Source organism: Notolepis coatsorum, assembly GCF_963971535.1.
Source record: "Notolepis coatsorum genome assembly, chromosome: 14".
In the NCBI taxonomy this organism is placed as follows: domain Eukaryota; kingdom Metazoa; phylum Chordata; class Actinopteri; order Aulopiformes; family Paralepididae; genus Notolepis; species Notolepis coatsorum.
In genome coordinates, this window is record NC_140178.1 from 58,937,707 (window position 1) to 59,009,795 (window position 72,089).

Here is a 72,089-nt window from a genome sequence, read left to right on the forward strand (position 1 = left end):
CGTGGAGAGTTATCCACCGGCGATGAAGACAATTTAGCCAGCCGTCCACAGGTACCGGTAGCGTGAGGAGGGGAGGCTTACCCTCCTGGAGACAGATAGGGACGGGACATAGAGGGTACTGAGTTACCTCGCTCCTAAAGACATTATACTCGGAACGTCCTCGCGGACACCGGGTACGATTGCCAGGTTACAAGTCAACTACAACCTGGAGGACCACCGTGCGCCGGAGCATTCGCCCGGAGAGTTGGACGGGGTCCAAGCACCGACCCTCGGAGGGGTCGCGCCGTGCGGCGAGTTAAGTCCACTGTTACCCACATTGCACTTAGTATAGGATTTTGTATTATGATCTATTTTTATAACTGTATAGGCCTACTGTATATATATATGGTATCTTGTGTATCTGCTAGTTACATTATCTGTATTATATCGTGCCCTTAATTAACCTGCATATTGGCTAGTCCTTTATATGCCCTATTTATTATATAGCCCAGGCTGGTATATGTTGTATTTATATCGTGTGACCAATTGAAGGGGAACAGGGGAAGCAAGAAGGAGGGGTAATTAGGACCTGGGGAGTCTTCCATAATTAGTGTACAGTTGATCTATTGTCTATGAGTGCCTATTTGAGAGGGTGATTAGCGGGCCGTGTGTGTGATTAGGCATCTACTTTGTATAACGCGCAGTGCCTCTTAAGGAGGGTGTTTTTTACGTGTGTGATAGGACATACAGTGTTCATATTTGCGTGCCTCATATAGAGGGTGACTGAGTTACGTCTGCAGACGACCTTTACGGTGCCTGATTATTCCCCCCAATTAGAGACCCCTAGTCCCCAGCATGAATTACTTATGTGTTGTAATAAAGTGTCCTATTGTGCATGAGGCCGTACCAAGAGAGAGGGGTGGCGGAGGATTTACAGCGAGAGAGAGTTGACTGGTAACGGGAGGTGATTCCCTAAATATTCATGTGGACCCGTGGGTCGGATAGAGTGTGTGTGTGACTATTGTAAGTGCATTGTGTATGTACCGTACCTCATTCAAACTAAGGGTTGTTGCCTATATAAAAGTGTGCTGTGATATGTGCTCTACCTAGAGGTGAAGGGTTTACCTATATAGAAGTGCTGTAATTTATAGTGTGCTTAACTTAGAGGTGATATCATTTACCTAAGGGACGCCTGGCTATACCTGCTGCATTCTCTGGTTCTGCTAAACCCTGTCATGTCTCGGAGGGGAAATACGTATCGGCTTCATGGCTCATAGGTTTTAATTAATAGATCTCGTATCATTGTTTAGCATAGGACCTTGATGAAATAAAGTTGTTATTCCTTGTAACCCGGTTGTGCAGTTGGTTATTTCAGGGCATTTGGATAAATAGCAGTTTCCCTGCTACATAGCAGTTTCTCCTGCTACTGGTATAACTCACGTATTTATTACAGTACCTACAACTCACACCGGCCGTTTACAACGACATAGATACTATACGTACTCTTTAAATAGCTAATAACAACGATGTGAGTGTCCATGTTGAAATTACGTTAAATGACACTGAGGCTTGCTTGGAGGGGGTCAATACCAGACTAATTGATTGATTGCTTGAAAATTGTATTAACAGATTGCAGAATGGGTACAACAGTATAGCTCAATACACACAATTGTTAAGGGGATGCAGACCAGAGAGACTTTCGTCTGGTCTTGTTTACATCAGGGTCCCCCATTTTCAATTCATCATAACATATATGACATACAGGTAGACAGTACTGTTACATCTAGACATTTATGACATACCAGATCTACAAATATACAGTACTGTTTATGAGTACAAAAAGAGTCTAAAAAGAGAGTATATACATTTGAGGGGGAAGGAACTGTAGATTGGAGGAGATTGGGTAGGTGTGGGGGGTAACTGTACATTGTAGGGGTTGTGTTTGGACATTTACAGGGGCCAGTTTAGAATTGCAGTCTCCCGTAGGTGCTCTTTGAGAGTGGTTTTGAACAATACATTTAAAACGATCAAACAATGTCGTTAAAAAAAACTAGACTCTGTTTTGGAATTGAATCTCATCATGTCTTATCATATTTAGGTGGCCTAAAATTCAATCTGCTCTGTAAATCCCAATTAAACTTTCCAATTTTCATCAACCAGTTATTTTGGTGCTGATTTACAATTTCTCTCTGCAGAGATGTTATATTGTGAACAATTGCAATATTATATACAAGAACAAGACATTATTTATGATAAATGCTTTAGCAATGACATTATACTAGTGAGTCGGTTGTTTAAGCTGTAGGGTCCCCCTGCTGTTCTCGTCATAAATCGATCAATACAGACCGTATTAATTAATGTCTTTTTCAAATGTAGCCAAGAGTAAAGACCCTAACCCTATCAAAACAGCAGTCAAAGTGTATCTTTTCAGCACTACGTTTGTTTACCAATGATTAAAAAGAAATTTGAAAATAAGTTTCTCTGAATAATGTGAATTCTCTGTGCATTGCATAGGAAAAAGGTGAGTAGTCACATGAGGAAATGACTAAATCCAGCTTTAACACTGCCATTGGAAAGGGGATTTGGCCCTAATCCATAGATGTATGATGTGGCCATAATAAGGTAATTTATAGGCCTGATATTGTATATTATATGCATTATAATTCAAATAGCATGTGTCTGGATGGCAAAATTCAGTACTGTATCTACAATAAGGTGCTGAATAAGCTCAGTGAGCGAAATTCCTCCAAACTCAATGTTAGCATGGTGTTATTCACCGTCAAAGATGCAAAGAAAAATTATAATTTATATTCTCCTGTTTGTTTCATCACAATTTACTCAAGCATAGTAACAGACACAATATTTCCGACACTGGGAATACATTCCCTGAGTTCCATAGATGTTCCTAAATACCAAGAACATGCAAATTGACCTTGTAGAAGTGGAGCAATCTTCCATTTACTTGGGCATGTAATTTTAGGCAGATTCTCTGAAAATAAGGCTGCAGTTTAACAGGTTAAGAAGGGTTACTGTACAACTACTCAGAATGGGAGCATGTCTATGTTCCCCGGGTCCTATGTTCCCCGATTGATTGATTGAAAATTTTAGACCACCAGCCCTGATTCCAATCTCTAACCTTAACCAACTTCGAAAGAGGGCCTAAGCTTAACCAGTTCGAAACAAGGCGGACATTAATAATTAATAAAATAATAAAAATTTATATAATTTTCAATAAATTAATCAATCAATTGGGGAACATAGGACCCGGGGAATATAGGGATGATCCCCTCAGAATTTCTCACCAGGTATAACATACCAATAATAATATAGTATAATTGTAGTACGTTTTAAAAATAATTGTATATCGTTTTTGATGCCATTCCATCTGGTTTATACATGTTATTTAGGAATGTTGACCATTCTCTGCCCATGTCAGTGTTGCCCCCTGACCCAATTCAGGACAACATGGTCATTGGTCACTATGCCTACAGCAAGATTTTATTGGAGTAAGTTTGTTAGTAATATTGACTGGAATCAAGTAGTGGTCCTTACCACAAACGTTTCTTCTAACAAATAAGGTAAAAGACGTTTCATTTAAGTTGATCCATATAGATTTTATCAAGTGAAACATTTCTTACAAAAGTAATAATAATAATAATACATCGGATTTATATAGTGTTTTTCCCAAATGCTCAAAGACGCGTTGACATAGATGAAAGAGTGACATAGATGTAAATAGCTCTTTCTATGAATGACATCCTGAAGCTTTCTCCCATTTGTTTTGGTCTTGTAATTTTACATAATGAACTGTGGAAAGATGTTAATAATTTTATAATTTTCTCAGATTTCACTTTGTACTATAGAAATATTATATTATATAGCGTTACTCAGTAGAGCCATAGCTTGGCTGTGTCATAAGGAGCAGAAGTATTTGTGGATGGGGAAAGCGGTGAGGCCCGATAGAGCAATCCCTAGGCTGTCTCCCACACTGGCAGCCGCCATGGAGAACTCCCTCTCTCTGTCTCCTGTCTGGAGGGACACACACAAACACAGTTTGAGAAAGCTTTTACTTCCAACAATTTCCTACACATTTGAAAAATACTAGCTTAGATAAATATACTAGCATTCACTTGAGATCTGACGGATGCAGCGCGTTTGTGTGGGCATGATACTACATGGGGCATTTGTGGGACGTCATGCTGTGAGCTTCAACCCCCCCCCCCCCAACATCACATTAGACCTGCTATCGCTAACGCCACGTTTTGAGATAGTTAATTGTTCATTTTCAGCACACACCACCTTAACCACATGTATGCTCTTGTCGATAACACACTTGTTTCATGTTCTCTTATTACAATTTGCTGTCAGCTAACAGTTAGCATATTCAGTAGCTACACAGGCCTATATGATCGTGAAATAGCATTGGTATTGAATATCCAAGACCTCTAGTTTATTCACACAATCAATATACATTTTAAGACAGCTGTAACATTAAACATTTTAGAGACACAGATACAATAACCCAACCCCTCACAATAACAGATTCACAATGAATATTAAAAAGGTTATTTTTCTCGTAGGCGTCTTCCACTCTAATCGCCAGCTTACGTGATTGGCCGCCACAGCCAGGGGAGGGGTCGCATTACAGCAAGCCATACGGTAACCACTGCTAGAGCCAAAATGCAGTACCCCCATTCAAATAAATGGGCAAACAGATCTAAAGTGAATGCAGCCTTGAACACTGAGAAGTTAATTCTGTAGAATACCAGAAAAATGCAACCTAGTAGACACTTAAATGGACACTCCCTTCATATTAAAAATCCCACTTGACTTGGAAATCAATTTAGCACTCCTCCCCAAATACTGCATACTGACACTTTCCTAACTGAGAAACCAAATCGCCGGCCAGATAGACTGACCTCTTTGCTGATGTAGTAGAAGGTGTTGACGTAGGCGGCTCCTCCCAGCAGGCCCTCGTAGCCCACAATGGCGAACACCAGCCAGACACTGGGAAGGAACTGGTAGTATACGGACAATAGCAGCAGTACTGCATTCACACACTGAGAGAGAGAGAGAGAGTTAAGAGGGGTGGGGAGGGAGGGATAAAAGAGGGTAGAAGGGAAGAGAGATAGTTAGTTAAGAGGGGTGAGGGGGGGGCAGAAAATGGAAAGATGAGAGAGAGACCGAGAGTTAAGAAGTGTGGTGGGGGGCCGGGTGGCAGAAGATAGAAAGAGGGAGGGAAAGATAAGAGGGTAGAAGGAGAGAGAGGATGGATGACAGGGGACAGGATGAGAGAGAGGGCAAGATTAGTGAAGTCAGAAGGAGGTCAAGAAGCTAATGATGCAAGATCACTTTTCCCCACTGAAACAGAGTAGCGACCCGAGCCGCTACAGGACCATCAACTAGTGTGGGGTAATTGGACAATAATGATATGAGATGTACATTTGTCTACCTTAAAAGTATATCTACAATCTCTTTTGAGATCATTTGCCAGCGATGTGTGTTTGGTAGGGATGGGACTATGTGTCACACAGTACCACTCCATACACAACACAGGCTCGTGGAGCAGTATGATTGGATACAACCACAATATGAAAGCATTTTTCAGAAGGAGTTGACATCAAGCAAATTCAGTGCATACAAAATGGTGATTGTGCCCTCCGCTGTACAAAGTGTGTAATGGGCGAGGGAAAGCGTACTTTTTGTGTGCAGTCTGAGTGAAGCGCTTGAGTTTAGCACTGTGTTAGATGAACAATACCACTTATTGGTGATCGCTGGGAGTGTATCCCTTGCTGACCTTGTTGTACACAAAGTCATTTTGAATAAAGGCATCAGCTAAATGACTAAAGGTCAATTTAGAGTCATCACATGTTTTTGTATTTGCGAGGTATTGAATTTCCATATATTTTTAACCATCCCTAGTGTTTTGTTTACACAAAAGTGACGTACTGTAATAGTGAAGTATAGGACAATTTGGACTTGATTTAAATCCTGTTTGCCTTACCTGTAGCAGACAGAGAGCCCACAGTCTCCTGATAGTAAAACAGCACAGTGAGGAACGAGATATCAGCACACCAAACTGGTACACCAACTGGTACCTGGACACACACACACACAGATATTTTTTTTCTACATGGTCATAACCTTTTCATCAATATTAAATCATTCCTGTACAATAACATTTTAATGAGTGTCCTACTAACCAGCGATACTGCTCTGTGTGCGATAGGAAGGAGTTGGGGAAATACAGGAGCTCCAGCTGGGAGGGGAAAGAAAAGTACTTTTACTTTCAGTTTCACATCATCATCACCATATAAGACTTATTACAGCACATTTTATAAGGAACACGCCAACATTATGGGAAATGCGCTTACCGTCTTCCCCAGAGTCAGACAAGAATATAACATACCAATTTGCTCTCTGTGTGTTCAGTAGAAAGCTATCCGGCTGCAAGCTAGCCTAGCTAGCTAGCTAGCTTAACACAAATGGATGGAATTTGATATGGACCACTAGCCTAGCTTAAAACTCTGGGGTGTTTTTGGCCAACAGCTAGGCTAGCTGGACCTTATCTGCGTCCATTCATTTGTGCTAAGCTAGGGTAACTTGCGGCCCGATAGCTTTCCACTGAACACACAAAGAGGAAATTGGTATCTATCTTCTTGTTTGACTCCGGAGAAGATGGTAAGCACATTTCCCACAATGTTGGCATGTTCGTTTAAAGGACCAGGCCAGTTTTCTTGACATGTGGATTCCAAGTCATTCTTTCCTGGATACAAAAATCCAAGCGCCCTTCTTCTTTTCTTTTGGATCAAATTTTTTTTATTTTCCTTTTTTTAACAACATGAATCAAGACAACACAATACAGTAACAACACCAGCAAACAAGACATCAATGGACACAATAGCAATAACAAATAATAACAACAATAACGACAATGACAAGACCTTCAATCATATTAGACCACCTGAGCACCCATCATCTCCAGCACCGACCACCAAGGTCCCCAACCCGTGAAGGCCCCGAAACCGGAGCCCCAGCGACCCAGAGCATCATGCCTCTTTGACACTCCGACTCACAGAAACCCCGAATCAGGGGCCCACGCCCTTCTTCTTTCATAATCTTGTACTGTTGCTGAAGTATTTGGTAGTTATTTTCTGCCAGTTCACCAGTAATATAGGCTTCCAGTGTATCCGAGTGTTGAACACCACATAATAGAAGAATGTCATGATAATTGACATACATGTCACTTGTGTAATTTACTTTTTAGACACTGTATTAAGGCACAATAGGGCAAATATTCAGGGTAAAATACCAAGAACATTTCAGGAAAATAAATGCACTTCAGATGTTAGCATGGTATTTTAAGTCAGATGTGATGACTTTCGTGGGTTTACGTGGTGTTCAAGACACATGTTCAGGTATAATGTTAGCCCCTTTCGTGACTGTGATGCACGCCAACAAGGTTTGGCCATGTGAATCCACAGTCACTTGCTCCTCAATAGTAAACCAAGCAATGTTGACCATGAAGGACTGGTTCTGGCCGAACCGTTCATTATAAAAGTATCAGAGAAATTTCAAAGGTACTCACAGTTGCATGAGGGTTTCGGACAAAAATACGGGATGGTTTGAAAGCTCGGCGTTGCTAATAAACATTTTAAATATTTTTTTATAAACGTCTAAACATCACAGAGGTCAGCGTTGCATCAAAATGGCTTCTTCTCTTCTTCTGCTTTGACATGCCTGGTGCGCCCAGCAATCACAGCGCTCCGGCATGTCACAAAGCGGAAGAAGAGAATAAGCCATTTTGATGCAACACTGAACTCTGATGTTTACACGTTTATAAAAGTTATTTAAAATGTTTATTAGCAACGCCGAGCTTTCAAACCATCCCGTATTTTTGTCCGAAACCCTTGTGCAACTGTGAGTACCTTTGAAATTTCTCTGTGATACTTGTATAATGAACGGTTCGGCCAGAACCAGTCCTTCATGGTCAACATTGCTTGGTTTACTATTGAGGAGCAAGTGACTGTGGATTCACATGGCCAAACCTTGTTGGCGTGAATCAGTCACGAAAGGGGCTAGTATAATGTAAGATATGGCAGGGGTGAATCAGTGCAAAATAACGTTTTCAGTAGTGGTAAAAGATTATGAAAAAATAAGAGTTGACTTTTGCATCAAGACAAGAAAAAGACTGGTATGGTCCTTTGTGAATAATGACTTGGAGGAAGTCATTCAAAAAGATGGTGTGGTCCTTTAAGCAGGCTGTAGGCAGCGGGGTATCAGGGCCCAGGGGGCAAGGAGTATAGACTCTGATCCATGACTTTTTCTGACCAGTACAGACTTACTGGTTTGTGACAATGCATTTCTCACCAGTAGAGACATCTTTATGTGTCAAATATGCAGACAATAAAGTAGCTTTGCTTTGGTTGAAGTATTGGAGAAATTCTCCCAATGCCCATACCCTATTTTAACCTGGCATTGGCCAGTATAGGTATCAGTGCATCAATGCCAATAAGTGTACATATCTTCGTTTACCACACTGTGCCAAACCTCAGCTGTAGTAGCAGTACTTCCAAAAAGAGATAAAGGTAACTAAAGAGGAGATATTGGTGTACTGCAGGGCTATTCAACTAAATTGTTCAGGGGGCCACATTGTCAGAAACCCAAGGGGCCAGGGGCCGGACTGCCACGGCGCCTCCCTGTGCTATGAATATATGTACACTTGACACAACACGCAACCACATTTTCACAACTTTTATTTAAAGGGGAACTATTTTACTATTTCTTTCACTATTTGGGCACTTTTACACAATTCCTGTGGGTTTATGGAACACCTCTGTAATATGTTTTTTTTTAATCCATTGTTTTGTATTTCTAATCAAGTACTCAAAAACACGTTTTGAGCCTGGGCTCCAACCACTGTGGGAACTGTGTGGAAACTCAGCTGATTATCATGCAGCAGTGTCTCTCTGACATCACAAATCAGCACATTTTCAGATGACTCAGTTCAGTGAGGGTGAATATTGTGAGAGGAGAATTGGAAGAATGCGCCAATATGAGAATTAGAGACATAGATCAAATTAATATAAGTCCACATAGCTAGGAAACAATGCTAAACACTGAAAAATGCCATTTATAAGATCCCCTTTAACTACATTGCAAAAGTAGTATACTTTTCATAAAAAGTGCTTCATTTATGTGCAACAACTGCAACATCTCCTCTTCAACATTTCAATATAAAAATAAAATAAAAAACAAACAAGTGCATGATGTGCATATGAACATTCTAACATCAACACTTGAACAAAAAAACACATTTATAGTGCAGCTGAGCTTATGAAAAAGTGCTTCATGTCTGTGCAACAACAGCAAATCACAGCATCTTATTAGCACTTATTGTCGACTCTTAACTCTCAAACATCAGGGGGGTGGGGGGCAGACAGGCCTAGCCTACATACACACATCTAATGAGAGCGATTGCACTTCTTTGACTGGGCAATGGCAGAGAAAGAGGGTTCATAGGAAGTGAGGGCTACCCGCAAACAGTGATGCAAATGCTCATTTGTCAAGGAGGCATGGTTGCTTGTTTTAATGGCATTCATGTGAGAGAAACTGGATTCACAGGTGTATGTTGAGCCAAACATTGTTAGCACAGATATTGCCAGCGTTTTTATTTTGGGGAATGTCTTGACATGAATACACTTTATCCAAAATGTTGTGGTGGATTCATTCTCAAGTGCCTGCTTCAGAGCAGATGATGCTTGCATGTCAATTATTTCAAGTTGCAGGAGACCTTCATCAATGTGAAGTGATGCAAGGAACTCTTGTCCTTTTGTGGAAATAGCAGCTACATTGGCAAATGGGTTGCTCACAAAATGCATCAATTATCTGGACATGTCAAATTCATCAAATCAACTTGCAAAGTTTTCCCTCAATTTATCAATGAAATCTGTCATTAATTGAGTGACTTTTGGCTCAATTGTGCGTGTTAACGTTGACATGAAAAAAAAAAAGTAAAAAAAAATATATTTTTTTTATTATCATGTAATCTTTGGCGGGCCGGTCAGAATCATTCCGCGGGCCGGATCTGGCCCGCGGGCCGCCAGTTGAATAGCCCTGGTGTACTGTGTGCTGAGCACAACAATTGTGCAGTAAGACAAAGCTGCTGCCAGGTGGCGACAGAGGTCAACTCACCAGACCCTGGTTGATGAAGTACTCGGCGTAGTAGACTAAACCCAACGGGACCACAAATTTCAGCAGCCCCTGTCGAAGCCAGAAGGAACCACAGGTTATCCAAAGTATTTTGCACACCTGATTAACCATCTGTGTTATTGTTGCCTTTGCGAATCTAAGAGGTAAGGACCCACACCATAGATATAAAACAGTAGATGCAACGTGTCATAATCAATTGACATTCTGGAATGGAACCATATGGCATATATGGCACCATATGGGGGGGGGGGGGGGGTGAAAATCTTATCATTTAGTTGCGCAGATTAATCAATGAAATTATCATTGGATGAATTGATGACTTAAACAATTGTTAGTAGCAGCTCCAGTTCTAACTGCTCACTCACTCTGATGGCGTGCAGTTTCTCTGGGAAGGTGAGCGGTCCTGGTGGCCCGTCTTCTGCTACATTCATGGGGGAAGAGAACATGGCCTGTGTGCTTATTCGATAACGAGCGAGAATACGTTGCGTGATCACACGACACATCACATGATCACATCACATAATCACATCACTGCCAAAAATAAAACCTGTATGTCTGACTAAGACATCCGTGGTTCTATATAATCTGAGTGATCACGGTTAAATATTTTCTTTTATAAAACTATACTAAGAAATGGAGATGACCCCTGGTTATCAGAAAATTCAGCTTTAATTCAAAACAATAGGCCATATGTAATAATGCTTGTATAAATGAAAGTAAGGGTATACTCTGTATACTACCGTACTTTTCGGACTATAAGCCGCAGCTTTTTTCCCCATTTTTCGACCCTGCGGCTTATATAACGGTGCGGCTTATATGTGGACCAAACCCTAAAATATTGATTTTTTTACTGCATTGAAATGTTATTTATCTGTTCCCTTATTTGCTAAACTTAATACAACTTGTAAATGAGTTAATTCTTGTTATTTGTCCGACAGTATTGTGACAATCCCCTCTGTGCACGAACCCTTACATATGGTAATTAAACATTAAAACACCTGCGGCTTATAGTCCAGTGCGGCTTATATATGTACACATCATTCAATTTAGCTGCTGCGGCTTATAGTCATGTGCGGCTTATAGTGCGAAAACAAAAGTACGGTAGTTTCCAACCGTGCAAACAAGTAAGACAAGCGGCTGTGTTGTGAACGGCATTGTTCACATTAGGGCTGACCTCGACTAGTCGAATAATCGATCGAAAGGAGCCATATATATATATTCTTTAATCATTCTTTCCGAAAGCAAAGAGGCCTAGCGCTAATGGCGCGCATACCAGCGAGGCTAACTGCCTAAGAAAACGGGCACAGAGGCACTGAAAGAGGATTTCACACACTAGACAAATATCAAGATGTATCCATCAGTGGACCAATTGCATGCTTTCGCAGAGGACAAGAAGCCTTCAGTCAACTCCTTCAGACATTAAGCACCCCCACAGCCCAAATTATATGTTTTTTCTTGAAGTGCCTGTTTAACACTTTCTCTGCCACGCTTATATCCATCAATGTTTGATCACTGCCAGCACTGTAAGTCTATGGAGATGTTTACCTTCTTTGCAGGGCTATAACTTTTTAAATTGTATTGCTAAATTGACATTACTATGGCCCATTCAACATCGATTATCTATCGTTCAGGATGTAGGAACGTTTTACTTTTTCATTCACACATTAATACGAAAATACCGTCTAGAGTATAAATATGTTTTTATCGTTTTCTGCAGTATTTCCTAGAACGTGAGATATAGACATAAATGCATATATTAGATTAAATTAAATGCCGTTTGATACCAATGCACGCTATATTAAAAATTTCAACTGTACATTGTCCTAAACGTTATGACTGATCATGCGCGGGTGAACGGAGGGGGGGGGGGGGGTCGTTTATAATTCCGTGATCGACGTTAAATGATTTATGTAGTATGGGTGATATATTGATCAGAGCAGTTTGTATCGATAATAATAATCACTCACGCTGAAACTCACTGCATCCTCCTCTTAGCGTTGGGCGATGATACTGGAGCAAACAGATCCCAGTTATGTGATGGGGATCGAGGCGATCTATTTCCGGTTTGTATAATAAGAATACACGCCCAAATCATGTAGATTATTGAGTTATGGCAAGGATCCATATCCACGGTGTGTGTATTGAGTCCCGCGACCATATACGAGTGGCCGGACGGAATAGGGAGACGCACCGGGATCACAAGAGATCCACTTCCGGTTGCAACTCGCCGATCAGCCACCAGGTGGCAGTATTGAAGCGTTGCAGAGTTGTGCTGGCTCACACAGCATCCGACAAGGCTCCGTGAGTGAAATATGAATACCATGGCGAAAATATGAAATATGATCAGAATAACGTTGTACGCCGTGATCTGGCACTATTCGCATGAACTCTGAACCCGTCGTATGACGTTATTGGCACCCAATGTGTTAAGTGCAAGTGTTTAAGTTCATAATTATCCCCAATCACACAAAGCTTCTTGGCATTCACACATTTGCGTTTAAAACGGCTGTTAGAAACTCAGCGACCTTTTTTTTAACTTCATTTTTTAGCGTTTATCGCTTTTTCTGGTCAAGCATGGCCGACAGAAACAGGTTGAATGGGATATAGATCAGGGGAAGACACTCTGAGAAAATACGGCGAGTCCGGGAGTCGAACTCGTGTACCCCAGATCCGTGACGAGCACGGTTGTCCCCGACGCCGAAATAGCGCCGAGATACGCGGTGAGCTACGGGAGCTCCCCAGCGACCTGGCTTTCTACCCTCATTTCTGGATGGCCAGTACCACAACGCCCTCGGCAAAACATGCCACGCCCCTTGAATCGGGATATCAACCGCCAAGTGGTTCACTGTAGTTCTGCAAGTGATCCCCATTGTTAGACCCCCACCTCTGGCACCATCACTGTAGTTCTGCAAGTGATCCCCATTGTTAGACCCCCACCTCGGGCACCATCACTGTAGTTCTGCAAGTGATCCCCATTGTTAGACCCCCACCTCGGGCACCATCACTGTAGTTCTGCAAGTGATCCCCATTGTTAGACCCCCACCTCGGGCACCATCACTGTAGTTCTGCAAGTGATCCCCATTGTTAGACCCCCACCTCGGGCACCATCACTGTAGTTCTGCAAGTGATCCCCATTGTTAGACCCCCACCTCGGGCACCATCATTGTAGTTCTGCAAGTGATCCCCATTGTTAGACCCCCACCTCGGGCACCATCACTGTAGTTCTGCAAGTGATCCCCATTGTTAGACCCCCACCTCGGGCACCATCACTGTAGTTATGCAAGTGATCCCCATTGTTAGACCCCCACCTCGAGCACCATCACTGTAGTTCTGCAAGTGATCCCCATTGTTAGACCCCCACCTCGGGCACCATGCTCCTCCTCCTCCTCTTCATCAGTGCTGTCCATCAGCCGCTGTCGGTCTTCTGAGCGAGCCGACCCCGCTCCCTCTCTGCACCGCCACTGGGGAAAGGATGGGGGGAAAGCCAGCAGGAAGAAATAGCTGAAAGAGAGATGTGGGGTATCAATCTGATTGTATTTGTGATACAACTCTCCACTATATTGTATCGCTACACTGACAGCTATTATGATCTTTTTATGTATTTATTTATCTTTTATAAATGGTATCACGCAACACGACTTGACACCTGGTTACAACAACACGATCAAGTCTGCATCTGTTTTTTACCTGATCACCATGACACCGGGGATGAATAGCATGATGAGCAGCGAGACCCGGGGCGACAGGCTGGCCTGAGTGAGGCCTGCATACAGGAAGGCACCAGCCACACCTGCACCCCCAGTGCCTGAGCCCCAGCCCTGCAACACATCCCTGAGAGAGAGAGACAGAGGACAGACAGACAGAGAGAGAGAGACACAGAGGTTTGATTTGAGAAATGTATAATTGGTTTGAGGAGAAAGAAATTGGACAGATGGGGAGAGAGTGTGAAAGAATGAGATGGACTCCTACAAGTAGAGCAAGGTAACCTTGCGTGGTAGCTGGCTTTCTGAGAATCCATCTTGTCAGCCTTCAAGTTATGTGCTTGTGCCTGAACCACAGTGGTTCAGACCAATCAGTGTCCTACTGTCCTCTGAGGAACTACAGACGACTGTACACTTTTGCCCAGTATTTTATTTAAAGTGCCGGCTCTATTCCAAACTGTTTTTAAAAGGACGACTTCCCAGACGGTTGTGTGTAACACACCATCCGGTGGGTCAGGTTAAGAGCAAGGGTTAGGGGTTTGATTCCCACTGGGCCACCAATACTAAAAAAAGAAAAGGTACACCCCCATGGTAAGACTGCAAGGCACAAGCCTCTGCCAAATGGTAAATGCAGGTCATGTCATGTCATGTGATGTTAAGAGAATGAAATCATGCACTCCTGCTCCCAATATTAAATACAATTAAATGTAATTCATTCAAACGAATTGAATCTGGATCAGGAGTGTGCGATTTCTCACTGCATCTTTTTTTAAAGAACTTGGACTCCCTTATCTTGCCATTTGTCTGTGGTTACAAAGCCCACCTGGTGAGCCTCACATATAAAGGAGGCTTAGGCCTTCCAGTATTCAGGCACTACTACTGGGCAACCAAAGCCAGGGCATTGTCTTACTGGCAATGGGGACTCCCAGGGGAGGCAAAATGGTTAGACATTAGAATCATCAGCCATAACAAAAAAACTCACTGACAATTCTGAGACAGATACAAGGCATTAATAATATGCCGGAGGTTTACATTTCTATATGTCAAAACCACTCCTCCTCGCCGTCTCAGACATATAAGGTGTTTGCTCTCTGGGAGGAAAGGGGGCATTCAACAATTCATGATTTATATGTAGAAAAGAAGTTTGCATCATTTAATCGATCAAGAGAACAATTTGACCTCACACACTCAAACCTTTTTGTTACCTCCAAATTAGAAGCTAACTTAAAGACAACATCCCAAATATTTAAACTATGGCATTACCTCATTTGTTTAATAAGCTATTTTGGATCTAGTATATTTCAATGGTTTTCCAAAGTCTATGAAAAAGACACCCCACCTGACCCTGAGCTGGCAAGAAAATGATTTTAATAGACTGGAAATCACCTTTTCCTCTGTGCTTTCAGAGGTGGCTCATTGAGATGGTTACAATGGTACAAATGGAGAGAATATGCTTCTTCAAGTCAAAGGCAACTAATAGATTCATGAGAATATGGGGCCCATTCATAAACTATCTTAACACTTTCAGAGCCCTTGCTTAACCTTGATTTACCCGTTGAATGCCACCATCCACTTCAATGTTAGCGTTAAAAACACCTAATCTATGTTTTAAATTATGGCTATGTGTCTAATCTGCCCGTCGCTTTATCAATGACTCGTTTGCAGTCAACATTGTCGAAGCGGATTTTTTTTTATCGGTTCATTTTCGTTTTATAGCATTTTGAAAAGCCCTCGTTTTCAAGGAAAATATAAAGATTCCATGATAAAAGACATTTACTGGAATATTCTAGAATACACAAACGTTGTCATTTTTCGGCCTATTTATGAATCTTTTTCAAATAAACGCTAGATTTATTATATCGATTCTCTTATTTCCTCATCAGCGATCGCTCACACATAGGGCAAACGCTGAGATCTCAGCGAATACAACTCTGATTATCCCAAGACTGGTCAAATAGATTCCTTACCTCAGATCAGATGTTCTCCAAAAAGATTATTCCAATTCCTGATCGCCATTCCAAATATAGATCACGCTTATTGATTGATTATTGGCTGCTGTGAATATATATTCCAGGCTGATTCCCGTCCCGCGATGACTTCCATGTTGATCAGACTTCTTGCCAGCACAAGGAGCCAGCTGGCTCCGCCTCTACATATCTACAGATCCCAGGTCAGTCTAAGCGACTGACCTGCAGTTACACAGGGATAGACGATAGGGGGCACTTTTTTCCATTCTGAGCTCCTACAGGGGCTGCTGTACCAACGGGAGACTCGGTTGATGAAATAGGATTTCAGATCGCTAATAAAACAATAAAACGATATTTGTCATCGTGGGCACTCAGTGGGGGGGCTAATAAAAGGAGATATGTCGTCCGTGGCACTGAAAGGGTTAAAGAGAACTAATTTAATTATAACTTCTACAATGGCTTAAGCCATCTTTTCCCTGTATTATTGCTGTATCTCTTGATAAGAGACATGATCAAACATCTTAATATATTCTCTTGGAAGTGACATTGAACAGTGCCTTTAACACTACCTTCCATGTAGTCGCCATCTTTTAGTTCTCCCTGTTCTGCCTCTCATGTAAAGTTTGTTTTTATTTTTTGATAATGGCGACATAAACGATAGAGGAAAATACCTATCCCGTGATTTATATCATCATATCTCACAGCCCTAAACCCCCCCCCCCCCCACCCTAGATGTTGAGGCCTGCTGTGTGTACGTGGGTTGTTGCCCAATAGATGTGATACTAACCTGATATCTCCTTTAACACATTGACCGCCAGCAGCAGGGGGCGCTGATCCCCCTTCATCGCCAGGTCTTTATTCAATGGATATAGTTTTAGACTGGGACATTTGCGAGTGCTTAAAATATATCAAGATACAAGATACAAGAGTTTTATTTGTCACGGCATACAGGTATACAGTGAAATGCGGGGGGTCTCGCCCGCAACGATGTGCATAATACAAGTAATAATAATAAGAGTCCAACCAATAGAGCGACATTGTTGTTTGTTTACAAACAAGTAAACAAAGTAGGCATATCGGTATCTGTACATGAGCTATTTACCCGTAGATATATTAGATCTATGGGTCTAATAACGCAGTCGAGTCTCAGTGAGTTGCTTCCAGTCAACATGCCCAAGACAGATTGTTTTTTCATCCGTACATTTCCGTTTTATACCGTTTTGAATAGAGTATGGTTTGGGTGCTTTTCAGTAATTCCAGGAAAAAGAAGAGAAAAAGGCATTTTACTGTAATCCAGTCATTACGTTGTAATTTTTCGGCTGATTATCTAATCATCCTGAAATCAACGCTAGATCATCATTATTATATCTCGTCGTGCATACATGAAATGGCCATCGTAGGGGCGGTCCGGTGGCGTAGCGGAGATTGCGTTCGTCACCAACCCCGGAGACGCTGGATTCGCCTGTTCGAATCCAGCTCACAGCTCCGGGGTTGTCACCAGCTTGGCTGGCCGTTCACACTAATACAATTGGCAGTATTAGAGGGTGGGAGAAGCTGGCGGGTCCGGGTCGTTGTAAACAGCGACTCCTACAGTTCGGTCGGGGCGCCTGCTAAGCGCGGATAGGATCTAAGTGGGATAGTGTGATCCTTCCACACGCTACACCCTCTCAGTGAGAGTCCGCGCTGCCAGGTGAAAAGAAGCTGTTGATTGGCTAGACGTGTGTCGGAGGAAGCACGTGATAGCCTCCACTCTCCCAGACCGACTGTGGGGGGTAAGTGCGCAGCGACCAGGAAGGGGATTGGCATAACGACTAACATTGGGATGGGAGAAAATCGGAGGAAAAAGGAGGGGGAAAAAGATTTTTTTTAAATGGCCATCATAGCGGGGCGCTGGCAGTAGAGGGCGGTGTTGACCGTCTGCTAGCTCAGACAGGGTCTGAAGGCTATACCAGAGGCTGCAGCTATGAATGATGAATAGATATAGCGAATAAACAAAATAATGATCCCAAAAACAAGTTTACTCGTTTCTGGCACTGAACGCATGGCGGGCAATAACAAGTTAACTTGTTTCCGGCGCAGATTGTGTTAAATGCCTCAATTTATTTTGTGAGTTGAAGTGTTGTTGTATTGGATCTTCAAAGAATATACTGTCTATATTTGTGTGAATTCCCATGTTATATTATTATATATATATTTTTCTTTCTTTTTGTTGTCTGTCTGTTGTTCGTCCGTCAGTCTCTCTATTTGTGTTGCAATATATGTTTGTACCTTTATGAAATTCAAAAACTAAAATATATTAAGAATATAAAAAAAAAGGAGTGTGCGATTTGATTATGGGTTATTGGCAGCTAATGAACTTTATAATAAAATAGTTTTGTTTGCTTTACTCTACTTGATATGGTACAAAAGGAGATGTACATTCTTTTTACTATGCCCATAATCTCATTTCAATATACTCAATTTATACCTACATACTGCGTTCACTGTCTACAACTGACTTACACTGTAACCATAGATACCTACCTCAAACTATAGTCTACCCATATAACCCTAGCCATGTACAATAATACTGTATATACCATCTATATATTTATATTTACCGTAGATATATACCACTGGCCAGTATGGCTTACTACCATAGTAATAGTGTATACTTCTATCACTTTACATAATACTGTAACAATGTACATACATCAGATTAGCATTATTACTCAGTATTATATATACTAATTCATATATATTCCAGTTTAATCACTTGTACATAGTATATTGCAATTGCACTTTACTTTGCCAACTTCTTGTCATTGTACTGTACTTGTGCTGTACAATGACAATACATTTGAATCTAATACATTTGAATCTAATTGAATTGTATCTAATAATCTTCCACACATCCCAAAACTAAAAACGATCTACAAAATAACATGATTTTAGCAAATGAATAATCAGGGTCGTGTTTACTGTGTTCATGAGAAGAGTCCATATGAACAACCCACTGTTCTTAAATGGACATTTTCAACAACTTCCGATTTCAGTTGTGACGTGATGACGTTTAAAAAAATCCATGGGATTTAAATTGCGATGGAATTACATTGTAATTTCAGTTGTAGAGTTTTTCCTTTTAACAGTCTGTTTTTTCCCCTTCCAATCCAATGCCTTTGCATTTCACATTTGCTAGCTAGCTAGCTACATCGTTAGCCTTGATGGCTTCAAGGCGCGTTGCAACTGTGTTCTCACAACTTTACCCACTTGAACTCAGAGCGTATTGTGAAGTGGAGAGAGCGGTTTTACCTTCTGAAGAACACGGTGAGGGCAAGGAAGGAGAGTTCTCCTAGGCCGGCACTCACACTGGCAAACACCACACCTGGCAGCACACATAGCAAACACAAAAAAAATAGTATGGAGAGATACACCTGGATGCTTTGGGGAAAGAAATGTAAGCACTTTTACACAGGCCCAACAGATCTTTTTCACAACTTAATTGTCATTATGTTAAAAGGTAAATGGTGCATTTAGCACTTTTATCCAAAACGCTTTACAATTTTGTTCCTCACATCCACCCATTCACTCACACATTCACACACCGATGGCGGAGGCAACCATGCAAGGTGCCAACCTGCACATGGGGAGCAATTACGGGTGTTGCTCAAGGACACTTCGACACGCTGCCTGGGAGGAGCAGGAATCAAACCGGGAACCTTCCAACTACCAGACGACCGTTCTACCTCCTGAGCCACTGTTGTTTAAGACAGCTGTAAAGCTGTAAATAAACCTTTTGGAAATAATGAAAATAATTTTTTTATAAATGAGAATTACTTTATAAACATTCTTTTCTCTTTTTTTTCCAGAGACAGCCCCCCCCCCCCCAATATACTGTATAGGAGATACGAGGAGGATAAAAGATTATATTTATAAATTAAAAAAGAAAAAGAAAATCAACAATCTTCTCTCTTTCTCAACTCTTAAGTATTATCTCAAAGCGTCATCTAGGAACATGATAATAGATTTGTTGTTATCTGATTTCAGTGGAAATAACCCCGGCTTCAACTTTCTTGGAAATCAGATAACAAAGTGCAACACTTTCTTCATAAAAGATAATAGCCACCACAATTCCACCATCGCCATCATCATCATATTCAACAAGGTCATTTTGAACACACCACATGCAAAGCACACGTGCAAACAAGATGGAGATAGTCTATTCTTTACCCAGAATGCTCATGGCCACAGTTGAAGAGAAGGACACCAGGAGAAAGCTCAACACTGCTGTGCAGACACAGAACACCACTCTGAAGCTATGGGTGGAAACAGACATTAGGAAAGTTAGCAGTGTTTCCCCTACCGTAGGCATTGATGTGGGGCCCCGTCCACCTGATGGGAAGGGCTGCCCACCGAGTAGGGGGTTCTAGGGGCCATGCTGCTCCTCACACAAGATGTGACAACCACATGACAACATTTATGGCTAATGCTTTAGCCAACAACCCAAACATGTTAGCGCGATATATGCTGGTGCAAGCTGACATTACTGTTGGGAGTTTTGCCGTGATATATACAGTATACACACAATCAGCGCAGCGGGTCCGGGCGGTTTTGCAGTAAAACCCAGGGCTGTGGTTTACGTTAATAACAAGGTGGGAACCCGGAAATCGAAACCTTGTTTGGGAGTAGTTTAATTTTCTTTTCTTTTTTTTGGGACAATGCTTCAGTTTCCACATCAATGTAAATGTGCCAGAATCAGGGTTCCCACAGACATTGCTAAATGAAATTCAATGACTTTCAAGTACTTTTCCAAGCACTATTTTTCATTTTAAAAGGCCATTTAAAAGGATCCAATTGACTTTTAAATGTATTTTTTCTCCTCCAATATTTATGTCTTAAACCCAATTTCCGACAATTAGTTACACTTTAGATTAAAAAAATGCTATTTCTTGATTCAGAACAATTTTATCATGGATGAACAAAACTTTCAATGTGAATGGTTGATTTGAATTCCAAGGACTTTCTAAGCACCTTGTTAAAAAATTTGCTGTTTTCAAGGAATTCCAGGCCTTGCATTTTTTTGGCAAAAATCAAGCATTTTAAGCACTTCAAGGACCTTGTGCGAACCCTGCAGAATTAGCTAATGAGCTAGTTTTCATCTCTAGTCCCTGCCTAACATGCATGTCTTCATGGTGTGGAAGGAAACCGGAGTACCCAGAGAAAACCCACGCAAAAACAAACTCCACAGAGAAAAGCCCCCTGCTGTGGTTCCAACCCAGCAGTGCTAACCACTGTGCCGCCCTTATAGTGTAGGATGAAAAAATAAGTCAAGTGCCATATTCGTTATTCCATGGAGCACGGCGCATACCGTTAAGGCCGCCCCTTGATTGGTCTTTATCTCTCAACTCTTAAACTGAACTGTAAGAAGAACATTATGTGAATTCTTAAAATGGGCGGCATTCCCTTTTAACAGGTTAGTTCACAATTTGGTGAGTGTGAATGTGATATATCCCATCATGTAATATTCAGTTAAAATCCTGTGGATAAGATAAGACCCCATCATGTAATATTCAGTTAAAATCCTGTGGATAAGATAAGATCACATCATGTAATATTGAGGACACGGTTCAGGCCAGAAACAGCCCATGTTCACCCAAACATCTGATGTAATTTCTGACCATGCTGTTATTGATTTGCTTGGAAAAAGGAGTTAAAAAGCTAAGTGGACGGCATTATTTTATATAGTGCTTTTTCTTTATCCAAAGCGCTTTACTTATGCCTCACATTCAGTCATTCACTCACACATTCACACATGACAACAGAAGCAACCATTCAAGGTGCCAAGCTGCTCATCAGGAGCTGTTAGAGGTCGAGTGTCTTGCTCAAGGACACTTCGACACACTTCGAATTTAACAGGGAACCTTCATATTACCAGACGACCGCTGTCCAAGCAAATGGTGGTATAATTCCACTTTCAGGGAGGTGTGGATTATGTTATGAATATGATTATGTTTTATGTAGTAATCCTTCCTCTTACCCATAGGGCACTTTGTGTATGAAGAATGGAGCAGAAAGCTTGATGACGAGGGTTGGGAGGATGTCCGCTAACAGCACGGCCTGTGGAGAGAGACATTCCCATGAGGATTTCTAGGAAAAAATAGCCCTCTGGGGATTGCGCTTTGTTTGCCTTTTTAGTCTGATGTGTGGGTATAGAGGAGGGGTTGCTACTGCTGGCCACACCTCAGGCTCTGACAATATTACATATATATATATATATTATGGCTGATCTTGACTAGTCGACTAATCGATAGAAAGGAGCTGTAGTCGACTGCCAACCTCTTAGTCGAATGCAAAAAAAGTATAATATTTTAAATTTTTTATATCATTCTTTCCAAAAGCAAAGAGGTCTAGAAGCGTGGCTAACGCTAATGGCGTGCATACCAGCGAGGCTAACTGCCTAAGAAAATGGGCACAGAGGCACTGAAAGAGGATTTCACCCTGTCTAATGAAAACAAATATCAAGATGTATCCATCAGTGGACCAATTGCATGCTTTCGCAGAGGACAAGAAGTCTTCAGTCGACTCCTTCAGACATTAAGCACCCCCCACAGCCCAAATGGAATGATAAAAAATATATATATATATTTATACATTTTTATTTTTGCATTCAGGGGAGTAGTTGACTATCAGTCAACTATCTGCAAATGTTGGCCAATCAAAGTCGACTATACAAATCCTTAGTCGAGGACAGGCCTAATATATATATATGGTTGCAATTTTGACGGCATTACAGATTTGACCTTTAAACTGACAAAAGATGTTGAGGTTTGTCTGTCCTTTGGAAAGCAGATTCGTCTGCTATTCACAAAGTCTGTGGCTCTATCTACTTTGAAATGCATATGCACCAATATTGTAGGAGCTATTTGATTGTTTTTGTGTTAAGTTTGTAGTTTGCTACAAATATTCTAGCCTCGCAAGCCAGAAAAGAATCTTGCATAATTTCACAACGCAAAATGAATCTGGCCTTCCATTCATAGAAACCCATTTGAATAACCACGGAACCAATCAGAACAAAGACTGATGTAATGATGGCACTGTGCGCCACTTGCAAGCATCTTCATTGTTACATAGAAACAAATATAGCACAATTACAGTAAATAATTCAATGTTTGCATAAACCCCACTTACCGCGGTAGAGACAGGGTTGCAGTCATAGCGACTACTGTTGCTGCTACCGTTTCCCAGGTCCAAGTCCAGCGTCACTGTGGCCGGAGTCTGGAACAGAGAGCAAGGTGATGATTTCTAACATGTTGTTTTAACACTCTATTCTTCAGAGGAGGGATTTATGTATATAAGAAAATATTTAAAAAAAATTAAATGTAAGCTCATTTGCATCAACTCTATAACCAGGTATGGGGACAGATTGCATACTTACTGCAGGATATTTGTGTATTTAAGTGCAGTGCAGTGTATTTAAGTGCAATCTATTTATATTCCTCTATTCACAAAGTGCAATAGTTCCATACCTATAAATCATATTGATATCGTTGTTGATAGCAACTTTTCTTTACTGTGAACCTTTTGTGTAGTGTGATTTATTGTGTAGCACCTTAAGTTTGAGTTCTTAATCTCGTTGTACGCAGTATAATGACAATAAAGACTATTCTATTATTCTATTCTATATTTGGCAGGATGCAGCATGTCAGTGTCTCTGTTCAGTGTTAGTAGTACATTTGTATTGGATTTAGCAAAAAAAAATACGAATGTTTTATGTTGCCGATTTATATATTGTTTGAAATACCTGCTTTGTCCTGCAAACAGTGGCCAATCTTTTTATCTGTTTGAGAGCTGCTCTACTTTCCAAACTGTGGCCTACTCAGCACCAGCCCTGCTACCAGTCTAATTTGCAGGAGCTAAACTATCTGCCCAAGCTGGCTGGCTACAACAGCCAATCTACCAGGCCAGGCTACAGCAGCTAATCCACCAAGCAAACATAAGTACCGTACTTTTCGCACTATAAGCCGCACCTGACTATAAGCCGCAGCAGCTAAATTGAATGATGTGTACATATATAAGCCGCACTGGACTATAAGCCGCAGATGTTTTAATGTTTAATTACCATATGTAAGGGTTCGTGCACAGAGGGGATTGTCACAATACTGTCGGACAAATAACAAGAATTCACTCATTTACAAGTTGTATTAAGTTTAGCAAATAAGGGAACAGATAAATAACATTTCAATGCAGTAAAAAAAGCAATATTTTCGGGTTTGGTCCACATATAAGCCGCACCGTTATATAAGCCGCAGGGTCGAAAAATGGGGAAAAAAGCCGCGGCTTATAGTCCGAAAAGTACGGTATGTATCTCCTTTGCACGCTGCTGGTTCTACCTGGATTACCCCAGGTCCAGGAATTGAAGCAAGGAAATGTAAATGGCTTTCCCACACCATGTGATACACAGTTCACAAGAGCTTCAGCTGCATCGCACACCAACGTCATGAATATATCTCCTGACAGATATATTTGTCTCCTAAGCATGTAAACATGATGAACTTCCAAACTCTCAAACTGCTATAGCAGTGGTCACCAACCCGTCGATCGCGATCTTTAAGACTTTCCCTAAAAAGAATTTTTTTTTTTATAGATCTTTCCCTGAGAGTCCACATTATTACAGTCCTACTTTTGTTTTGATGTGAAAAGTGATGCTGCATAAGATGACTGCACTTAGCACTGACTGAGAAAGTACATATTACAGTTCTACTTTGACGTTTTAATGTTGGACCAAAGCATTGCATGTAATTAGAATACAGGCAAATAAAAGTAATTTAGTTTAAAGTACAATCTTGGCTGTCTTTTTCTCTCAACGCTTCAATAGGTAGATATTGCCTTCACCAAAAAGAAAAAAAGTGATTTTGGGCTTAAAAAGGTAGGTGACCACTGTGCTGTATGATCTGCTCGCCTTGTCAAAAAGCACAACTCAGTCAGGTAACAGAGCCAAACCACGCTTTATATTTAAAATATTTTTTTTAAACTTTGAAGAACAAGGTTTCTTGCATGATTTATATCATAGTGACATTGAGCAAGTTTCCCTCCTGTCTGATGTTGATGCTGTTTGGGATTATGTTCCGATGATATTTATGTCTATTTGTGACAAGCATGCCGCCATCAAAAAGTACAGGATCCGCGGAAGAGATAATCCTTGGTTTTCAGATACCATATCAACTTCTCTGAGACAAAGAGATGCTGCATGTGCAAAGGCTAGGAAATAGAATGCCCCTGCAGACTGGACCCCTTTTAGATCTCTCAGAAATAAGTGTACCATGCTTCGCTGCGCTTCATCACTAGTGCCAAAGGGCTTACTCACCATTGTGTGCTAAAATGGTGGGATGGACCTCTCATACGGAGGAAATCACACATGTATGTTTTTATATATAAGGCCGTCCTAGGGAAGCTTCCCCTATATCTTTCTAGTCTAATTTGCTTTGCCTCTAGCAGCTATCATACCAGGTCCACAAGACCAGGTCCATTATTTTGCAAGTCTCCACTCCAAAATTACTGTATTACCCTCAGTCATACACATTTACTATGATGTTGTATGCTATTCTGTTTGTGTTTTCCGTTTTTGTGTTTTATGTGATGTATTGCAGGGTTAGAAAAAAAATTCCAGGGCTTTTGATTTTTGGGTTTTTTTGTATTTCGGGGGCACCGAATTTTTTAGATTAAAGGGGAACTATTTTACTATTTCTTTCACTATTTGGGCACTTTTACACAATTCCTGTGAGTCTATGGAACACCTCTGTAATATATATATTTTTTTTATTCATTGTTTTGTATTTCTAATCAAGTCCTCAAAAACAGCATTTTTCTACCTCAAGATCTCGAGCTGTTTTGAGCTGATGTGGACTGGGGTGCAGGTGCTGGTGCCTGAGGAGCCACATTAACATGCAGCAGTGACTATATGACATCACATATAGGCACATTTTCAAACGACTCAGTTCAGTGAGGGTGAATATTGTGAGAGGAGAATTGGAAGAATGCGCCAATATGAGAATTTTGAGACATAGATCATATTAATATAAGTTCACATAGCTAGGAAACAATGCTAAACACTCAAAAAGGCCATTTATAAGATAGTTCCCCTTTAAAATTAACATAAAGATTATAAAACATTGTCGACACTTTTTTTTACAGTCTTCGTCCCTATGTTTGATAACGTAATGTTAATGTCTCCATATATAGGGCTCTACGCTAACCTTTTTCCCAAGGAGCACATGTGCTCCTAAATAAAATTTAAATAAATAAAATCTAAATAAAAATGTAGGAGCACACAAAGAAATTTAGGAGCACAGTGAAAATTGTTCAAGTAACCGAGTTTATTAACAAACTATTTATTACATGCATATTATACTGTGCGTGTGCATACTAGGGATGGGCGTGAGTAATCGTTACTCGTAGCTATGAGAAATCGGAAAAAAAACATCGAAATTATAAATATTTTTTATGAAAAAAATATATTACGTTTTTTTTACATATTTTTTCACATGTATGTTTAAGATTATAACTGTTTGTTGGTTTCCTTAAACATATATACGTGAATGAACAAAAATAAGTAAAAAAAATAAAAAAAATACCCTTTTCGAGTAATACACGATCACTCGAGTATAGCATGCGATCAATCAATCTGGATTTTTCTTTAAAATGCCCATCCCTAGTGCATACTAAGGGATAAACATCTGTGCAAAGTGTCGGGGGCTTTTCTTGCCCCCCTTAACTGATTTTCAAGGGCATTTGGTAAATTTTCGAGGGCATTTTGCCCCAAGCCCCCCTTAATTTCGAACCCTGTATTGTATATTGTATACATGCACTTTCATTGTGTTATTGTGTGATGTATCGCACATTTTATTGGTGTGATGTATCGCACATTTTATTGCTGTTATCTTGGCCAAATCTCCCTTGCAAAATATATGTCGTATCTCAGTTGGACGTCCTGGTTAAATAAAGGTTAAATTAAAAATATATATATATTTGCAGTGCTGGGGAGTAATTACAGTAGTAGATAAACTACATTTTGCAGTAGCTTGCTAGTGGTTCAATATATTTATATTTTTTCAATGGCATAGTGGTAGTTAGTAGTTTTAATAGTAACTTTTTTTGTTATTTGTGCAGAACTTGTCCCCAGAGTGCCTTTTTCACATTCTTCCCCTGGAGAAAGAGAGCTTCTCTGTACTTCCCTGAAATCTGAGTTGCATGTGTGATGTCGCTAATAGATTGAATATATGGTAACCTTTATTCCTGGTAAATAGTGCTTTTTAGTGTCCATTTGGCCATCCATAGATACTGGCCCTAAACACCAAAAGAAAAACAAGGAGCTCATCGTGGACTTCGGAGAGAACCACTCTTGGGCCTTCAACACCTCGACCCTGACCCGAAAGCTCACCCGCATCTCTTCTTCCTGAGAAGACTGAGGAATGATACTACTGTTTTACACTGTACATCAGTACTCATACCTACTTTCATTATACCCGTCTATCCATATAACACTGTATAATATGTCCCATGATGTTGTTCCTTTAACTTGGGCATAGTTCCCCTTAAAAGTGAGAAGTATGCACTTATATTCGTTTTTACTTTCAGTTGAATGGTGTTTTTTTTGCAGTCATGTCACTTAATTATTTGTCATATATTATAATGTAATTTGGATGATAAGAAAAATACCCCAGATGATTAAAAAATAAATTATACAATTAAATAAAATATGGACTTATTAAACAATAAAGTGGTTTCAATGGCATAGTGGTACATAGTGGAAAATACCATGTAGAGACAGAAGAGATTCATACATATTGTGTAATCCGAGTAGACCTTGCAAAAACATTAGTCACGTGACGTCCCCATCTAGTCGGAAATCTAGTCAGTGGCCATTTTGGTCCTTAGAACTACAGTAGGCGTACTGAGTTAAAGGTAAATGTGATAATATACCCCTTATAAAAGGCACACTGAGGTAAATGTGATCATATACAGCCTGGGAACTAGGCATACTGAGGTAAATGTGATAATATAGCCCCAAGATCTAGGGATGCTGAGGTAAATGTGATAATATACTCGTTATAACTAGGCGTACTGAGGTAAATGTGTAGCCTTAGAACTAGGCATACTGAGGTAAATGTGATAATATACTACAATATGAATTGAACGTCTGTATATGTATATGCATCCAAATTAGTTTTCTTACAGGTACTGTGGAGTTGTCCGACCCTTGTTCTTTCAGGATGTCATGGGCAGCACTCAGCATTACCACATAGGCAAAGTTGTTGCACAATCCCAACAACCTGAAGATCTCAAATGAGGTGGGAGATAGACAGAACAAGGTAGGGAAATCAGGAAAGAGAGTGGACAGGGTGAGACAGGGAGGCAGAAAAAGTTATACTGATTTAATTGAAAACCATTGTAATTGAAAACCATTATACACTCCTAGTAGATGATTTATAGATGTGTCAATCTGTTATCAACTGTCAAACTGACACAAGTAAAATGAATGAATGAACAGTAAGATGTTTTTGGTGAGTGAGATTAACATATGTGTTAGTATTCTGTTTATAGTGCTACTGCTAGTCAGCATGAAGAGCTAGCCTATACACATGATGGCAGCATTGAACTTCACCTAAACTACCTCTCTCTAGTGTGATGAGCACTGAGCAGTAGTGTGGTGATTTGTAGCTTATTGATATGTTAAGACAAAAAGCCAGGGTAGACAAAAGCAAGGACAACAAATGAATTAAAACACATACAACTTGATCGCAATGATTATTTATCATGGTCTTAAATGCAGCAACAGAGGCGAGAATCACATTTTTAGGGACTGTTGGGAGTTTATTCCATGAGCTAGGGCAGTGGTCACCAACCCGTCGATCTTGATCGACTGGTCGATCTTTGAGACTGTCCCTGTAGATCTTTCCATGAAATTTTTTTTTTTTTTTTAGATCTTACCCTGAGAGTCCACATTACAGTTCTACCTTTGTTTTGATGTGAAAAGTGATGCTGCACTTAGCACTGACTGAGAAAGTACACATACAGTTCTACTTTTGTTTTGATGTGAAAATGATGCTGCACTTAGCACTGACTGCACTTAGCACTGACTGCACTTAGCACTGATTGAGAAAGTACACATTACAGTTCTACTTTTGTTTTGATGTGAAAAGTGATGCTGCACTTAGCACTGACTGAGAAAGTACACATTACAGTTCTACTTTATAAAATGCTAATTGTAAATATGTTTGTCAATGTTAATAATATGAGAAAGTCCACATTACAGTTCTACTTTTGTTCTGATGTGAAAAGTGATGCTGCACTTAGCACTGACTGCACTTAGCACTGACTGCACTTAGCACTGACTGAGAAAGTACACATTACAGTTCTACTTTATAAAATGCTAATTGTAAATATGTTTGTCAATGTTAATAATATGAGAAAGTCCACATTACAGTTCTACTTTTGTTTTGATGTGAAAAGTGATGCTGCATAAGATGACTGCACTTAGCACTGACTGAGAAAGTACATAATAATTCTACTTTGACGTTTTAATGTTGGACCAAAGCATTGCATGTAATTAGAATACAGGCAAATAAAAGTCATTTAGTTTAAAGTACAATCTTGGCTGTCTTTTTCTCTCAACGCTTCAATAGGTAGATCTTGCCTTCACCAAAAAAAAAAAGTGATCTTGGGCTTAAAAAGGTTGGTGACCACTGAGACTGCGGTCAAGTGAGCCGTCTTTTGCTTTTGCGTGGTCAAGTGAGCCGCTCTTGTTTTTCGAGTGCGCGATTAGTTCCAGGTTTACGGTAATGCATTAAAACAAGCCTGGGACGCTGTTGTAATGAACCGACGTGACTTTTGAACACAGTCTCACAAGTAGATCTTACAGAAATACTTAATATGACATTGAATGCGCATCGAATCAATAGGACGTTTAGTCTAATCAATAGGACGTTTCGTATGTGCAGTATTATTGAACATCGAATCAATAGGACGCGCAGTAAGTATATTCGATCACTAAACTAAAGCTACAGACAATTCCACAGAGGAACACTTCCGGTGAGGATTTCAAAGTAAAGGATGGCATGTGGTTCATTTCTATTATTTCATAAGTAGTTTATTACACTGCCATGTTTGTACTTAATACTTCTCAAGACTACTTGCACAAATAATATTAACTACTTTTACTGTGTACTTTGAGTAATTTGAGTTTCAAAGTCCTTTTTATAGAACAATGAGTATTTTCGACTAACTTTGATGTGGGATAAAAAAAGATTTCCCCATAAGCACCTTATGAAACTGCCATGGTTGTACTTAGTACCTCTTAGACTACATGTACAAATTATATGAAATATTTTTACTGTGTACTTTTTGAGTAATTTCAGTTTTAAAGTCCCCAGAATCAGCATTTTCGACTAACTTTGATGTGGGATAAAAAAAGATTTTCCCATAAGCACCTTATGAAACTGCCATGGTTGTACTTAGTACCTCTTAGACTACTTGCACAAATTATATGAAATATTTTTACTGTGTACTTTTTGAGTAATTTCAGTTTTAAAGTCCCCAGAATCAGCATTTTCGACTAACTTTGATGTGGGATAAAAAAAGATTTTCCCATAAGCACCTTATGAAACTGCCATGGTTGTACTTAGTACCTCTTAGACTACTTGCACAAATTATATGAAATATTTTTACTGTGTACTTTTTGAGTAATTTCAGTTTTAAAGTCCCCAGAATCAGCATTTTCGACTAACTTTGATGTGGGATAAAAAAAGATTTTCCCATAAGCACCTTATGAAACTGCCATGGTTGTACTTAGTACCTCTTAGACTACTTGTACAAATTATATGAAATATTTTTACTGTGTACTTTTTGAGTAATTTCAGTTTTAAAGTCCCCAGAATCAGCATTTTCGACTAACTTTGATGTGGGATAAAAAAAGATTTTCCCATAAGCACCTTATGAAACTGCCATGGTTGTACTTAGTACCTCTTAGACTACTTGCACAAATTATATGAAATATTTTTACTGTGTACTTTTTGAGTAATTTCAGTTTTAAAGTCCCCAGAATCAGCATTTTCGACTAACTTTGATGTGGGATAAAAAAAGATTTTCCCATAAGCACCTTATGAAACTGCCATGGTTGTACTTAGTACCTCTTAGACTACTTGTACAAATTATATGAAATATTTTTACTGTGTACTTTTTGAGTAATTTCAGTTTTAAAGTCCCCAGAATCAGCATTTTCGACTAACTTTGATGTGGGATAAAAAAAGATTTTCCCATAAGCACCTTATGAAACTGCCATGGTTGTACTTAGTACCTCTTAGACTACATGTACAAATTATATGAAATATTTTTACTGTGTACTTTTTGAGTAATTTCAGTTTCAAAGTCCCCAGAATCAGCATTTTCGACTAACTTTGATGTGGGATAAAAAAAGATTTTCCCATAAGCACCTTATGAAACTGCCATGGTTGTACTTAGTACCTCTTAGACTACTTGCACAAATTATATGAAATATTTTTACTGTGTACTTTTTGAGTAATTTCAGTTTTAAAGTCCCCAGAATCAGCATTTTCGACTAACTTTGATGTGGGATAAAAAAAGATTTTCCCATAAGCACCTTATGAAACTGCCATGGTTGTACTTAGTACCTCTTAGACTACTTGCACAAATTATATGAAATATTTTTACTGTGTACTTTTTGAGTAATTTCAGTTTTAAAGTCCCCAGAATCAGCATTTTCGACTAACTTTGATGTGGGATAAAAAAAGATTTTCCCATAAGCACCTTATGAAACTGCCATGGTTGTACTTAGTACCTCTTAGACTACTTGTACAAATTATATGAAATATTTTTACTGTGTACTTTTTGAGTAATTTCAGTTTTAAAGTCCTCAGAATCAGCATTTTCGACTAACTTTGATGTGGGATAAAAAAAGATTTTCCCATAAGCACCTTATGAAACTGCCATGGTTGTACTTAGTACCTCTTAGACTACGTGTACAAATTATATGAAATATTTTTACTGTGTACTTTTTGAGTAATTTGAGTTTCAAAGTCCTCAGAATCAGCATTTTCGACTAACTTTGATGTTGGATAAAAACAATTCTTCCCATAAGCACTTTATGAAACTGCCATGGTTGTACTTAGTACCTCTTAGACTACCTGTACAAATTATATGAAATATTTTTACTGTGTACTTTTTGAGTAATTTCAGTTTCAAAGTCCCCAGAATCAGCATTTTCGACTAACTTTGATGTGGGATAAAAAAAGATTTTCCCATAAGCACCTTATGAAACTGCCATGGTTGTACTTAGTACCTCTTAGACTACTTGTACAAATTATATGAAATATTTTTACTGTGTACTTTTTGAGTAATTTCAGTTTTAAAGTCCTCAGAATCAGCATTTTCGACTAACTTTGATGTGGGATAAAAAAAGATTTTCCCATAAGCACCTTATGAAACTGCCATGGTTGTACTTAGTACCTCTTAGACTACCTGTACAAATTATATGAAATATTTTTACTGTGTACTTTTTGAGTAATTTCAGTTTCAAAGTCCCCAGAATCAGCATTTTCGACTAACTTTGATGTGGGATAAAAAAAGATTTTCCCATAAGCACCTTATGAAACTGCCATGGTTGTACTTAGTACCTCTTAGACTACTTGTACAAATTATATGAAATATTTTTACTGTGTACTTTTTGAGTAATTTCAGTTTTAAAGTCCTCAGAATCAGCATTTTCGACTAACTTTGATGTGGGATAAAAAAAGATTTTCCCATAAGCACCTTATGAAACTGCCATGGTTGTACTTAGTACCTCTTAGACTACGTGTACAAATTATATGAAATATTTTTACTGTGTACTTTTTGAGTAATTTGAGTTTCAAAGTCCTCAGAATCAGCATTTTCGACTAACTTTGATGTTGGATAAAAACAATTCTTCCCATAAGCACTTTATGAAACTGCCATGGTTGTACTTAGTACCTCTTAGACTACCTGTACAAATTATATGAAATATTTTTACTGTGTACTTTTTGAGTAATTTCAGTTTCAAAGTCCCCAGAATCAGCATTTTCGACTAACTTTGATGTGGGATAAAAAAAGATTTTCCCATAAGCACCTTATGAAACTGCCATGGTTGTACTTAGTACCTCTTAGACTACTTGTACAAATTATATGAAATATTTTTACTGTGTACTTTTTGAGTAATTTCAGTTTTAAAGTCCTCAGAATCAGCATTTTCGACTAACTTTGATGTGGGATAAAAAAAGATTTTCCCATAAGCACCTTATGAAACTGCCATGGTTGTACTTAGTACCTCTTAGACTACCTGTACAAATTATATGAAATATTTTTACTGTGTACTTTTTGAGTAATTTCAGTTTCAAAGTCCCCAGAATCAGCATTTTCGACTAACTTTGATGTGGGATAAAAAAAGATTTTCCCATAAGCACCTTATGAAACTGCCATGGTTGTACTTAGTACCTCTTAGACTACTTGTACAAATTATATGAAATATTTTTACTGTGTACTTTTTGAGTAATTTCAGTTTTAAAGTCCTCAGAATCAGCATTTTCGACTAACTTTGATGTGGGATAAAAAAAGATTTTCCCATAAGCACCTTATGAAACTGCCATGGTTGTACTTAGTACCTCTTAGACTACGTGTACAAATTATATGAAATATTTTTACTGTGTACTTTTTGAGTAATTTCAGTTTTAAAGTCCCCAGAATCAGCATTTTCGACTAACTTTGATGTGGGATAAAAAAAGATTTTCCCATAAGCACCTTATGAAACTGCCATGGTTGTACTTAGTACCTCTTAGACTACTTGTACAAATTATATGAAATATTTTTACTGTGTACTTTTTGAGTAATTTCAGTTTTAAAGTCCTCAGAATCAGCATTTTCGACTAACTTTGATGTGGGATAAAAAAAGATTTTCCCATAAGCACCTTATGAAACTGCCATGGTTGTACTTAGTACCTCTTAGACTACGTGTACAAATTATATGAAATATTTTTACTGTGTACTTTTTGAGTAATTTGAGTTTCAAAGTCCTCAGAATCAGCATTTTCGACTAACTTTGATGTTGGATAAAAACAATTCTTCCCATAAGCACTTTATGAAACTGCCATGGTTGTACTTAGTACCTCTTAGACTACCTGTACAAATTATATGAAATATTTTTACTGTGTACTTTTTGAGTAATTTCAGTTTTAAAGTCCTCAGAATCAGCATTTTCGACTAACTTTGATGTGGGATAAAAAAAGATTTTCCCATAAGCACCTTATGAAACTGCCATGGTTGTACTTAGTACCTCTTAGACTACGTGTACAAATTATATTAAATATTTTTACTGTGTACTTTTTGAGTAATTTGAGTTTCAAAGTCCCCAGAATCAGCATTTTCGACTAACTTTGATGTGGGATAAAAAAAGATTTTCCCATAAGCACCTTATGAAACTGCCATGGTTGTACTTAGTACCTCTTAGACTACTTGCACAAATTATATGAAATATTTTTACTGTGTACTTTTTGAGTAATTTCAGTTTTAAAGTCCCCAGAATCAGCATTTTCGACTAACTTTGATGTGGGATAAAAAAAGATTTTCCCATAAGCACCTTATGAAACTGCCATGGTTGTACTTAGTACCTCTTAGACTACCTGTACAAATTATATGAAATATTTTTACTGTGTACTTTTTGAGTAATTTCAGTTTCAAAGTCCCCAGAATCAGCATTTTCGACTAACTTTGATGTGGGATAAAAAAAGATTTTCCCATAAGCACCTTATGAAACTGCCATGGTTGTACTTAGTACCTCTTAGACTACTTGTACAAATTATATGAAATATTTTTACTGTGTACTTTTTGAGTAATTTCAGTTTTAAAGTCCTCAGAATCAGCATTTTCGACTAACTTTGATGTGGGATAAAAAAAGATTTTCCCATAAGCACCTTATGAAACTGCCATGGTTGTACTTAGTACCTCTTAGACTACCTGTACAAATTATATGAAATATTTTTACTGTGTACTTTTTGAGTAATTTCAGTTTCAAAGTCCCCAGAATCAGCATTTTCGACTAACTTTGATGTGGGATAAAAAAAGATTTTCCCATAAGCACCTTATGAAACTGCCATGGTTGTACTTAGTACCTCTTAGACTACTTGTACAAATTATATGAAATATTTTTACTGTGTACTTTTTGAGTAATTTCAGTTTTAAAGTCCTCAGAATCAGCATTTTCGACTAACTTTGATGTGGGATAAAAAAAGATTTTCCCATAAGCACCTTATGAAACTGCCATGGTTGTACTTAGTACCTCTTAGACTACGTGTACAAATTATATGAAATATTTTTACTGTGTACTTTTTGAGTAATTTCAGTTTTAAAGTCCCCAGAATCAGCATTTTCGACTAACTTTGATGTGGGATAAAAAAAGATTTTCCCATAAGCACCTTATGAAACTGCCATGGTTGTACTTAGTACCTCTTAGACTACTTGTACAAATTATATGAAATATTTTTACTGTGTACTTTTTGAGTAATTTCAGTTTTAAAGTCCTCAGAATCAGCATTTTCGACTAACTTTGATGTGGGATAAAAAAAGATTTTCCCATAAGCACCTTATGAAACTGCCATGGTTGTACTTAGTACCTCTTAGACTACGTGTACAAATTATATGAAATATTTTTACTGTGTACTTTTTGAGTAATTTGAGTTTCAAAGTCCTCAGAATCAGCATTTTCGACTAACTTTGATGTTGGATAAAAACAATTCTTCCCATAAGCACTTTATGAAACTGCCATGGTTGTACTTAGTACCTCTTAGACTACCTGTACAAATTATATGAAATATTTTTACTGTGTACTTTTTGAGTAATTTCAGTTTTAAAGTCCTCAGAATCAGCATTTTCGACTAACTTTGATGTGGGATAAAAAAAGATTTTCCCATAAGCACCTTATGAAACTGCCATGGTTGTACTTAGTACCTCTTAGACTACGTGTACAAATTATATTAAATATTTTTACTGTGTACTTTTTGAGTAATTTGAGTTTCAAAGTCCCCAGAATCAGCATTTTCGACTAACTTTGATGTGGGATAAAAAAAGATTTTCCCATAAGCACCTTATGAAACTGCCATGGTTGTACTTAGTACCTCTTAGACTACTTGCACAAATTATATGAAATATTTTTACTGTGTACTTTTTGAGTAATTTCAGTTTTAAAGTCCCCAGAATCAGCATTTTCGACTAACTTTGATGTGGGATAAAAAAAGATTTTCCCATAAGCACCTTATGAAACTGCCATGGTTGTACTTAGTACCTCTTAGACTACTTGTACAAATTATATGAAATATTTTTACTGTGTACTTTTTGAGTAATTTCAGTTTTAAAGTCCCCAGAATCAGCATTTTCGACTAACTTTGATGTGGGATAAAAAAAGATTTTCCCATAAGCACCTTATGAAACTGCCATGGTTGTACTTAGTACCTCTTAGACTACGTGTACAAATTATATGAAATATTTTTACTGTGTACTTTTTGAGTAATTTCAGTTTCAAAGTCCCCAGAATCAGCATTTTCGACTAACTTTGATGTGGGATAAAAAAAGATTTTCCCATAAGCACCTTATGAAACTGCCATGGTTGTACTTAGTACCTCTTAGACTACCTGTACAAATTATATGAAATATTTTTACTGTGTACTTTTTGAGTAATTTCAGTTTTAAAGTCCTCAGAATCAGCATTTTCGACTAACTTTGATGTGGGATAAAAAAAGATTTTCCCATAAGCACCTTATGAAACTGCCATGGTTGTACTTAGTACCTCTTAGACTACTTGCACAAATTATATGAAATATTTTTACTGTGTACTTTTTGAGTAATTTCAGTTTTAAAGTCCCCAGAATCAGCATTTTCTACTAACTTTGATGTGGGATAAAAAAAGATTTTCCCATAAGCACCTTATGAAACTGCCATGGTTGTACTTAGTACCTCTTAGACTACTTGCACAAATTATATGAAATATTTTTACTGTGTACTTTTTGAGTAATTTCAGTTTTAAAGTCCCCAGAATCAGCATTTTCGACTAACTTTGATGTGGGATAAAAAAAGATTTTCCCATAAGCACCTTATGAAACTGCCATGGTTGTACTTAGTACCTCTTAGACTACTTGCACAAATTATATGAAATATTTTTACTGTGTACTTTTTGAGTAATTTCAGTTTTAAAGTCCCCAGAATCAGCATTTTCGACTAACTTTGATGTGGGATAAAAAAAGATTTTCCCATAAGCACCTTATGAAACTGCCATGGTTGTACTTAGTACCTCTTAGACTACTTGTACAAATTATATGAAATATTTTTACTGTGTACTTTTTGAGTAATTTCAGTTTTAAAGTCCTCAGAATCAGCATTTTCGACTAACTTTGATGTGGGATAAAAAAAGATTTTCCCATAAGCACCTTATGAAACTGCCATGGTTGTACTTAGTACCTCTTAGACTACCTGTACAAATTATATGAAATATTTTTACTGTGTACTTTTTGAGTAATTTGAGTTTCAAAGTCCCCAGAATCAGCATTTTCGACTAACTTTGATGTGGGATAAAAAAGGATTTTCCCATAAGCACCTTATGAAACTGCCATGGTTGTACTTAGTACTTGGGTTTAGATTTTTCCTTTTTCCTTTTAATTAACATTTCTATTTCGAGGTCGATTCCATGCCGTATGAGTAAAATTTTAACATTTGGTTATTACTCTGGATATAAAATTAACATAGACAAAACAGAGGCACTGGCTATTGGGGGGAACATTTCTCAACAGGCCATATCCCTCTTCCCTTTTAAATGGCCAAGTACTGGTATTAAATATTTAGGCATACCATAACACCCACATTTGACCAATTTGTATAAAGCCAAGTACACGAGGCTTATCAATAAGATCAGAGAGGACGTGGATAGATGGACTGTTCTGCCTCTTTCCTTGATAGGGAGGGTGGAAATAATCAGAATGAACATACTCCCTAGACTACTGTATCCGTTTCTAATGCTGGCCATCCCAATTGGTAACCACACTTTTACTAAATTTACTAAATCAATTACTCTCACGTTTAATATGGCAGGGGAAATTACCTAGTGCGTTTTAAAACATTACAGCTGGCCAAGCATGGTCGAGATTTACGATACAAATATGGAGAGCGGTCCAGAAAGAGTTCAGTTTGCCTTTAACATCGGGCCTGACCTCAATTGGTTTCATTGGGGACTTTACACCATCAACTCTGGATGCAGGATTCAGTGGATGGAGGACAAAGGGTCTGAAATTTGTTTACCAATTTATTCACTCCGGCCAGCTTAAATCCTTCCAACAACTCAGAGTGGAGTTTAGCCTTCCTAGTACTGACTTTTTCAGATGTCTCCAATTAAGGCATTTTTTTGAAAACCAGGAAGATTGGGACAAAAAATTCGACACCCTTCTCCAATAGAACGCTTTATAGCTAATATACAAATTGATGCTTCAAAACAAAAAATTTGTTCTAAATTATATCAAAACCTAATATCAATGAACCCCAACGACTCGCTATACATTAAGTTGAAGTGGGAGGCTGAGCTCCAACAGGAGATCTCACAAGAAGAGGAGTGGTTCGATGTTTGTACTGAATTACATAAGGTGACTAATTCTAACTCCTGGAGAGAATATATATGGAAGGTCATTAGTATGTTTTTCAAGACCCCCTTATTGACTGCTAAAGCAGGTACAACTCCCACAAGCCAATGCTGGAGGGGATGTGGTGAACAAATTAACCATACATTTTCTGGACATGCCCAAAATTATGTCACTTCTGGGTACGGTGACCAGGTGTCCCCCTTTTGGTTGTACTGTTTCCACCATTTGAGACCGCGTCCCACGTATTGAGAGGATGTCCCTCTTTTCGAAGCAAAAATCGAACACAAGACATTCCTGTCAAGTGATAAAGTTTGAATATTTAAAACAGATGTTAGGTGGTAACAAGCCGGCTGCCAGTGCCAAGATGAATGTGGAGAGATATAATTCTGTATTTAATTTGTATTTATTTTGATTTAACCTTAATCTATTCGGTGAAGACGAGTTATTCTAATACAAAAATTTACATTATCTATCTGTCCCACTTTGTCCCACCAAAATCTTACTGTTGTCCTGCTTTTGGACTTTTTGCATTCAGGGATGTAAAAAAAAGTATTCGACATGGACATCCCACAAGATTTCAAAACTGCCATCCTCGGAGTCATAACGGAGGGCATTGAGGGAAGGAAAAGTGTGTATCTTCTTCAAATACTGTTAACTGCTGCCAAGAAAATTATCACAATTAATTGGTTGAAGCCCAGTCCCCCAACACATAACCAATGGCTAAACAAAGTTAAAGAAATTCAGGACATGGAGAGGATGACTCATCTGATCAGGTTGCAAGGTGAACAGTTCGATATAAAGTGGGCTTGTATAGAGCGTATAGGGCTATAAAGGCACTGCATTATATTTATTTTCATCTTATTTCCCATTTGATTGTCATTTTCTTTTAAAAATGTGTTTGATTTATCTCACCAGTAATACTTACCAATGTACAGTTTTGCTTGTAGTGTTCCCCACCCACCCCGCCTAACCAAACCCCCCCCGCCCCCCCCCCCCCCACGACTCCACCCCACCTACCCAACCTCCTCCAATGTACGTCTTTTTTACGTCAAATGTATATACTCTCTTTTCTGGACTCAACAGTACTGTATTTTTTTATCTGCAAATTCTGGTGTACCTGTTTTTCTTTTTCTTTTTATGTTTCCCCCACGCCCCTTCCCCAAGCATAGCAGTCTCGGTACAGACATGATGTTAAACGTGTTGTAAAGTATATCTGCATATCTGTACTGTCTTGATTTTGTGCTGAATAAAAAAATATGATGAACATTTCTATTTCACAATGACATTGCAATTCTAAATGATTGAATCAATACAATAGTTTTAGCAAAAAGTCATGAACATGTAGTTGTGGAATGACAGGTTTTGTTTTTGATTATCTAGCACAAATGAACAGGGTTGGTTCATTATACTTTTAGACTGCATTGTCAAAATTTCACGAAACACAGTGAAAATTATTTTTGGATGTATTGCAAGAAGATATTTTAACTTTTACCTTTAAAACAGTATAACTGTAGTAGCACGTGCCAATATTAGAGTTTTTATAGTTTGTTTTTTAACTTTTGTTTTGGCTTTTGATGTTCAACTTACCTAGGTTGCTTTGATGTTGCAATAAAAACACACATACAAGCATCTTTGAAATTAGCATGATGTATTTGAAATACAAAATTACTATTTACACATATAATATCAATAAACGTAGATACTTATAACATATATTTGAAAATAAAATGAATATGAACACCTTTAACTATATATATACATTCTACTAAAAGTAAGTAGTCATGCCAATAATAAAAATATGAATATCCAACTAAACTACATAGATAAGCATAGGAGATGAGCAAATATTAAAAACAAAAAATGAAAGCTTATCAACTGAAACAGTCATTCAGTGATTGTGTCTATGTATGACAAAAACAGGCAAACAGATTGTTAAGTGTAAGTACAGTATTAATGTTTGCATGTAACTGCACTTTAACTGTTCCACAGTAAGAGGGCGCTATAGGCGTAAGGAGACGCAGCTATTGTAACTGACGTCAGGTATCGGGTATAAGGGATTGTTCCCTGCCCCTCTGTCTCTCTCTCTCTCTAGCTCTCATGGAGAGCAGGTCTAGTGGCGCAAATGTACATATTAAATAAACCACGCCAGTTAAGGCTAAAGGAGAAAATATTAAAAACAAAAAATGAAAGCTTATCAACTGAAACACTGTCATTCAGTGATTGTGTTTATGTATGACAAAAACAGGCAAACAGATTTTTAAGTGTAAGTACAGTATTAATGTTTGCATGTAACTGCACTTTAACTGTTCCACAGTAAGAGGGCGCTATAGGCGTAAGGAGACGCAGCTATTGTAACTGACGTCAGGTATCAGGTATAAGGGATTGTTCCCTGCCCCTCTGTCTCTCTCTCTCTCTAGCTCTCATGGAGAGCAGGTCTAGTGGCGCAAATGTACATATTAAATAAACCACGCCAGTTAAGGCTAAAGGAGAAAATATTAAAAACAAAAAATGAAAGCTTATCAACTGAAACAGTCATTCAGTGATTGTGTCTATGTATGACAAAAACAGGCAAACAGATTGTTAAGTGTAAGTACAGTATTAATGTTTGCATGTAACTGCACTTTAACTGTTCCACAGTAAGAGGGCGCTATAGGCGTAAGGAGACGCAGCTATTGTAACTGACGTCAGGTATCGGGTATAAGGGATTGTTCCCTGCCCCTCTGTCTCTCTCTCTCTCTAGCTCTCATGGAGAGCAGGTCTAGTGGCGCAAATGTACATATTAAATAAACCACGCCAGTTAAGGCTAAAGGAGAAAATATTAAAAACAAAAAATGAAAGCTTATCAACTGAAACACTGTCATTCAGTGATTGTGTTTATGTATGACAAAAACAGGCAAACAGATTTTTAAGTGTAAGTACAGTATTAATGTTTGCATGTAACTGCACTTTAACTGTTCCACAGTAAGAGGGCGCTATAGGCGTAAGGAGACGCAGCTATTGTAACTGACGTCAGGTATCAGGTATAAGGGATTGTTCCCTGCCCCTCTGTCTCTCTCTCTCTCTAGCTCTCATGGAGAGCAGGTCTAGTGGCGCAAATGTACATATTAAATAAACCACGCCAGTTAAGGCTAAAGGAGAAAATATTAAAAACAAAAAATGAAAGCTTATCAACTGAAACAGTCATTCAGTGATTGTGTCTATGTATGACAAAAACAGGCAAACAGATTGTTAAGTGTAAGTACAGTATTAATGTTTGCATGTAACTGCACTTTAACTGTTCCACAGTAAGAGGGCGCTATAGGCGTAAGGAGACGCAGCTATTGTAACTGACGTCAGGTATCGGGTATAAGGGATTGTTCCCTGCCCCTCTGTCTCTCTCTCTCTCTAGCTCTCATGGAGAGCAGGTCTAGTGGCGCAAATGTACATATTAAATAAACCACGCCAGTTAAGGCTAAAGGAGAAAATATTAAAAACAAAAAATGAAAGCTTATCAACTGAAACACTGTCATTCAGTGATTGTGTTTATGTATGACAAAAACAGGCAAACAGATTTTTAAGTGTAAGTACAGTATTAATGTTTGCATGTAACTGCACTTTAACTGTTCCACAGTAAGAGGGCGCTATAGGCGTAAGGAGACGCAGCTATTGTAACTGACGTCAGGTATCAGGTATAAGGGATTGTTCCCTGCCCCTCTGTCTCTCTCTCTCTCTAGCTCTCATGGAGAGCAGGTCTAGTGGCGCAAATGTACATATTAAATAAACCACGCCAGTTAAGGCTAAAGGAGAAAATATTAAAAACAAAAAATGAAAGCTTATCAACTGAAACAGTCATTCAGTGATTGTGTCTATGTATGACAAAAACAGGCAAACAGATTGTTAAGTGTAAGTACAGTATTAATGTTTGCATGTAACTGCACTTTAACTGTTCCACAGTAAGAGGGCGCTATAGGCGTAAGGAGACGCAGCTATTGTAACTGACGTCAGGTATCGGGTATAAGGGATTGTTCCCTGCCCCTCTGTCTCTCTCTCTCTCTCTAGCTCTCATGGAGAGCAGGTCTAGTGGCGCAAATGTACATATTAAATAAACCACGCCAGTTAAGGCTAAAGGAGAAAATATTAAAAACAAAAAATGAAAGCTTATCAACTGAAACACTGTCATTCAGTGATTGTGTTTATGTATGACAAAAACAGGCAAACAGATTTTTAAGTGTAAGTACAGTATTAATGTTTGCATGTAACTGCACTTTAACTGTTCCACAGTAAGAGGGCGCTATAGGCGTAAGGAGACGCAGCTATTGTAACTGACGTCAGGTATCAGGTATAAGGGATTGTTCCCTGCCCCTCTGTCTCTCTCTCTCTCTAGCTCTCATGGAGAGCAGGTCTAGTGGCGCAAATGTACATATTAAATAAACCACGCCAGTTAAGGCTAAAGGAGAAAATATTAAAAACAAAAAATGAAAGCTTATCAACTGAAACAGTCATTCAGTGATTGTGTCTATGTATGACAAAAACAGGCAAACAGATTGTTAAGTGTAAGTACAGTATTAATGTTTGCATGTAACTGCACTTTAACTGTTCCACAGTAAGAGGGCGCTATAGGCGTAAGGAGACGCAGCTATTGTAACTGACGTCAGGTATCAGGTATAAGGGATTGTTCCCTGCCCCTCTGTCTCTCTCTCTCTCTAGCTCTCATGGAGAGCAGGTCTAGTGGCGCAAATGTACATATTAAATAAACCACGCCAGTTAAGGCTAAAGGAGAAAATATTAAAAACAAAAAATGAAAGCTTATCAACTGAAACACTGTCATTCAGTGATTGTGTCTATGTATGACAAAATCCCACATCAAAGTTAGTCGAAAATGCTGATTCTGGGGACTTTGAAACTCAAATTACTCAAAAAGTACACAGTAAAAATATTTAATATAATTTGTACACGTAGTCTAAGAGGTACTAAGTACAACCATGGCAGTTTCATAAGGTGCTTATGGGAAAATCTTTTTTTATCCCACATCAAAGTTAGTCGAAAATGCTGATTCTGGGGACTTTGAAACTGAAATTACTCAAAAAGTACACAGTAAAAATATTTCATATAATTTGTACAGGTAGTCTAAGAGGTACTAAGTACAACCATGGCAGTTTCATAAGGTGCTTATGGGAAAATCTTTTTTTATCCCACATCAAAGTTAGTCGAAAATGCTGATTCTGGGGACTTTAAAACTGAAATTACTCAAAAAGTACACAGTAAAAATATTTCATATAATTTGTACACGTAGTCTAAGAGGTACTAAGTACAACCATGGCAGTTTCATAAGGTGCTTATGGGAAAATCTTTTTTTATCCCACATCAAAGTTAGTCGAAAATGCTGATTCTGAGGACTTTAAAACTGAAATTACTCAAAAAGTACACAGTAAAAATATTTCATATAATTTGTACAAGTAGTCTAAGAGGTACTAAGTACAACCATGGCAGTTTCATAAGGTGCTTATGGGAAAATCTTTTTTTATCCCACATCAAAGTTAGTCGAAAATGCTGATTCTGGGGACTTTGAAACTGAAATTACTCAAAAAGTACACAGTAAAAATATTTCATATAATTTGTACAGGTAGTCTAAGAGGTACTAAGTACAACCATGGCAGTTTCATAAGGTGCTTATGGGAAAATCTTTTTTTATCCCACATCAAAGTTAGTCGAAAATGCTGATTCTGAGGACTTTAAAACTGAAATTACTCAAAAAGTACACAGTAAAAATATTTCATATAATTTGTACAGGTAGTCTAAGAGGTACTAAGTACAACCATGGCAGTTTCATAAGGTGCTTATGGGAAAATCTTTTTTTATCCCACATCAAAGTTAGTCGAAAATGCTGATTCTGGGGACTTTGAAACTGAAATTACTCAAAAAGTACACAGTAAAAATATTTCATATAATTTGTACAGGTAGTCTAAGAGGTACTAAGTACAACCATGGCAGTTTCATAAGGTGCTTATGGGAAAATCTTTTTTTATCCCACATCAAAGTTAGTCGAAAATGCTGATTCTGGGGACTTTAAAACTGAAATTACTCAAAAAGTACACAGTAAAAATATTTCATATAATTTGTACACGTAGTCTAAGAGGTACTAAGTACAACCATGGCAGTTTCATAAGGTGCTTATGGGAAAATCTTTTTTTATCCCACATCAAAGTTAGTCGAAAATGCTGATTCTGAGGACTTTAAAACTGAAATTACTCAAAAAGTACACAGTAAAAATATTTCATATAATTTGTACAAGTAGTCTAAGAGGTACTAAGTACAACCATGGCAGTTTCATAAGGTGCTTATGGGAAAATCTTTTTTTATCCCACATCAAAGTTAGTCGAAAATGCTGATTCTGGGGACTTTGAAACTGAAATTACTCAAAAAGTACACAGTAAAAATATTTCATATAATTTGTACACGTAGTCTAAGAGGTACTAAGTACAACCATGGCAGTTTCATAAGGTGCTTATGGGAAAATCTTTTTTTATCCCACATCAAAGTTAGTCGAAAATGCTGATTCTGGGGACTTTAAAACTGAAATTACTCAAAAAGTACACAGTAAAAATATTTCATATAATTTGTACACGTAGTCTAAGAGGTACTAAGTACAACCATGGCAGTTTCATAAGGTGCTTATGGGAAAATCTTTTTTTATCCCACATCAAAGTTAGTCGAAAATGCTGATTCTGAGGACTTTAAAACTGAAATTACTCAAAAAGTACACAGTAAAAATATTTCATATAATTTGTACAGGTAGTCTAAGAGGTACTAAGTACAACCATGGCAGTTTCATAAGGTGCTTATGGGAAAATCTTTTTTTATCCCACATCAAAGTTAGTCGAAAATGCTGATTCTGAGGACTTTAAAACTGAAATTACTCAAAAAGTACACAGTAAAAATATTTCATATAATTTGTACAAGTAGTCTAAGAGGTACTAAGTACAACCATGGCAGTTTCATAAGGTGCTTATGGGAAAATCTTTTTTTATCCCACATCAAAGTTAGTCGAAAATGCTGATTCTGGGGACTTTGAAACTGAAATTACTCAAAAAGTACACAGTAAAAATATTTCATATAATTTGTGCAAGTAGTCTAAGAGGTACTAAGTACAACCATGGCAGTTTCATAAGGTGCTTATGGGAAAATCTTTTTTTATCCCACATCAAAGTTAGTCGAAAATGCTGATTCTGGGGACTTTAAAACTGAAATTACTCAAAAAGTACACAGTAAAAATATTTCATATAATTTGTGCAAGTAGTCTAAGAGGTACTAAGTACAACCATGGCAGTTTCATAAGGTGCTTATGGGAAAATCTTTTTTTATCCCACATCAAAGTTAGTCGAAAATGCTGATTCTGAGGACTTTAAAACTGAAATTACTCAAAAAGTACACAGTAAAAATATTTCATATAATTTGTACAGGTAGTCTAAGAGGTACTAAGTACAACCATGGCAGTTTCATAAGGTGCTTATGGGAAAATCTTTTTTTATCCCACATCAAAGTTAGTCGAAAATGCTGATTCTGAGGACTTTAAAACTGAAATTACTCAAAAAGTACACAGTAAAAATATTTCATATAATTTGTACAAGTAGTCTAAGAGGTACTAAGTACAACCATGGCAGTTTCATAAGGTGCTTATGGGAAAATCTTTTTTTATCCCACATCAAAGTTAGTCGAAAATGCTGATTCTGGGGACTTTGAAACTGAAATTACTCAAAAAGTACACAGTAAAAATATTTCATATAATTTGTGCAAGTAGTCTAAGAGGTACTAAGTACAACCATGGCAGTTTCATAAGGTGCTTATGGGAAAATCTTTTTTTATCCCACATCAAAGTTAGTCGAAAATGCTGATTCTGGGGACTTTAAAACTGAAATTACTCAAAAAGTACACAGTAAAAATATTTCATATAATTTGTGCAAGTAGTCTAAGAGGTACTAAGTACAACCATGGCAGTTTCATAAGGTGCTTATGGGAAAATCTTTTTTTATCCCACATCAAAGTTAGTCGAAAATGCTGATTCTGAGGACTTTAAAACTGAAATTACTCAAAAAGTACACAGTAAAAATATTTCATATAATTTGTGCAAGTAGTCTAAGAGGTACTAAGTACAACCATGGCAGTTTCATAAGGTGCTTATGGGAAAATCTTTTTTTATCCCACATCAAAGTTAGTCGAAAATGCTGATTCTGGGGACTTTAAAACTGAAATTACTCAAAAAGTACACAGTAAAAATATTTCATATAATTTGTGCAAGTAGTCTAAGAGGTACTAAGTACAACCATGGCAGTTTCATAAGGTGCTTATGGGAAAATCTTTTTTTATCCCACATCAAAGTTAGTCGAAAATGCTGATTCTGGGGACTTTGAAACTCAAATTACTCAAAAAGTACACAGTAAAAATATTTCATATAATTTGTACATGTAGTCTAAGAGGTACTAAGTACAACCATGGCAGTTTCATAAGGTGCTTATGGGAAAATCTTTTTTTATCCCACATCAAAGTTAGTCGAAAATGCTGATTCTGGGGACTTTAAAACTGAAATTACTCAAAAAGTACACAGTAAAAATATTTCATATAATTTGTGCAAGTAGTCTAAGAGGTACTAAGTACAACCATGGCAGTTTCATAAGGTGCTTATGGGAAAATCTTTTTTTATCCCACATCAAAGTTAGTCGAAAATGCTGATTCTGGGGACTTTGAAACTCAAATTACTCAAAAAGTACACAGTAAAAATATTTCATATAATTTGTACATGTAGTCTAAGAGGTACTAAGTACAACCATGGCAGTTTCATAAGGTGCTTATGGGAAAATCTTTTTTTATCCCACATCAAAGTTAGTCGAAAATGCTGATTCTGGGGACTTTGAAACTGAAATTACTCAAAAAGTACACAGTAAAAATATTTCATATAATTTGTACAGGTAGTCTAAGAGGTACTAAGTACAACCATGGCAGTTTCATAAGGTGCTTATGGGAACATCTTTTTTTATCCCACATCAAAGTTAGTCGAAAATGCTGATTCTGGGGACTTTAAAACTGAAATTACTCAAAAAGTACACAGTAAAAATATTTCATATAATTTGTGCAAGTAGTCTAAGAGGTACTAAGTACAACCATGGCAGTTTCATAAGGTGCTTATGGGAAAATCTTTTTTTATCCCACATCAAAGTTAGTCGAAAATGCTGATTCTGGGGACTTTGAAACTCAAATTACTCAAAAAGTACACAGTAAAAATATTTCATATAATTTGTACATGTAGTCTAAGAGGTACTAAGTACAACCATGGCAGTTTCATAAGGTGCTTATGGGAAAATCTTTTTTTATCCCACATCAAAGTTAGTCGAAAATGCTGATTCTGGGGACTTTGAAACTGAAATTACTCAAAAAGTACACAGTAAAAATATTTCATATAATTTGTACAGGTAGTCTAAGAGGTACTAAGTACAACCATGGCAGTTTCATAAGGTGCTTATGGGAAAATCTTTTTTTATCCCACATCAAAGTTAGTCGAAAATACTCATTGTTCTATAAAAAGGACTTTGAAACTCAAATTACTCAAAGTACACAGTAAAAGTAGTTAATATTATTTGTGCAAGTAGTCTTGAGAAGTATTAAGTACAAACATGGCAGTGTAATAAACTACTTATGAAATAATAGAAATGAACCACATGCCATCCTTTACTTTGAAATCCTCACCGGAAGTGTTCCTCTGTGGAATTGTCTGTAGCTTTTGTTTAGTGGTCGAATATACTGCGCGTCCTATTGATTCGATGTTCAATAATACTGCACATACGAAACGTCCTATTGATTAGACTAAACGTCCTATTGATTCGATGCGCATTCAATGTCATATTAAGTATTTCTGTAAGATCTACTTGCGAGACTGTGTTCAAAAGTCACGTCGGTTCATTACAACAGCCTCCCAGGGTTGTTTGAATGCATTACCGTAAACCTGGAACTAATCGCGCACTCGAAAAACAAGAGCGGCTCACTTGACCACGCAAAAGCAAAAGACGGCTCACTTGACCGCAGTCCACTGAGCTAGGGGATATAGTTCCAACGGGGCTGTTGTTCTGTTAACAAAACTAAGGGCCAAGTAGTCTAGTTTAGCAATACATAGACATAAATGTCTCTAGGTTAATTACAGTGTTGCGCAAGACGTGTTTGTGTTTCAGCTACATGTATTACGTTATACTCACCAAAAGCCCGTCCAATTACGCCAACGTGAGGACCGACCTGTCAACAGTAAATAAAGAATGTCGAGCTCGTCATACCGCACGTACCCCGAGACTTCGCAGTAAATACACAGTGACATAGCTAATAACACGCTATATCACATGACTGACTCACCTTCAGCGTCTCCATGATGAACAGGGTCTGCGTTGACACTGTCTGCTTGATTCATGGTAAAGGAAAAAATTTAAACACAATCTAGCTAACTAGATCAAATGTACTTTTAATAACCGGTGTCCCAGTTCATTCATTGCCAGCTCGGCTGATTGCCGAGGGTGTCATCGTGTACGTGTCGTTAGCAGCACCTAACGTTAATAATTTAGTGAATTTCCATAACGTACAGAGATCACGTCAAGCTTTTTGAAGACAGTCAAATCACACACGATGAAGCAAATGTCAAGCTAACGTTAATCAGTATCGCCGGCTAACAACTGACTTTGCACGACACGTTTTTCTCTCACTTTCGCTTCCTCTTAAACGAAGTTTGTTTCCATGATTTCCATAACTCCATCCAAGTCAGCCGCCTCTGGTTTGCTGTTGCTAATGCGCGTGTGTTCCATAAAAATAAATCCTCACAGAAACAAATTGACCACATACAGTTCCTGATTAGACCTCTATTAGAAGGCTTTGCTCACATGACCACAGTTGCTAGGCTACTCTAAACTGTAGTTCACGGTTCACCAAACTACAAACTACAGTGAAAGAAGTTATACTAACACTACTTTGAAAACGGAGTAGCCTACAATTTAACAACTACATCCAAACTACATTAGCAAAAACGTATTACAAATCTGGTATGTCATAAATGTATAGATGTAGCAGTACTGTCTATCCGATCGTGCCCTCCCATAGTCGAGCAGACTGTACACAGAGCAGACTCCGCGGAGGTCCGCGCGGACTCTTTGAGCTTTTGATCTCAGCGGACGTCTGCGCGTCAGAAAATAGGAGCTTCGCACTTTGCACTCTGCTGTGGGTCTGCTTTGACTCCCTTTGAGTCCGCGCGGACCTCCGCGGAGTTGCTCTGTGTACAGTATGTCATATGTTATGATGAATTGAAAATAGGGGACCCTGATGTAAACAAGACGAAAGTCTTTCTCTGGTCTGCATCCCCTTTAACAATTGTTACTGTACCCATTTTGCAATCTGTTAATAAAGTTTTCAATCAATCAATCAATCAATCAATCAACGTTTGATTAAAGTGGCCAGGGTAGGTGTGAATGAATGAATGAATGAATGAATGAAAACTTTATTTAACAGATTGCAGAATGGGTACAATACAGTACGGCTCAATACATACAATTGTTAAGGGGATGCAGACCTGAGAAAGACGTTTGTCTTGTTTCTATCAGGGTCCCCCATTTTCAATTCATATAGACATATATGACATACATGACATACAGATAGTCAGTACTGCTACATCTATACATTTATGACATACCAGATTTGCAACTACAGTACTGTTTGTGATACAGAAGGAGTCAAGAAAAGGGAGTATATACATTTGACGTAGAAACTGTACATTGGAGGAGGTTGGGTGGGGGGGGTTGGGTACATTGGGATATTGACAACCATACTGGGTAATTTACATTGGAGGTGGTTGGGGGGGGGGGGGGGGGCACACTGTATAAACAAGTAACACTGTACATTGAGGGGGGGGGGGGGGGGACACTGTACAAACAAACACAATTGTACATTGAACTATTGACAAAACCATACTAGGTAAATGACTGTACATTGGAGGGGGTTGGGTTAGGATATTTACAGGGGCCAGTGTTGAATTGCAGTCTCCCGTAGGTGTCCCTTGAGAGAGGTTTTGAAAGTGGGTAGTGATCCACATTCCTTTACAGCTTTGGGTAGGGCGTTCCACATTGATGTGGCATAATTGCGAAACGTGTTTAGTCCCTTATTTGAGCCGAATCTGGGTTTAACATGATTTGTGGAGCTCCCTCTGGTGTTGTGATCGTGGTATTCACTGACCTTTGGGAAGTATTTTGACATGTACATGGGTACCTTGGTCGTGTAGTGTATCTTGTAGACCAGGCCCATTGCAAGTTGTTGTACTCTGTCGTCTACTCTAAGCCATCCTAGGTTGTCAAAGTGGGCAGGGGTGAGGTGGGTTCTAGGAGTAAGGTCAAGCAGTAGTCTGACCAGTTTGTTTTGAGATGTTTGTAATTTTGTTTTTAGCGCCTTTGAGGTGCTTTGGTACCATGAGGTGCAAGCATAGTCGTAGTACCCCTGAATGAGTGCTCCTGCCAGAGTCTTCAGGGTGTTCTTGTTTACCAGAGAGGAGATCCGGTACAAGAATCGAGTTCGTTGGTTGACTTTTTTTTATTACATTGGATGCCATTTTGTCACAGGAGAGATTAGCCTCTAGGATGGAACCCAGGTAGGTAATTTCATCTTTCCTTGTGACAATATTGTCACCCACTGTAACTGAGAAGCCGTCGGTCTTGCTGAGTTTGTTATTTGAACCGAAGAGAATGGACTCTGTTTTTCCCATGTGTAATGATAGTTTGTTATCAGCGAGCCATATGCAGATTCTGCCTAGTTCCGAGCTGAGGGTTTTTTCAACCTGTAACTTGTTCTTGTCAGAGACCAGCAGGGCTGAGTCGTCCGCAAACAGGAACAAGTTGCAGTCACAAGCTGACGACATGTCATTTGCATAAATTAGGAACAGTAGCGGTCCTAGTATGCTTCCTTGTGGAACACCACAGCTCACTGTGAGGGGGGGGGGGATAGGGTACCGTTTACCTCCACCATCTGTTCCCTCCCCTCAAGGTAGGATTGCATCCAGCTCACTGATAGACTATCACTGCGGTCTTCACTTGGTCCTGCCTGAGAACATAGGTGTAGATTTAGGTGGAGTTCGCAGGAGACATGTCCGCCTCAATATTGAGAAGAGGTAAATTTGTCCCCCTAAAAAAATATAGGGAATATGAAAGACAACACCCTCCCCAAAATAAGTTAAATAAATAAGGGGGTCAAAACATCTATATATCCTTCTTATCTGTAATATTAACCAACCATTTCAGACACCCCTTGAGCCCTACCATCTCAACATTGCAGACGTGCCTCTCATAAATGAACACCAGAATACAGGAAATTAAGTATTTGACACTCAAAATCACTCAACTTAAAGTGCAGTTTTTAGGGCAAATACATTTTATAATTAACTACCTTAAATGTTTTTGGAACACTAGCCATATTTTCTACTTATCAGTGATGTTATGTATTAGTAGAGTACTTTCTCATCACAATCCATGCTGTAGCTAGATACAAATGCAAAGTCAATGGGGTTAAGCTGTTGGTACACGCTGAATGAAGACAGATCTACTCCACAATGTACATTTCAGTTGCCTTCAGTCAGCTTGTGTTTGTCAAAATATCTGCCATGAAAAATGCATCTGAGTAACAGAAATTATATGACATAATGTCGCCCATAGAGCCCAAGTTCATCTCACTGAACATACATTTGACCAGCTGTGATATAATAATAACTTTATTTGTATAGCACTTTTCATATAGAAATTGCCGTTCAAAGTGCTTCACAGCAGTAAAAAATACAGGCATAAGCGAGCATAAAAAAGAGGTAGCAATGTAAGGTAAATCACAGTTTTGCACATTAGGAGGCCTCTCTGTTTACGGTTTCATTCAGTAATAAAAAATAATCAAATAGAACAGACAGTAAAAAGTGTGATAAAATAGTTCAATAAAAATATACAATAACATTTACAACAGAGCATCACATAACACTTAATAGAACAACAGAGCAGTGCATCGCTCTTAACACTTTGAGTTTCTTTACAAAGTTCTAACATAATACAGAGCAGTGCATTGCTCTTAACACTTGAGTTTCTTTACAAAGTACAGTTCTAAATTACCTTATAGAACAACAAAAGAATAGATGTGAAGAACAGACACATGAACAACTGGTACCAGCAAGTGATTAATTAGGCTACCCTCATCTATCCAGTGGTTCCAATAAGTACAGAGGACTCAGTGGCCCCTTAATGGGCTTTAGGGGTCCAATGTCCATAACAAAAGGAGGAATTATATGTGTGCGTATAACTTGAGTAATAATAATTAACAAGCCACGCACCTTTTGCCTGGGGTGAATTCCTATATGTAACCCTGACAACATGTTGCCATGCTTCTCTTACTGAGCTCCACACATTTAAATCCTAGGAAATAAATAAGCAAATGCATAAATAAATTCTCAGATGTGAGCCACTTTGATCAGAGAAAAATTCTATCAAATGGGCATGGCAGTTGTAAAGCCATTACTAAAAAAACCTAACTTGGATAGTAATGAAATGGCAAATTATCGTCCAATATCCAACCTACCATTCATTAGCAAAGTACTTGAAAAGATAGTTTCAGTTCAAATAAATTCCTTTCTTGAAGAAAACAACATCTTAGAAGAATTTCAGTCGGGATTCAGAAAATATCATAGCACTGAAACTGCCCTCACCAAAATAATCAGTGACCTCAGGCTAAACTCTGACGAGAATAAGATCTCCATCCTTATCCTGCTGGATCTCAGTGCAGCATTTGATACAATCGATCACGATATTCTAATCGATCGTCTTGAAAACCTTGTCGGTTTCTCAGAACATGTGCTAGGGTTCAAAACATACATCAGAGGGAGGAAATTCTATGTTAGAATAGGAGAGCACATGTCTGATATATACGACAACAACTATGGAGTTGCACAAGGGAGTTGCTTAGGTCCTTTACTCTTCTCCCTTTACATGTTACCGCTGGGTAATATCATCAGAGAACATAATGTAGATTTCCATAGCTATGCGGATGATACACAACTGTACATATCTGCTGAACCAAATGATACAGCGATTAGCTCCATTACAGACTGCTTACTGGCAATAAATAAATGGATGAGTAAGAACTTCCTGAAACTAAACGAGAACAAAACTGAAATTCGAATTATCGGCCCCAAAACTAAATAAGAAACGTTAATAAAGAACCTGGGAGGACTAACCCCTTGGATCAAATCTGAGGTCACTAGTCTCGGGGTTATCATAGATTCAGAACTGAACTTCAATTCTCATATTAGCAAAGTAACGAAAACATCGTTCTTCCATCTCAGAAATATAGCAAAAGTACGACCATTTATTAATCAGAACGATGCTGAGAAGCTCATTCATGCATTCATATCTAGCCGGTTAGACTACTGTAATGCACTTTTCACAGGTCTCCCTAAGAAAACCACAGAGAGGCTTCAGCGAATCCAAAACTCCGCAGCCCGACTGCTAACTAGAACCAAAAGGAGAGAGCACATTAGTCCAGTCTTAGCTGCTTTACACTGGCTTCCTGTAACATTTAGAATTGACTTTAAGGTCCTTCTCCTTACATACAAAGCTCTAAATGGACAGGGACCTAGCTACATCACCGACACTCTAATAAATTACACGCCAGCAAGAACACTGCGATCATCAGCTGCTGGACTAGAGGCTCCCAGAAACAGTCAAAAGAGGATCGGTAATGCAGCCTTTATCAACTATGCCCCAAAACTGTGGAACAAACTACCCCAAAACATCAGGGAAGCTAACTCGCTAGACATCTTCAAAAGATCTCTTTGCTCAGGCATTTCAATGACTTACCTGCACTATTCTTACCCTGCCTACTTTTATACACTGCCTATCAAATTCATGTGTCGGTTCTATGCTAATTTTATCATATTTTATCTATTTCATCACACGTTTTACTTCTTACTGATGCACTGCTCTGTTGTATGTTAAATACCCTGTTGTATGTCCATTCTATTTTATAATTTTTAGAATCATTATAAACTATTTTTATACTGAATGATTTACCATACCTTGCTACCTGTCTATCTTTTTTTATGTTCGCTTATACCTGTATTTTTTACTGTTGTGAAGCACTTTGAACTGCAACCTCTGTATAAAAGTGCTATACAAATAAAGTTATTATTATTATTATTATTATTTTATTATTATTATTATTATTATTATTATTATTATTATTATTATTATTATTATTATTATTATTATTATTATTATTATTATTATTATTATTATTATTATTATTATTATTATTATTATTATTATTATTATTATTATTATTATTATTATTATTATTATTATTATTATTATTATTATTATTATTATTATTATTATTATTATTATTATTATTATTATTATTATTATTATTATTATTATTATTATTATTATTATTATTATTATTATTATTATTATTATTATTATTATTATTATTATTATTATTATTATTATTATTATTATTATTATTATTATTATTATTATTATTATTATTATTATTATTATTATTATTATTATTATTATTATTGTAACTGAGGGGTACAATTCCCTGACTGTATTGATAAGTATGGTATCATTAAACCACTACCGTCTTATGTACATTCCTACTGGCCATACAGTACACAGGTATCTAATGATGAACACTTCCCCACAATGACTCGGTTCCACACAAAGCTGTATTTAAGTATTTATTAGCAGCAAAAGGTACATAATATACTTTACTTTACTTCACTTTGGATGCGCTTATAAGGCAAAGGAATGTGCGTAGGCAAATCAATAACGAATGTCCATTCTCATATTACGCAGGAGATAATCATACAACCTGAATCTTAGGGAATTATATCTATGGTGCACTAGTAATATAGCGGGAGATACTGGTAGGGTCCCCCCGGTTGTAAGCCAGCAAGGGTAGAGGATCTGTCGGTAGTAGAGTCTGGGTCAACGATGATAAGGAGACTCCGAGTACAGGAGACGGTGCAATAAGATCTTGATCCGCAGACGAATACAGCTGTTCTCCGTAGCATGTAGCTCCACATGGAAGAAAGCTAGCCGGCCTCAGACTTCTGAGAGGCAGACTCGACGTGGCTCCTCACAGGTTAAATCCCACACACTTGTGGGTGTCGGCGATTCTCCGCTCCATTAATTACAGGACCAAAAGCAAATATAATCCAGCCGAAAAGGGCTATGCAGTCGTCGGTAGGTTATCCAGTGTACATAATCCACACGGTCCTCGTCTAGGGCCCCTCGGGTGAAAGCGCCATGGTAAGCAGCCCAGCCTGGATAAGCACTCTAGCTGATACGAGGAAACGTTGGTGATGTTGGTCACTGTAGAACTTTAGCCGCACGATACACTATACACAAATAGACTATTACTGACTTAATAGAATAGGTCGAACTCGACGGTACAGCGTTAAACTCTGACACTTCAGTTATTAATTCGCACGCGGTCTCAATGCTCTATTTGGGGCCAAACAGGCCATACTTCACCGCACGTCGTATCGTGGGTGAGGCTTCAACTTTAGTTACTAAGACTTCTGACTAAGTGCTTCTGTATTCACCTGCGCCGTATTTATACGCTTAGATGAATAAACTAGTACCAGCTTTATTCCTGTCTCATATCCTTGCACAGTACCGTTCATGTCCAGGCATGTCCCCGGCGGTGACTTTGAACCCGACATTAAAGGTATGGCCATGGCGCCTGTGGACCGCTGTCCAATAAGAGAATGAAATATTATGGTCTGTACTAGGCTAAAGGGATATTCCGTGTATATGTACAAGGAATATACAAGGGATATCAAACGATATACAAATATTATGCAATATATATCAATCAATAAATATATATATTCGGTTTAATCTGGTCCTTTGTAACAATTATTATTATTATTATTATTATTATTATTATTATTATTATTATTATTATTATTATTATTATTATTATTATTATTATTATTATTATTATTATTATTATTATTATTATTATTATTATTATTATTATTATTATTATTATTATTATTATTATTATTATTATTATTATTATTATTATTATTATTATTATTATTATTATTATCCAACTTATGCATATATATATATATATATTAGTGCTGTCAGGCGATACATTTTTTTTACCAAATTAATTACAGGATTTGTAATTGATTAATCTAATTAGTCGCATTTTAATCGCATAACCATTTTATGCCTGATATTCTATATTCTATAATCATATTTCAAATTGCATGTGTCCGGATGGCAGAATTCAGTACTATATCTACAAAACCTTCTGTTTAATCATCTTCGATCTATTAATTTGCTTAGATTTCTCAGGTCTGGTCAATTTGAGCATAGTGTTATTCACAGTCAAATATAAGTAAGGGATAATGTAGCTACGAGGTCATTGTCGCAAAATAATTGACCGACACGGAGTTTAAAATACCGAGGCGCCTCGCATCATCGACAAGACAAGATCAAATGCAGACGCAGTTCTGTTCTGTCGCTCCCGCTGTCATCGTCACACACACTCCGCTGTCAGTGCAGCCGGCAGGTGTGTCTGATTGGCTGCACTGATGCAGTGTGTCAGTGGGCTTGATTGCGAACAGCTGCGCACAGCGATCATTATTGTTCGGCAGAGGTCCGTTATCGAGTAACCTCTGACGAGCGCTATTGACCAATCACAAGCAAGCATTTCGGTGAATGTGAAAACGCCATGTAATAAAATTTTTTTTATTGATATTCTCATTTGATTCATTACAATTTACTCAAGCCTATAACAGACACAGTATTTCTGACACTGGGAATACATTCCCTGAGATCCATAGATGTCCCTAGAATCAGTCAGATACCAAGAACATGCAAATGGACCATATAAAAAAAAGTCTGTAAATCTGTATTCTACGTTCTTATGGAATAAATTAGATTAAAAAAAAATAAAAAAAAAAAATAAAAAAAAAACGTTTCTTTTGTAATTAATTTTGAGTTAATTTTCATAAAGCGATAATTTGCTGTGTAATTAATTAATCTAATTAACGCGATAAACTGCCCTGATATATATATATATATATATATATATATATGCATAAGTCTGTCTAAGTACTGGTAACTCTAAACGTTTTCATGTCAACATTATGTTGACATGAAAACGTTTAGAGTTACCAGTACTTAGACAGACTTTGTTAAAAGGGCCACCCCTTTAACACAGACAGAAAAAGCTGTTAGCTGCCAGAAACAGAGATGGAGAACTGATAGTGACAACTATCAACTACCTGCTGATAACATCACACCAACACAGTATATATTAGCTTAAACTTGTTTCTCTGGGCTGTCAGGTCTGACTGGTGACTAGCTGTGACTGAGCAATGCATCTCTCTGGACTTCTGACCGTGGTCATCTTCCTGATCTATGATGCTGGAGGTGAGAAAGACAAACAGCTATTATCTTCTTCAGAACAATGTTCTAGAACAGTGGCTCTCGAACCTTTTCGTGTTGAGGACCCCCAAATAGACACAAAATAGGTCAGGGATCCCCATCTGAGGTACATCATATTTGTTGTTATGATTTAGACCAGAATTCCATAACTGTGTAGACTTTAGGTGGGGAGATAACATTGTGAAACCTATGATTAGAGTAATGTTTTGTGCTCTCATTGTGCTAACGTCTAGTGAATAAAATTTTAGTGGAATTAAAACGATTCCCCATTTGTCTAGGGAGCCCCTGGAACCATCCCAAGAACACACAGTGGTCCCTGTACCCCACTTTGAGAACAACTGATCTAGAAAGACTGATCTGATGACTGACCACTACACTGTACCAACTGTTTTAGAATTTTAATGAGAAAAATTGTATGATGGATAGATAGTTCCACTTGTTTTGAAAGAAGTTTCAAGTTTATTAGTCACATACATCACACAGTAGTACAGTACAGACAGTAAGAACTATTTAAAATATAAATTATACATGTACTGTGTGCAACAAATAAAATAGCAAATGTAGCAGATATTAAATATCAATTATACATGTACTGTGTGCAAATCAATGGTATGTGCAGGTAATTATTGTGTGCAAATCAGTAGCAGTGGCAGCTATAAGGTAGCACTGTTTTCCCTCAGTCACAGGTCGGTTTTTTTGTGTGCTATTTTTTCATGAGTCTGACGCCTCTATGTCAAAAACCTACCCCTGGGACTTTCTCATACAACAGACTCTATGTCAAAGACCTACCCCTGGGACTGTCTCATACAACAGACTCTATGTCAAAGACCCACCCCTGGAACTGTCTCATACAACAGAACCAAAGAACAGTGAAATTTTCATGCCCAGTTTTACTATGGAAGTCGATGGAGAAATTGGGACAGGAAGTCAATTACATATCCCATACTGTGTTTGAGTATTCTGATGACGAGTCAACTGTACACCTAAAATCCCATTGAATCCCATTAAAATGTATTGAGGGACCTTTGTCTCTGCTTTGTTCGCAGGAAAGACAAAATAATTTCACGAATGACCACTTAAAGATCACATTACTTCAGGCAGTCAATGATTCCAGAACATGGGTTGACTTATGTAAACTATACTTGGAGCTTGGGCCCCGTTCCCCGTACCTGGTTCAACTAAGTCGATCAAGATGTCATTATCCAGATTCAGTTAACCCGATGTTTGAAGCCGGGATTTTCCTGTTCCTCGAAGGTGGATTCAGTCTCGTTAACTCGATTCAGACTTGAGACCCAGGCTAAATGCGCGCGGCCGCTTCAGTTGAAAAGCCAGCACGTATCGATGGCAGAGATCCTGATTCTCTAACGGCATTGATTGATTAATTGATTTAAAACTTTATTGACAGATTGCAATACGGCTCAATCGCCTCGCCGACAAGTTAAATGCGTTATCTATAGGCTAATTTTAAGTCCCTCATTACCTCAATCAATCAGATTATATTTCTTTAAACTTGCCTGCTGGATTGAATAATCAAATGAGATCTTGCTAGCGAAAATAATTAGTTAAACTGTTATACAGAATTACTTTTATTTTTTTACTTTATCCTCATTCATTAATGTGACGTCAACGGCTCATTCAATTTCTCAAATCCGTCAAACAGCGCATCTCATCAGACATCTTAATCCCAGTTACAATTAAAATAACCACATAAATGTGTACATCGCACCGAGCGAGCGCCACGGTATATATAACGTGCATTATTTAGGACAAAGTGAATTTAGTATCAGCATTTTGGGTCTATTTTACATTTCAAAAGCCCCCTCTGGAAGAATGGAGCACAAAAACGTAATTCAGAATGGTATAATGCAGATCGTAGACTGTGGGAATAATTTCAGGAAACGGGCTGTCACTTCTTTGCGGGGCGTGGCGATGGTTGATCCGGCTAACTTGAACTTAAACCCTGCTTTCGACCAGGCTCAAACTTTTGGATCTGTTGTCATGGTGATCTGGACAATCCAGGTACGGGGAGCCGGAAAGTCCGGCTTAAGTCAGACTTCACCGAAAGTTATCCGGCTAACTCAGTTATCCAGGTACGGGGAACGGGGCCCAGAACACGGGTTGAATACTTACGTAAACTACTTGAAGCTTCTCAAACACAAGTTGAATACTTATGTAAACTACTTGGACCTTCCAGAACATGGGTTGAATATTTCAGGCTTTTATTTTTCTTTAAAATATTTTCAACCATAAAACAGTGTTACCAAAATATCACACAGTTCAGTAAAATGTGAGGATTTGTCACTTTATATACAAAAACACTTGTTGAGATAATAATATTTTGCAGTGTGATACTGTTCACATGAAACACTTTCTAAAACCTCCAACTTCCACCACTTCCTTAGAGTTGCTTGGATCTGAGGTGAGGAGCTCCATCGTAGGGGGAGAGAATGCTCCTGAAGGCCGCTGGCCATGGATGGCTTACCTCAACATCTCTGATGGCAAGGTCACATGGCGATGCGGTGGCTCGCTCCTTAACCATGACTGGGTGCTGACTTCTGCAAACTGTGTGGACCCGTAAGTGTATGGTTGTCTGCTGTATGTTTAATTTAGCTTATTTGACAATAAAGAAATAAGGCAATCAGACAATTATGTCACAGCTTAAAATAGCACAATAAAATCTTATCATAGGAATTTAAAGGGATAGTCCCTCATTCTAAGATGCCTATATCTGATTTGTCACAAACTGGGAATTGTTTTAGTCCATCCAAAAAAGCACTCACATCAGTGTTTTGGTTTTTGAGATATCGTAAGCTGAAAATGATATTTTATTTTAGTAATGCTAGTGGTGAGTGATTTTTGGCTGGACAGTTTGTGGTGAATGAGATAGACCTCTAAAAATGTTGATGAATTCTTTAAGGTCTCATTCATATAATCTGACAATGCGGGCAAAGGTGCTTCTTTTGAATGGGGGGTTGCTTCTTTTGAATAGGGGGTAGTTGGGTTGGGTTCTGGCAGTTGTTATCGCATGGGGTTGCTACTTGCTAAAAGAAATCGGAGCGGTGTTCCGTGAGAAAGTTAAACTCGAGTCAAAATGTGGCGTAACGCAACGCCTCCCCGCCAATTGATCGCACCAGAAGATGAGAGATTGGGGGGCGTGTAACACAAAAACATCACAGAAATGGCCCAATCACACAAACGCACCAACCTGCGGAGAGGTGTTGCATTGTCGGATTATATGAGAATGAATCCTGCATGTAAATGATATAAAGTGATATAACATTTTGTGTGTGTGTGTGTGTGTGTGTGTGTGTGTGTGTGTGTGTGTGTGTGTGTGTGTGTGTGTGTGTGTGCGTGCGTGCGTGCATGCGTGCGTGCATGTGTGTGTGTGTGTGTGTCTGCGTGCGTGTGTGCCCGTCAGCCAGCGCAACATTAACAGGAGAAGGTCAATGATCTGGCTTGGCACATCCGATTTGCAGGGTCCATCCGAGTTTTACAAAGGCATCGCACACATCATCATACACCCTGACTATGCGGTCCAGTCCAATGGCTACGTGAACAATATCGCTATGTTGAAGTTGAAGACGAAAGTCGCCTCCTTCTCTCACAAGGTTGCCCCTGTGCACCTCGCCACCGTTCACGACACTTTTGGCCCGACATCCGAGTGTTGGATCACTGGCTGGGGCAACATCAACAATGGCGGTGAGTTCTGCACATATTAGCAAGGGTTTTGATCAATCATACCACAACAGCCTATGAGATAAATTCTACCAAATCTTGGTATATTTAAATATACTCACTCTTCCATGGCTTCGAGCTCTAGGCACAAATGTGCACAACTCACATGGACACAGCAATTAATTTAACAATAGCTCCACCTCCTCTCTTAATTTAACAATATCTCCACCTCTCCCATTAATTTAACAATATCTCCACCTTTCTCATTAATTCCATCTTGCTGTCTTTCTCCCATGTGATTTTCTCTCTCAACATCATTGCCATTTATTTTCTTCATCCAGTTGCACTGTCAGGTGAAGAGACCCTCCAGCAGCTGAAGATCCAAATAGTTCTTCCAAGTGACTGTCAGATGGCTTATCCCGGCTTGACTGAGAACATGCTGTGTGCAGGGGATCCGGAAGGAGGGAAGGACGCCTGTAATGTGAGTTCTTGCTTTAAACTGAGGAGAGAGGGGGAACCATTTTAAAAAGACAAGCTTGGTGATCTATGATCAATGCTCAGATAGATCATTTTCCTGGTGTCAAGAAATGTAAAGCTGCAGTAGGACAACTTCGGAGAAATTATCAAAAGTGAGTTTATCTCCCAAGCAGAAATAGAGCAAGCTCTACATCACTTTTCAAGCCCATGCACACGCAACAAAGACTCCCACATGTATATATATAAACTATTTCCCCAAAGTTGCCTACTGCAGCTTTAATAGGTTTTGTGATGATGATGAAGTTGCTCCATTGTTTCCAGTTTGTCCACCAAGGTTGCTCCATTGTTTCCAGTTTGTCCACCAAGGAGGTTATGTTTTCACTCGTTTGACAGTTTGCCTTTGTTTGTTTATTTGTCTGTGAACAAGATATCTAAAAAAAGAAACGTCCAGATTGCCATGAAATTTGCTGCGTACATTCATGTTCTCTATCGAAAAAAACCTATTGATCTTGGATAACCCATGACCTTTCCTCTAGCACCACAATCAGGCCAAACTTATGGATGAATTACGATAACATTTGCTGTGGACATTTATGAACCCTGGAGGGAGAAACCTATTGGTTTTAGTGACCCCATGACCTTTCCTCTAGCATCATCATCAGGCCAAAATGAAAAGGTTATGGCCAGATTGCTATACAGTTTTTTGTGAACACCCAGAGATGCAGCTATAATGCTATAGTGTTATAAGAACCCATCAGGTATAAGAGTCCATCAGGGTCAGGGTAAAAAATTCACTTAACTTGTTTCCAGATGGGGGTAAATTATGACATGATGTTTGAGCGAAACATGCTCTAGTTCAAATTACCATTCTCCCCATCTTTGACTATGCAGACATAATTTATAAATCAGCCTCCAAATCTGCTCTTAAACGTCTTGACCCACTGTACCACTCTGCTATACGTTTCATTAATGGTGCCCCATTCAACACACATCACTGCAACCTCTACTGTTTTGTAAACTGGCCATCATTACACATCAGACACCAAACACACTGGCTTACGTTAATTTACAAAGCCATTCTTGGTAGATGTCCACCATACTGTATCTCAGCAACCTACTGCTCTTCACCTAGAACTAGGGATGTCCCGATCACGTTTTTTTGCTCCCGATCCGATCCCGATCATGTGATTTTGAGTATCTACCGATACCGATATTTCCCGATCCGATAAATTTTTTTTTTTTTTTTTTTTTATTCAACAAACATGACCATGTTCACGTCTTAAACTCATACTGAGGCCTTAGTTTTGGTTTTAAATTGCATATCATCATTCATTTATTTATTGTCACACAGAGCAGAAGAATTTTGCCAAAACAAACCAATAGTATCCAGCTGCAGAACAGCAGACCAGCCACACTCTCAGACCCAAACGCATTTCCTTTGATTTAATTATACATCAAATGATTTATGAAGTTAACTTTTCACCTGGATAACGTCAACATTCAGGGTGAATGTAATGTGAGAAATTGGGATACATTTTTTTTATTTGGGTCTGAGATTGTGGCTGGTCTGCCGTTCTGCAGCTGGATACTATTGGTTTGTTTTGGCAAAATTCTTCTGCTCTGTGACAATAAATAAATGAATGATGATATGCAATTTAAAACCAAAACTAAGGCCTCAGTATGAGTTTAAGACGTGAACATGGCCATGTTTGTTGAATAAAAAAAAATAAAGTAAAAAAAAAAAATTTTTTTTTTTTTTTTTTTTTTTTTTTTGCCGATCCCGATCTTCGGAAAATCACGTGATCGGCCCCGATCCCGATCACGTGATCGGATCGGGACATCCCTACCTAGAACTCTTACCATACTTGGTCCTCTCAGTACATACACCTAATACCCAAGGTCCGTACCGCCTATGGGCATAGGCTACAGCACATTCCAATTGGAATGAGCTGCAAAAAAATGTGTCCATCCCTCTTGTGTCCATCCCTCTTTTTTTTGTCAAGGACACATTTTTTTGTGTCTTTTAACCCTTTCACTACCACACTACCAAACGGTTAACCCTTTCACTGTGACAATACATACTGTTAACCCCTTAACAGCCACACGACAAAGGGTTAACCCTTCCACAACCACACTACAGAAGGTTAACCCTTTCACTACCACACAGACGGTTAACCGTACCTGTTAGTCTGTCATTGTTTGGTTCCTCCTTGTCCATGTGTGTATGTCCTGCTACCGTTTGTTTTTCTTTTATTCATATCCTTGAATCAAGGATCAACAGGTGATGAAAAAGTCAACAAATAATGAATTGTATTAGACATTTGTTAATGATGAATAGGCTTCACTTTAGATTAGGGCACACAATAGCATCTGCAAATGATTTATAGATGTTTTATGAATGTCTTAACAAATCATTTGTTGAACATGAACAAATAAATGGAGGTACTACAGTATAGTAGATTTTTCATATCCATTTTTCAAAGCATCTAATAATGTGTTACTACTAGGGGTGTAAAGGTACACGTATCCATACCGAACCGAACCGTTTCAGTGTGTACCGTACCGTACCGAATGGCTGTGTAGTGTACAATTAGTTACTGCACACTACATCACCCCTGAGTGGAACATGGAAAGCCAAACTCTCCCCCACTGTACCGAAAACCATACCGAACCTTGACTTCAAAACCGAGGTACGTACCGTACCGTGGTTTTTGTGTACCGTTACACCCCTAGTTACTACACATTAAACAACATTATTTAATGATGAACAAATCAAGTACAAACAATGTTGATAATGAGGTATAAATAATGTAGAACTCATTTGTAAATGTTATACAAATAGTTATAAATGATTTAATAATAATTTATGAATGTATATAAATGGTTTGTTCATGATTAGTTCATTATCTACAAATACCTTATAAAGGTCTTATAACTGAGTGTTATTATAAAGTGTTACCCAAAACAAAAACACCATAAAGTCCAAACAATTTAAAATAAATCAAATAAATGTAACACTCCCAGACATACCCCACGCGAAGGTAAGGAAAAACACACGAAAACCTAGCAATAGGAAAAAATGCACCACAGGAAATGTGGAGGAGAGAAACCTTAGAAGGGCCGTTCAAGGGGGAATCTCCCTTCTTAGATGTCGGTGATAGTAGTGTTGCTATAAAACAGGTGAAACAGTTGGTAAGCATGCACTCATATGCGTAATGAAACACAGATAAGTGCATGCAATAGCAACTGAACCTTTTGAAAGATAGAGCTGATGGCGGATCTATTTGAGGCAAGGGGGCGGTGCAGAGAGGGTTGCATCCTCTCGGCCATCATCTCGGCCTTCGACACTGTCAATCACTCCATTCTAATGGACAAGCTAAAAGCAATTGGTTTTGATAGCTTATCAGTGAGCTGGATGCAATCCTACCTGGAGGGGAGAGAACAGATGGTAGAGGTAAACGGTACTCTATCCCCCCCCCCTCACAGTGAGCTGTGGTGTTCCACAAGGAAGCATACTAGGACCGCTACTCTTCCTAATTTATGCAAATGACATGTCGTCAGCCTGTGACTGCAACTTGTTCCTGTTTGCGGACGACTCAGCCCTGCTGGTCTCTGACAAGAACAAATTGCAGGTTGAAAAAACCCTCAGCACGGAACTAGGCAAAATCTGCATATGGCTCGCTGATAACAAACTATCATTACACATGGGCAAAACAGAGTCCATTCTCTTCAGTTCAAATAACAAACTCAGCAAGACAGACGGATTCTCAGTTACAGTGGGTGACAATATTGTCACAAGGAAAGACGAAATTACCTACCTGGGTTCCATCCTAGAGGCAAATCTTTCCTGTGACAAAATGGCATCCAATGTAATAAAAAAAGTCAACCAACGAACTAGATTCTTGTACCGGATCTCCTCTCTGGTAAACAAGAATACCCTGAAGACTCTGGCAGGAGCACTCATTCAAGGGTACTATGACTATGCGTGCACCTCATGGTACCAAAGCACCTCAAAGGCGCTTAAAACAAAATTACAAACATCACAAAACAAACTGGTCAGACTACTACTTGACCTGAACCCCAGAACCCACCTCACCCCTGCCCACTTTGCCAACCTAGGATGGCTTAGAGTAGATGACAGAGTACAGCAACTTGCAATGGGCCTGGTCTACAAGATACACTATACGACCGGGGTGCCCATGTACATGTCAAAATACTTCCCAAAGGTCAGTGAATACCACAACCACTACACCAGAGGAAGCTCAACAAATCATGTTAAACCCAGATTCGGCTCAAACAAGGGACTAAACACGTTTCGCAATTATGCCACAACAATGTGGAACGCCCTACCCAAAGCTGTAAAGGAATGTGAATCCCTGCCCACATTCAAAACCGCTCTTAAAGAGCACCTACGGGAGGCTGCAATTCGAAACTGGCCACCGTAAATGCCCAAAACCCCCACCACCTCCTAATAGACAGTCTCCTCCCCACCGCATGTATATATTCCCTCCCCGTCGTATGTATATTTCCCTCCCACCCACCCACCCCCTCCTAATGTACAGTCCCCTCCCCATCATATGTATATACTCTGTCAGGATCTAGGGGTAACAGTACTGTATATTTGAATACCGCTGTCGTATATTCCTAATGAATATCTAAGGTCATTTGCAGTGCATACAGGTTGCTAACTAGAGGGAGAGAAGGAGAGTGATAGTAACATGGTCTCCTCACCTGACTTTAGTCAGCTGAGAAATAAGCTTGTATTAGCCAGACAACCAGGAGCTTTGGTCCAAACTTATTTATTTGCAGCGTGGCCAAGAGTTAATGCATTGGTTACATACAGGAAATGTATTTCAGCATAATACATGATTGTACAAAAGGATTGATGAGGTAAATCACAATAGCCCTTACACGTTGGCTCTCTACATCAAGACAGTATTGCACATAAAGAGTAGTCATGTTATGTCAATGAAACGAGAATGTACTAAGCCATACACATGGGCACAACCTGATCTTAAGGTAGGAATCTGTACATGTTACTCTAACCAACAATAATGAGTCCATGATTCTACTCACATGTATAACAGCACATTCTCTGGTGGATCGATGGAGGCTCAGCCGGACCCCCCTGGGGACGGGTCGGTGGGCTGGCCTCCCAACTAACTGCACTGCTCCAATACTTATAGGCCCAAAATTACCTTCCTATCTTTCAACTGGTTCAACCAATCACAAGTATCTTCTTGTTGGGGCTGCTCTGTCCCAACATGTCCTTGTGGAGGCCGGTGTCGGTGGCCCCCTCTCCTTTTGGGCCGTGGCTTCTTATTGACAGAGGCCTGTCTCCTCTGAATGCATCAACCACTTCAACATTCCTCCATTACCCATTTTGACTTTCCCACACATATGGTTCATGCAATGACCTATAGATCTCTGATATCACCTCAGTACAGTCATTGCTTCTAGGCTGATATCAAACATCATAGGAGCAGCACCAACCTTTATTTACCAGACTGAATCTTTATACTATAACTGTGATTTAAAGGAAATGGCTTTATTACTTCCAGTTTTGACATTCCTAGAATGGTATTCTTCTTTGTAAGTTACTTTCTAATTTGTTACTATAATCTTGTTATTATTCCAATATTGTTTTTCATTCTAAACTAATATAATGCAATTATATTTCCTGTGACCTCTAATCTTGGTTAGCGCAGCTAACCTTTTCCTGTGAGGTGTGACTCTATTTACTTAGTCTTGGTTCTCCCCTGAGGGCTTTTTATGACCTGCAACTGTTATTCTCTAATCCAGTTTCACCCTGAGAGGCACTTTTGGCTAAGCCTGCTTTTACATTATGGGTTCTCTAATTATTCACACATTTTAGTTATGAAATTCAATGTCAATTTCACCACACCGCTTATGTCACAAATGTATCAGTACTAAATACCTATATGTCTCTATGCCATAAATGTCATGTATGTTGTGTATGTCATAAATGTCTATATGAATTGAAAATGGGGGACCCTGATGGAAACAAGACAAACGTCTTTCTCTGGTCTGCATCCCCTTAACAATTGTATGTATTGAGCCGTACTGTATTGTACCCATTCTGCAATCTGTTAAATAAAGTTTTCATTCATTCATTCATTCATCACAGGACGTCCAACACTCCGGTCATCACTACGAGACAGGGAGACAGGGAGACAGGGAGACAGGGAGACGGGACAGGCGTTAGACAGTTTGCATGATTGTGATGCACTTCTACTGTATTCATTGTATTAATTTGATCATTTGTAACATTCTTGCCAGGTGGCCCAGGTCGTTATTGTAAATTAGATTAGATTAAATTAAAATGTATTGTCATTGCACAGTACAAGTACAGTACAATGAAAAAAAGTTGGCATCTAACCAGAGTGCAAATGTAACAGTAAAGTGCAATAACAATCTACAATCTACAAATGATAACAGTAAATGTGATATATATATAACAAGCTACTGGTAATATATGCTAAACTGATATGGTACAGTATAATTATGCTATTCAGTGATATGAGTATAAATAAGTATAAAAGGTATAAAAGGTGAAACAGGTATAAATACACTATGGTAGTAAGCCATACTGGCCAGTGGTATAACATATATATGGTGAACTGGTGAATAGATTATAACTGGTTCTCAATTAATTTACCTGGTTAAATAAAGGCTAAATAAATAAACATTTTTTTTGCTTCACAGGGGGATTATGGCGGTCCGCTGGTGTGTCGCACTCCTCGTGGCTTTGTCCAGGCAGGCCTCATGAGCTTTGGGAACCCTCAAGGTTGTGCTCTTCCTGGTTCTCCCGGCGTCTACACCAGAGTCGCATCCTACCTGGATTTCATAGAGGACTACATTCACCGCAGCCTGCACACTTCAGCCACAATGTAGACTTCCCAGAAGAGCACCCTTCCTCTCCAGTCTCTCTCTCTGCTATAGACACATCTGAATGTCGCACCATGTAACCGCCCCTGTGTAACACCCGGTAACACCCTATGTAATAGTGGCAAAGCCTAATGCAGTTTTGGGTGTAGTCCTAAATCCCTATAGAAAATATGAATGAAATATGAATTTACATTTCTGAATAGAGGATCCAGCCTGATATGAAAAGAAAAAAAAAATCTAGGAGGCAGCTAACATCAGCTAATACTAACTTTGTGAAATCTGAAGCCGGCTACTTTTAAAATCAATCTACTAAACTAAGACTTTGAATTTCACAAAGTTGCTCATGCTTGATCTAACTGAAACGTGAAAGAAGAGATTTCCGCACACTTACTGTAGATATATACAGTGTAGATCAGTGTAGATATATGCAGTGTACAGTAGATCTATGCAGTGTTTCACTTTATTTCTGATTGACATGATTTATAACTAAATGTAGAACGTAGTGTCGGGCTGGATCCCCCATTCAGCACAGACCTTATATAATCAACATTTAGAAAATCCCATTCATATTTTCAATAGGGATTCAGGACTAAACCCCACCAGATGTACAAAGTGACCATGACTTCACCACGCTATACCTTGTTATAAATGATTTAAATACTGTATATGTGCTATATCTACTCTATCCATCTTTGTAGTAAACCATTGAAGTGTCTACCTGGTCAAATAAAGTGTTAAGCTGTAGCCCTATTTTCAGAAGTTTTGCCTAAAGGTACATGCCTAAGTAAATGGAAGATTGCTCCACTTCTACAAGGTCAATTAGCATGTTCTTGGTATTCACAGTGTCAGAAATATTGTGTCTGTTACTAGGCTTGAAAACATTGAGATTCTTTTGATTACGCTCACTGAGCTCATTCAGCACCTTCTTGAGATCAAGTTGTTAGATTCTGATCAGTCGGCCAGTATCACGTCTTCTTGTGTTATCCTCTCTCCATCACTCTCTCTGCGTTGTGTACTTTTAATGGTCCTGACGTCTCATATACAATCCTTATCTCTCCCCGTTAGTGCAATCCGCAAACCATAATAATTCTCCACCTTCGTAAGAATTCGACACTTTGACACAGCGTAATACCTTACAAGGAGAAGCGTTGTTTATTTTCATAAACAGAGACCTCATAATCAGATGGGAACCAATTCGTATTGTCCTTGTAAGATCTATTCTAAAGATCTTTCGGTGTGTTCAGTCTATCGTCCTTCTGCTATTCAGTCCAATAGTGGTCAGGCCTGGTCGTTAGCCAAGACCATCCTCGTGTTAGCCGAAGCTAATGATGATGTGTCATTCCCCCCCCCCACCGGCGAGGGTGAGAGGGATGAGAATCTCTTCTGGTTTCTTCCCTCTTAGTCTCAGTCAGATTTTAGTCTGCCCTTACCCGGAACCACTGTCACCTTTATAGGATCTTCGTCCTAGCAACGACGGCCCACCCCCTTCTGGTTGTCATGTGCCGCTGCCATGACAACAGCTTTAACCTTTACACACATCAAAACGTTTCATTACTGTAAAAACCTCCATCGCCCTGCTCCTGTGTCTCCTGCCCCGCCGTTATCTTTGTTGATGTACTGGGGAATTCAAAACATTCTGCCCTGCTCAGTGTGGTGCTCACACTAATACCCTGCTCGCTCTGAACCACCTCTTCCACCACCCTCTGCTAAGGCAAGCGATGTACATTTCGATCTCTCTGACCAGGCCCCCTTTAGATGCTCTCATCTCCCCCCAATCTATACATCACATACATTGAAAAACACAGAAAAACACCCGTTTCCTTCAAAGTGTACAAATGATCTAAGCAAATTAATAAAGGGAAGATGATTAAACAGAAGGATTTGTAGATACAGTAATAAATTATAATCCATTTTAATTATAAATTCATATTTGACCTAGAACTTGACCTTGACCTTATTATGGCCTAATCATACATCTATGGATAGGGAAAAGGCTCCTCTTTTCAATCTGGATTTAGTCATTTCCTCGTGGTTTTACGATGAAAGAGATATAATTAGAATTTTTCCGATAAATTCTTATTTTTGGTAAATCTTATAAAACATCAGTAAAAATTTTAATATACACTTTGACTGCTGTTTTGATAGGGTTAAGGTCTTTACTCTTGGATACATTTGAAAAAAAACCACAACATTAACCTCTTAACACATTCAGCGCCGACCCCGAGTATAGTCAGGTTAACTCGCCATCGCTTGAGCGCCAATCACGAGTATAGTCGGGTTTTAATCGTTATTTCTTTTATTAGCGATATCCATTCATTTTCATCCATCCAACCTGATGTTATCATTGGCAAAAGGGAAAATACCACCGCCTATCGTCTCCCGGATGGTATTGCACATCATTGGATTGGATTGGCTGGGGATGTGCATAAAAAAATAAACTCCGGTCCAGGTTTTCCTTTTCGGGCATGCAGTATTGTTATAACAGATGGACTGGGGACACTCAGAGCAGCGTGGATTATGTGTTTTGGATATATAACGTTGGATCAATAAATGCGATCAATATTTGGATTGGCGATCAGGAATTGGATTAATCTTTTTGCAGAACATCAGATGTAGTAGTAGTAGTAGTAGTAGTAGTAGTAGTTTATTTTTTTCAGTCATCATCACACACAGTACAATATACATCATCATTTATCAATATTTGATTATTTACAGTGACTGAAAAAGGTACAGACTAAAGCATAGTGCTTATATGTGCCTGTCCTATATTCTTACCAAAAAATTAAAAATGTTTTACTCCAAAACAGTATTCGAAAGAAAAGAAAAAAAGCAAGCAAAACCCCTGTAGTTTTTCAAAATGTAGCTTTACAAAAAAAATACAAAAATGTAGATTCCAAAACAGTATTCTAAAAGAAAGAAAAGCAAACAAAACAGTGTTATTCGCCCTTGTAGTTTTCAAAAATAGCTTTACAAACCTTTTTCTTAAAAACCAAAATC

General features: G+C 38.5%; 2 protein-coding genes across 2 annotated transcripts; one reads left to right on the forward strand and one right to left on the reverse strand.

Moving 5' to 3' along the window:
• Window positions 1-3,578: 3,578 nt before the first annotated feature.
• Window positions 3,579-49,336, reverse strand: cln3 (CLN3 lysosomal/endosomal transmembrane protein, battenin). The gene is made up of 15 exons (XM_084329335.1): window positions 48,910-49,336; window positions 48,759-48,795; window positions 28,071-28,167; window positions 23,027-23,113; window positions 21,876-21,955; window positions 20,069-20,154; window positions 19,151-19,223; window positions 13,879-14,022; window positions 13,553-13,692; window positions 10,557-10,612; window positions 10,174-10,242; window positions 6,183-6,238; window positions 5,984-6,077; window positions 4,899-5,039; window positions 3,579-4,008 (listed from the first exon to the last, which is right to left on the reverse strand). Exons 1-15 carry the CDS (start codon window positions 48,962-48,964, stop codon window positions 3,892-3,894), a joined length of 1,332 nt encoding a protein of 443 aa, XP_084185461.1. The 5' UTR covers window positions 48,965-49,336; the 3' UTR covers window positions 3,579-3,891.
• Window positions 49,337-57,919: 8,583 nt separating this feature from the next.
• LOC311240936 (tryptase-2-like) lies at window positions 57,920-69,836 on the forward strand. Its single transcript, XM_084329558.1, has 5 exons — window positions 57,920-58,016; window positions 60,434-60,605; window positions 61,450-61,730; window positions 62,048-62,187; window positions 68,910-69,836. The coding sequence occupies exons 1-5, from the start codon at window positions 57,962-57,964 to the stop codon at window positions 69,096-69,098; spliced, it is 837 nt and encodes a 278-aa protein (XP_084185684.1). The 5' UTR covers window positions 57,920-57,961; the 3' UTR covers window positions 69,099-69,836.
• Window positions 69,837-72,089: the final 2,253 nt, after the last annotated feature.

Excerpts from the sequence above, each read along its gene's own strand:
- cln3 (XM_084329335.1), bottom strand. The coding sequence starts at position 48,964 with ATGAATCAAGCAGACAGTGTCAACGCAGACCCTGTTCATCATGGAGAC. Across the intron at positions 21,956-23,026 it reads GCAACCCTGTCTCTACCGCG|GCCGTGCTGTTAGCGGACAT; the intron begins GTAAGTGGGGTT and ends CTCTCTCCACAG. Across the intron at positions 6,078-6,182 it reads CACACAGAGCAGTATCGCTG|GTACCAGTTGGTGTACCAGT; the intron begins GTTAGTAGGACA and ends GTGTGTGTCCAG.
- LOC311240936 (XM_084329558.1), top strand. The coding sequence starts at position 57,962 with ATGCATCTCTCTGGACTTCTGACCGTGGTCATCTTCCTGATCTATGAT. Across the intron at positions 58,017-60,433 it reads CCTGATCTATGATGCTGGAG|AGTTGCTTGGATCTGAGGTG; the intron begins GTGAGAAAGACA and ends CCACTTCCTTAG. Across the intron at positions 62,188-68,909 it reads GAGGGAAGGACGCCTGTAAT|GGGGATTATGGCGGTCCGCT; the intron begins GTGAGTTCTTGC and ends TTTGCTTCACAG.